Source organism: Arvicanthis niloticus, chromosome 5, assembly GCF_011762505.2.
Source record: "Arvicanthis niloticus isolate mArvNil1 chromosome 5, mArvNil1.pat.X, whole genome shotgun sequence".
Lineage (NCBI taxonomy): Eukaryota > Metazoa > Chordata > Mammalia > Rodentia > Muridae > Arvicanthis > Arvicanthis niloticus.
Window position 1 is genome coordinate 8816086 of NC_047662.1, and position 72089 is coordinate 8888174.

The 72089-nt window shown below is 39.0% G+C and overlaps 1 protein-coding gene and 1 pseudogene across 3 annotated transcripts; both read left to right on the forward strand.

Annotated features, from left to right (window-relative positions):
- Positions 1–6419: 6419 nt before the first annotated feature.
- Positions 6420–12952, forward strand: LOC117709154 (uncharacterized). Of its 3 annotated transcripts, none has more exons than XM_034503299.1 (5): positions 6420–6449; positions 9390–9516; positions 11079–12374; positions 12542–12592; positions 12918–12952. In XM_034503299.1, exons 1-5 carry the CDS (start codon positions 6420–6422, stop codon positions 12950–12952), a joined length of 1539 nt encoding a protein of 512 aa, XP_034359190.1. The 3 variants fall into 3 exon arrangements, with proteins under 3 accessions (XP_034359190.1, XP_076789892.1, XP_076789891.1); XM_076933777.1 differs by lacking the exons at positions 12542–12592; positions 12918–12952 and adding an exon at positions 12459–12463 and having other exon boundaries at positions 11079–11216; positions 11613–12374; XM_076933776.1 differs by lacking the exons at positions 12542–12592; positions 12918–12952 and adding an exon at positions 12625–12883.
- A 17975-nt stretch (positions 12953–30927) lies between these two features.
- Positions 30928–39908, forward strand: LOC117708371 (uncharacterized; annotated as a pseudogene).
- The last annotated feature ends 32181 nt before the right edge of the window (positions 39909–72089 follow it).

Here is a 72089-nt window from a genome sequence, read left to right on the forward strand (position 1 = left end):
TCCTGGAACCTGGGTGAGCTTCAGGGGTGCATTTTCTGCAGCTACAATCACTATTATGTTCTTTTTTTTCCTTTTTTTTTATTAGATATTTTATTTACACTTCAGATGGCATCCCCTTTCCCCATCCCCCTCCCCTTAGGAAACTCCTATGCCATGCCCCTTTTTCCTTTTTTCATTTATACATTTTTTAAAAATAATGTTAATCATAGGCTTTATAAGTTTGGAATTGTTCAATCAGAGGTGTAACCCACTGACCGACTTAGATATAACAACTATCTTTGACTGGTGGAGATACTTGAACCTCTGCCTCCCTGTCTCCCCCCTCTTTCTCTCTTTCTTCACCTAGCTTCTCCTCTCCTTCTTCTTCTCCTCTTCTTACTCCTTTTCTTCCTCTCAGTACTCCTCCTACCTTAGCTCCTCCTACACTTCACCCTTCCTGTTAAAATGAAACTTTTCTCTCAAAATACAATTAGAACATAATTATACCAATTTGTACCAGTGAGGTACAGGATAGTCCTAATACCCAGTCCATCCTTTTGTTGACTAACCAGCTCCTCTGTCATCTATTCTAACTAAAACATTTAGTTCTGAACCTGGCTTTAGGATGAATCTCAGCTGACGACCATCCACTCAAATCTTTTCTCTTAAGGTCAATAGCTATATGTTTTCAACCCCATCAGAAATCCAGAATGACTGAGTTAACTATAATTGTGGGAAGCACAAAGCATAGCTTCTAAAACTTAGCCAATTTATAGAGACCTCTGCACACCTGGACATTCGCTCTACTTCAAAACGTTGGAGCACCTGTTCTTCTGCCTTCTGGCCCAGGATCATCCGATAGACCTTAGTGCTGCAGAATTATTAAGGGCTGATTACTCTGTCTAGGCAGATATAATCAGTCGACTATTCTGCAAGTGTGTCCTTTTCTGGACAGTAATTTGTCTGTAGAAGGAAAGTGGCAATTCTTGCCTAGTGGCTGTCTCACCACAACTGGAGTAACTCCAAGGATGCTCAATTTCTTCTTAGAATTCAATATAGGAAGCTGTCTGGAGCAGACATGTCTCTAATGAAAATGAACATTAATACTGAAATGTTTGTCATGTCAATTCTAAGGATTTCTGATGTTTTGAAAACCAGCTATTCATGTAAGGTAATCTGGACTGTTGCCTGTTAACTCCACTCAGCTATTTCTAAATAAAATTAGGGGGGGTTGTAGGGAGACCATTCCATCTGGGCATTCATTCCATGTGCAGTCACCAAAAATAGATGCTGATAGGGATGTCAGGATGGGAAAGCTGACAGCAGCCAGATAAAGCTGTCTCCTTAGAGGTCCCCCAGAGTCGGACATACCCAGAGACAGATACCCACAGCTATCCATTAATCTGATCAAAGGTTCCCAATGGAGGAGTTAGAGAGTAAATTGAAGGAACCTTAAGGGCTGGTGGCCCCATGAGGAGAGCAACAATACCAACCAGCCAGAGCTCCCCAGGGTCTAAACCACCAGCCTAGAAGCACATATGGAGAGACACATGACTCCAGCTGTATAGGTAGGGGAGGATGGCTGTGTTGGGCATAGGTGGGAGACAAGATCACAGGTACCCTGAAGGCTGAGCACTGAGGGGGGGGGGATGTGAGGGTGGGCAGGGGGGCTGGGGGTAGGTGGGTAAACACCTTCATAGAGGCAGGAAGAAGGGGGATGGGATAAGGGGTTCCTGGGTGGTAGGGGAAATATGGTAAGGGGATAAAATTTGAAATGTAAATATTATATCCAATAAAAGAGGGGAAAAAATAGAAAAGCGGTTAGAACCAACATTCTTAATAAAATGTTCTTAATATCTTACAATTGTCGGGAAGTTTGAGATTCTATTAAGAAATGAGAAACCTAAGCCAGCCTTGGAGACCTAAGTTTATACCAAAAATCAGGTCTCGAGTTGAGAGGATATTTCTGGCCAACTGTAGCTGCCAAGAGTTACAGGCCCAACTACATTCTTTCCTGAGTTTTCCCTCAAGAGGTGGTGTTCCCTAGCAACCCTTCCTTTCCTGCATATTTTTCCTCAGGAGGTAGCATTCCCTAGCAACTCTTGCAAAACTGCCTTGTGAACCCAGAGGTGGGTAATGGCTACTCTTCAGTAGATGCTCTTAATGAATGGGCAGATGTTCTCAAGATGTCAGGCCAGAGCCATTGTGGCCTTGGAGCCTAAAGCAGACCATTCACTTCAAAAGTCAACTTGCCATAAACCTATTACCCAAACATACAATGGCAAAAATTAGACACTCCCACTTGTGTTTTTTTTTTTTCCATTTAAAAAATTCCTTTCCCTAAACCTTGTGGTCACTCAAGTAACCTTTCCATCCTAAGCTGGAATAAACCAGTCATGTGCATTGCATCAGAAATGATTCTTGAAAATTATAGGGTTTTCATAATCTGGTTATAACACTATTGACTGGGGTTCATCTTTATGTTTAATCAATTTTATTTTCCCTAGGATATTCTTCTGAAATAATCTTGTAGATCATTTGCAGTATCTGTGGTTTGTACATGGAGATTTTCTTTGCTGGATTAGTAATAACTTTCCCCAAATTCAGATTCACCCATGCATTTTTTTGTTTGTTTGTTTTGTTTTTCGAGACAAGGTTTCTCTGTGTAGCCCTGACTGTTCTGGAATTCACTCTGTAGACCAGGCTGTTTTTGAACTCAGAAATCCACCTGCCTCTGCCTCCCAAGTACTGGGATCACAGGTGTGCGCCACCACTAACTGGCTCACCCATGCATTCTTCTCTTTTGCTCCATTTGTCATTTTAAGAGACTAGCCTTTTCCCATGAGAATGAATTTGTATGCTTCTGTAGAGAGCTTCTTGCTATTACATCAAGCCCTGTGTCTCGTGAGTGATTTGGGGTGCATCTGCAGTTCTTTATGGATCCTGAGGTCCTTTTGTTTGGGCTTTACAGTGTCTTCTTAGGATTAGTTGTTAGTGTAACACCTTAGGGCTCAATGAAAAGTGAAGTCAGGACTTCTGAAATGTCTGGCTGAGGAGACGAAATATTGTGGCTTCTGTAAACCGGGAATGTCACCAGAGAAAGACTACTTCCACCATGTGGGCAAGCTTTATTCAATATTACATCTTGATCAAGAGATGGACTTTGGACACATGCTACAAGGGTTTCTAAAGACAATCAGATAAGGCATTTTAGTTTATAATGAATGTTCATGTTTTCCTAAGACTTGCAACTGGCAGCAGTACTTTCAGGAAGGTACCTGTTTTGGGGGCAGGTGGTGCTTATGGATTAATTTTGGACTTTACAGTTTGAGGGAGAAATCAATCAGAGGTATCTAGCTGGGTCAAAACATAACCAGCCTGTGGAAGGAGGGGGATGGGGATGGATGAAGAGAAGGGAAGGTAGAGGGGCTGGCTAAGAGAGGAACTAGGAGTAAAAAAAGTATCTAGGCAACAATGTCCAGATTGACATGTTAATAGGCACCCAGTCATCCACTTGTCCTGAGTTTCTTTGATACCTGACTAGGTCCTGGCCAGCCCTTGCTGCAGACAGCTGTTGTTGGATTTCAGCTATCTTTATTATGTTTGTCTAAATAGTTGTCTTGCAGTCTTTCTTTGTTCCCCTTTAGGGTTCCTAGGAAAAGGACTCTGTGTGTGAACTGTGTGAAGGAGTCTCATATCTTATAGATTAAACTGAAATTCTCAGAGAAAAAGAGACCTCTTCTATTCAATCTTCTGTTTCACTCATGTATGTCCTTTGTCACATGTAGTCATCTTTTATTTTTGATTCTTGAAAAGTTTTAGGTATTTTGTGACAAATGTTTTCCCATAATCAGGTCTCCCTCTTTTCAGCCATATCTGCTCACCCTTAAATCAATGGTGAGAGCCCTGGATGGTAAGGCCAGGCCAAGGAGACTGTCACAAAGGATCTAGGTGTGTTACAGGGATTAGACAAGGGGTGGGGTGGTTCTCCCCTGTCAGTCAAAATAGAACATGAACTTGGTCTTGCCTGATATTATTTCAATAATGTTTCTGGAATTTTACACTGAGAATAATAGTAAGTGTGGTGATATGGATTTTCCATTATAGACAGTAGAGTCACCAGTGTGTTTATCTCAATATTTCATTAGTCTTGTGTCTCTGAAATAACTGTTGCCCATTGAAAACTGTTTCTTTTACAAAGACTGAAAGCAGCCTTTTTCTGTGTAGTCCTGGCTATCCTGGAACTCACTCTGTAGAGCAGGCTGGCCTGGATCTCAGAAATCTGCCTGTCTCTACCTCCCAAGTGCTGGGATTAAAGGCGTGTGCCACCACTGCCCAGGTCATAGAGGCTATGTTTAAGTGATATATTAGGTACCTGTTTTTCAAGTCCTTCACTAAGTTTGGCTATAGGAAATTTCTCTGTCCATAGATATTGAACTCATAGGTGTGTATGGCTCTGTCTACTGAATGCTGGGGTTAAAGTCCTTTCCCACTATACCTGGATGTAACCTTTTCCTCACGTAGAACTTATTTTTCCCAGGCTGTTCTCGTACTCAGAAACCTCCCTTTTCTTTTAAACAGAAACAGAAAGCTTAACTGAGTGGGATTTTGTCCTGAGATCATCACTTCCTCACTTCCTGGTGATCCTTTATTACTTGCACCATGAACCTTGTTTTTATTTAACGTTTTTTTCCCTTTACTGTCTCAGTAGTGCAGCTGCTTCTGTTCTTCCAGGTCCATGGAGCCACTCATATAATTCATATTGTACCTTTATGTTTTGCATTGTTGAGAAATCCTCTAAAGAATAGTTCTTATACTAATTTATATATTTTTCACCTCATGTTTTAAGAGTTCCGTCCCACAGCCTTAAGTGCTGTCCTGAAGGTCACAGCGTTACTATTTTCCTGGCTGTATATCAGACACATTGTACTCACTGGAATACTGCTCTAACTGATTCTTATGTAGACATTACCATCAGAGCTCTATGTAAGTACTGCTGCACTGTGATGAGTTAGTTTGAATGCTTTGCACATCCTTGTCTCTCTTCTAAAAACAGCTGCCTTTAATTTTTGTAATGATAGGTTTAAGATCTTGGCTATTATCTTCATTAGAGTAAGGGATGTTCCTTCTGTTCTCACAATATACAGAGCTTTTCTAGTGATCCTCTGTGATATTTTGTCTCAGGCATTTTATAAGTCTATTGACATGGTTGTGAGCCTTCTCTCACTGATCAAATTTTGAGCCTTGTCTTGTCTGGCTTGTGACTCTTGAAATAGTCTTGCATCTCTGGCATGAAATCAAGTTGAGTTCACTTTCTCCATCCATTAGAGAGAAGCTTCTTTCAATGTATGCTGGTGCATATGGACTGTTACTTTTCTCTTTGTACATTTGAAAATTTAGTGGTGCATCTCTTTAGTCCTCTACAATGTTTGAAGAAACACTGAGTGCCTTGGAGTCAGCACTTCCTTATTGTTTGGCTTAATGTCATGACATTGAAAGTGGACTTGCTGAATTGTTTCTAGGAAATTATCATTTTCCTCATCAATTCTCAATAATTTTATATGATTTTCCACAGCAGTCCATCCATCTGCTCTTTCTAAGTGTCAATCTAAACTTGTGATGCAGGGTTGTAGAAAGAAACTATGTACCTGTTAAATACCAAGAAAAATATTTGACATGAGAGAAATTTAAGATGAATGAAATACTTAAAAAGTACTGCATATTTGCTGATACCATGGTCATGAGCACTTTTCATAGTAATAATATCTCAACAGTCAGAATGAGTTCTTATGTTTTTATTTATGTGTAAACACATGTATGTACTTGTATGTATGTGCATGTGTGGGTATTTATGCCAGGAGACCCATGCCAATCATTCTTACTTTCATGTAGAACTAGAACATATGTATGAGATAGAACCTTTGTGTTCCAAGACAACAGGACGCAAATGGAAAAGACATATACTTTATCTTCCACATAGAATGATCTAGACTTTCATCAAAGACTCAGATATTTTATTCTAGTGTGATTAATAATGAAATTCCATTCAATTCTAGAAATCAGGTTAGGCACGAACTAGCTGTTTGTCTTTGACTCTAGTTCCAGAAAGGTGAGTTTTCAATAATTACCCTGAGTATTAGTGTTCTACAGCAGGATAACATGTGTTCTATGTTTGTGCCTGGTAATTTCTGAGGTTAGAAATAGTCCTCAGGTTATACTCATATCAGGACACAAATGATCACAAGCTGTCACAACCTTAGAAATGTTGACAAGATACCTGGTATCATTTTGCTTTTACTAATTTTTTAAATGTGGTTTAGCACTGTTTATAATAGAGTCCTATTTCTTTCATCTTTGAATTGTTTAATCCTTGATGTGAAATTTCAAGAATTCTAATCTTTGTTCCTCACACAGCACCTAGGAGAAGAACAACAAAAAGAATGAGTGCTTCTTTGGTAAACACTCCGCAGGTAAGTGTCCTGTCCACATTTTTTAAAAATCCTGTTTTTTATTCAATCCATTCAAAAGATTAATTATATGTGAAATGTTATCTAAGGGCTTCTTTTCTATGATCTTCATTTTCCTCTGTGATAATGAAAATTTAATGTTTTGTTTTTTCATGTGTATAACATCTTCATATTTTTATTGGATTTTATACTGTGAGGACATAAAATGCCCATGGACTGCAGACCAGGTGGTCTCCAACAGCATCTATTTAAAATGATTCTCAAGAATATATTGATGGGTGTTTTCAATATTAGTTAATGTTTTGTCCTTTTATATTACTGTGGAAGTAAGGTCTCTTGTGTCACATCAATTGTATTTCATGGATGGTCAGATTTCCAGACACAAGCTTGTGAATGTGGATATGGAAATATGTTGAAATTCGCATCACTAAGCAATATGCGGAAGAGTAGAATTTGTAGAAGTGTAAAATTGTAAGGGACCCAATGTGTTGAATCCTAATAGTACATGTATTAGCTCTATAGAGGCACAGATGATGGATGGGAATTGTCCTTCTTTTGCCAATGATGTGATTGAGGTCTGATGCAGATTTCAGTATTCTGACAACTCTTTTTGACATTTTATGTCACACAGTAATTATTGAAGTGTTGAAACCTGGAATCTGTTTCATGACAGATACTGCCCCTGTGGTAAATTTTCAGTATAGAAATATCTGTATTTCTTTCTTTTTGATTTCAATCTTTAGAAGTGGTGTATGTCCTGTGGTCTTCACCTTCTCATTTCACCAAATGAAATACATTAGTGAGACATTTTCTACAGGGCATTGCCTTAGTGCTATGTATAAACCCTCAATTTTCAAACATAAATTAATATGTTTCCTAAATTTTTGTGTTTGTTTCTTTAGAAGAAGAAGACTTGATAGAACCTATGTTATTCTTCTATATCGAAAGTATTCATTACATAACTGAAGGGTTGTAGCAATGACACTATTTTTCATTACAATACAATTTTAAGTATATAAATGTTCATCTGAATATTTTATGTACACTTAATGCTACATTATGCTCCTAAAACCCTGAGTGCAGCACCAATTCCTGCTGACTGATGTCAGACATAGTAGTCAATATGTTTAGAAAGAATGAAATTACGTTTCTATGGAAAAGCAGCAAGTACCTTTACCTCTTAGTCATTTTTTCATGCCCAGGTTTACATTTTTGAGGCTCATTTGTAATAGAGACAGTAGAAAACCAGTATATTATAGTTTTTATAAACAAAGGAAGAATTATAGATCATACTTCTATGCAAGCTATAATTCTGATACATAAGTGGTCAAATACTGAAGAAAATTAAATAAGGTTAAAATTAGAAGGTTGAAATTTTACATAGTTACTATTATGAAGAATAATTATTAAATACTCATGAAGAATTAGTATAATTCTCCTTCAATTTGAAAACAAAATTTGATTAAAGAAAATGATTCTACTTCATTGGAATGCATTGTCACTTATGCCACTTGTTCAGACATACATATCTAGTCACTCTTTAATGAAAAACCATATGGAATTTATAAAATTGTTATTATATATATTGATTACGCCAACTTATATAAAATATTAAATATTTTAATGTTCTAAAATACTGGTTTTTCTACTTTATAGTTTTGAATATATTCTCATAAAATAAATTCACAAAGCATTTGATTTTCTGCATCATATGGAATGTTGAATATATGCCTTGATGGCCACAGTTTATTCTGTTTAAGAAAAAACTCTGACATTTAGTTCATTCATTAATTCTGCATTTCATATTCTACCAGTTTGATCTAGAAAGGATGTAACATTCTACTTAGTCCGCAGATTGTTAAATTGATCTGTTGTAATACAGACAAGTGAGATGCAGCTGTACACAGGAATAAGCAAGTGTCCATATTTCAGCAAGCTATGCATTGTAAAATTTGAAAGCATGTCTCTTGAAATCATAGTTTGACAATTTATGATGTAGCACTGGGATTTTATTTGATATCAACCCATATTTCATAAACTTATGTTGTTGCATCTAGACTTCAAATGTATATGTTATATTTTGTGAATGATTACTGTGTTTGAAATAATTATATTGAAAGACCCCCAAAAGGGGAGACCCTCACTCAAGTCTCAGGATGTGATGGCCACCCAGTAACTCACAAGACACTGAACTTGATGCAAACAGCAAGAGGCTTTATTTCAGGATCAGTCAACTGAGGCCAAGACTTGTAACCCACGCAGGTGCAGAGGAATGTCGACCCAGAGGCCAGGGGGAGAAGGGTATTTAAAGGAAAAAACCACAAACCAGCAGGGTGAGGTGGAAACCAAGGAAGAACATCATAAAAATAGTGGAAAGTCTCAGCATATTATTGAGTCAGTCATGTGGGGAACATCCTATACATGCTTTTTTTCGGGAATTTAATCTTGCTTAATTATCTACTTTATGGTTAGCCAGTTCTTAGAATCTAGAGCTCCAACCAGCTGGCCTACATTTTGGGCTCAGGTCAAGGGGTCATAAAAACTTGTATGTCTTTTATAAATTCTCTATACCTTTCAATATCATGCAAAAATGTAAAAGATATTTTATGTAAAAGATATTTTACAAATCAAATTGTACACAAAATTTTCAAATGTAGTAATGGTGACCAATCTTTCATTTACTGCTAAGGTCTTAGTAAACAAAGAAATCTTATGAATGTGAGAGACTTTCTAAATGTGAGCATTCTAGTAAGTCATTGTATAGATTGTCTGTGGAAGAGCAGCAGTTCATAACTTCAGATGCTTCTCCATAAAACTTTTTGAAAACATTCATGCTTCAATATTTTCTTCAATCATTTGTATCACAAAGTATATCTTAATTAATTCTTTTTTAACAAAGGAAAGATTTTGGTCCAGTAACAAATAACTAGTTTTCTATTCCAGGGTCCGTTAACCTTTAAGGATGTGGCTGTGGACTTCTCACTGGAGGAATGGGAATGTCTCGATTTTGCTCAGAGGGCATTGTACATGGATGTGATGTTGGAGAATTACAACAATCTATTGTTTGTGGGTAAGAATTCACTTCTTCTTGACATCCTGATTCTTTCACTGAATGTTCCCATTTTGTGTTCATGCAAACTCTCTGAAGTGTCTACAGACCCCCAAAAGAGGGAAAATCATGATTTTTCTGGTTAAAATCATAATGTTTCATTGTGTTTTTTTTTTTTTTTTACATTACTCTGCTTTCTTTGGAAGAGTAATCAGTGCAATATTCTCTGAGCTCTCTCCTTACCACTAATCTAGCTTGATTCAAGTCTTTAAAGTTCAAAAAAATTAAATATTCAGAACAAGGAATTATATTTCTATACATAAAATAGTTTGATTATTTTAATCTTAGAAATTCTTTAAATAGTTTCCTCATTTATGATTATAAAAACTACAAAAGGTTTCAAGTGTATATAGAGCTGTTGTTATAGAAAAATTTTTTATTTACCTTTTGACAATTGGTTTAGTTTTGGGACATGATTATTTATTTTTTCACTTAGGATGCTAAAATAAAAACTCTTTACTGGTTTTCATGTCAATGTCAATTGCATCATAAACATATAACTGACCATAGCTACACACTGTCACTCTGAATCAAATTGTAACCATAATATTAGTGATACATTGTTTAGAGATCTACTTTTTCAAATTTCATTACAGATCAATCAATTATTTGTCCTAGCTTCTGCAAAGTACAATCTTCTTTTTCTTATTTGTTACATTATTTACATTTCTAATGTTTTCTTCCTTCCATGTTTCTTCTCTGTAAACCACTTCCCTCCTGCTTTCTCCCCCTACTTTTATGAGAGTGCTCCCCCACCCACTCCACAATGCCCACTCACTGCATTAGGATTCCCCTATGCTGGGTCACCAAGCCTTCAAGGGACCAAGGACCCCCACTCTCATTGATGTCAGATATGGCAATCCTGTGCTACATATTTAGTCAGGGCATGAGTCCCTCCATGTTTACTAAAAATCCTTGATGATTTTGTCCTTGGGAGTCCAGGGGGATCTGGTTGATTAATATTATTGTTCTTCTTATGGGGTTACAAATTCACTCAGCTACTTTAATCCTTCCCCTAACTCCCCTATCTGCGACCCATGGTAAGTTCAACTGTTGGCTGCAAGCATCCATTTATGTTGTTCAGATGCTGGCAGAGCCTCACAGGAGACTGCAATATCAGGCTCCTGTCAGTAAGCACTTAATGGTATAGCAATCCTGTCTTTGATTCTTGTCTGCATGTGGAATGGATCCCCAGGTGGGGCAGTGTCTGAATGGACTGTCCTTTAGTCTCTGATCCACTCATTTCCCCAGTATTTCCTTTAAGCAGGAACAATTATGGATTAATATTTTTGAGGTGGATAGGAGGTACAATTTAAAATAAGTTTTAGAAGACAATTATCATTTCCTATCATTTGATATAGGTCAGGTTTGAGGTCCTTCTAAGGATCCATGTAATGATAAAAAAAAAAACCTCTTGAGAGCACAAGTCCATGAGACTCTAAAACTTCAGCAAACACTGGTTATTAAATCACTTCATAATCATGTAGTTAATGCCTGATATCCCTAATTGTACTTTTATTCAGAAAATCATCGCATATGTGGAATGTATGGGAAGGTCTTGGATCAAGACACACTGTATCTTGTTCATGAGCCTGTGAATATCCAAGAAAAGTCTTCTAAATGCAATGACCTTGGCGATATGATTCATGAATCTACCCAAAGTACATCTCATAAAACTAACCCTAGAGATGCATCTCCTCAATTCTCAAACCTAAAAATACCTAAAACTGAGAACACTGAAGAAGTTTTCAAGTATAAAGAATGTGCAAATGGTTTAAATGTGTGTTCAGTCATTAGTTTCAATCAAGGAATCCACATAGGAAAGAATGAACCCAATAGAAATACAGAATTTGCTAAGGTTTTTCTCTCTAGACAAAACAATAGTGGAGGGAATTCTTACAAATGTAGTGAACTTGACAAATGCTTTACCCAGAGAGACAATCTTCAAAGTCAGCAGAGCATTTATTCAGGAAAGAAACCTCAAAAATGTAGTGACTGTGACAAATGCTTTACTCAAAAAAGCCATCTAAGACAGCATCAGAGAATTCATACAGGAGAGAAACCTTATAAGTGTAGTAAGTGTGACAAATGGTTTACCCGAAAATCCAGTCTTAGTATTCATCAGCGAATTCATAATGGAGAGAAACCTTATAAATGTAGTGAGTGTGACAAATGCTTTACTCATAAATGCAGTCTGAGAATTCATCAGAGAATTCATACAGGAGAAAAACCTTACAAATGTAGTGAATGTGACAAACACTTTACTCAAAAAAGCCATCTAAGACAGCATCAGATTGTTCATAAAGGAAAGAAACCTTACAAATGCTGTGAATGTGACAGATCCTTTGCCCTAAAATCCAGTCTTAGTATTCATCAGCGAATTCATACTGGAGAGAAACCTTATAAGTGTAGTGAATGTGACAAATGCTTTACTCAAAAAGGCAGTCTGAAAATTCATCAGAGAATTCATACAGGAGAGAAACCTTACAAATGTAGTGAATGTGACAAATGCTTTACTGAAAAAGGCAGTCTGAAAATTCATCAGAGAATTCATACAGGAGAGAAACCTTACAAATGCTGTGAATGTGACAAATGCTTTGCCCAAAAGTCCTATCTTAGTATTCATCAGCGAATTCATACTGGAGAGAAACCTTATAAGTGTAGTGAATGTGACAAATGCTTTACTGAAAAAGGCAGTCTGAAAATTCATCAGCGAATTCATACTGGAGAGAAACCTTACAAATGTAGAGAGTGTGACAAATGCTTTACTCAAAAAGGCAAACTGAAAATTCATCAGAGAATTCATACAGGAGAGAAACATTAAAAATGTAGAGAGTGTGACAAATGCTTTAATTACAGTGGACATCTGAAAAGTCATCAGAGACTTCATATAAGAGCGAAACCTTAAAATGCTGTGAATATGACAAGTGCTTTACTCAAAAAAGCCATCTAAGACAGCATCAGATTATTCATAAGGGAAACAAACCTTACAAATGTAGTGAATGTGACAAATGCTTTACCAGACAATCCCATCTTAGTATTCATCAGAGAATTCATACAGGAAAGAACCTTACAGATGTAGTGAATGTGACAAATGCTTTACTGACAAATTCAGTCTGAGAGTTCATATGAGAATTCATAGTGGAGAGAAACCTGATAAGTGTAGTGAGTGTGACTAATGCTTTACTGAAAACGGAAAACTGAGAATTCATTAGAAAATTCACACGGGAGAGTAACCTCACAAATGTAGTGATTGTAGCAAATGCTTTACTTACAAAAGCTGTTGGAGAATTCATCAGAGAATCCATACAGAAGAGAAAATTACAAATGCCATGAATGTGACAAATTATATACCCATATAGTTAATGTGGGAAGGCATCAGAGAATTCATACATGAGATAAACCTTACAAATATTGTGTATGTGACAAATGCATTACCTACAATGTCAATCTGTGAAATTATCAGAGATATCATACATTAAAGAAACTTTATGAATGAAGTAAATGAGGTAACCCTCTACCGAGAAATATCTTAAAATCAATTAGAGAATTCATAAAGGAGGGAAAACTTTCAAATATATTTAAAGTGTAAATCTTTTACTTTTGGTATATCTGTTAGAACATAAAAGAGAATTCATACCAGTGAGAATATTAACATGTAATGCATATGGAAATATCTTTGACTTCATTTCAGGTCAGAGGAAACATCTAAAATTTTTTAGAGGGGGAAGTTTTTCTGTTGGGAAAAATGTGGCATATGTTTTATCCATTGTGTATTTTTTGCAACTTTTGTGTCTCCACACTAGAGAATTAGTACAGTTATGAAAAACTTGTGAAATCCTTCATGCTATGTTCAAATCTTAGATAATGTCAACCTTTTATGCTTGAAACTCTGAAAATGTGACAATGTAGGTTAGTTTTCATTAAACTTTTCCTTGTTCACCCTCAAATATTACAAGATGAAGGTGAGTGTGGAATCCAGAAGAATATAGAGTTGTATAAGACTTTCATGGATAGAGAAATACTGCATTCCAAAGGGAAAATAATTAAGGTGTGTACAATAGCCCTCAAAATATGTAATAAAACGGGCAGCATTCTGTTTATTTTATTCAAATGAACAAACTCTGACAAGTTGTACTTCAAATAGTGTTTTACACAGTGAGTGACAGAGACTATATGTTCTTTATTCTATTTTATACCTACAGATGTGAAGTGCATTTCAAGTATCCAATATTCATGATTCTTATGAAATGCTGGTTTTATCTTTCAGGATAAATACTATAAATCTTTTGTGCTAAACAATTCCATTTTTCCTATAAATAAATCTGAATGATTCAACGAGGCTGACTTGGTTGTTTTCAGTTCGCACTTGGGTTACTTAGATGAATATATGTCGCATCTTCCCAACAAATGTCTTTCATAAAACATATGCTGAAGACATGAATATTTTCTGAAAACCTGTAATGTAAGCGTTATAGTAGTGATTATCAACAGGTTAGTAACATCCTCTTTGGAATTGGAATGTCTCTTTCATGGGTGATGCTTAAGAGCCTCTTCAAACACATATTTCTAATGGTCTTAGAACTGAAAAATCATTCATTAAACTCCAGGTTTGTCTGCCCACATACGAATAATTAAAATTGTGTGTCAGTGGTGAGCATTACAAAAGTTAGAAACACTGAATTAGAGATAATGATTGGTGTTAACTAATATAGTAAGATTCTGTGCAATATTCCAGGCTTACTGCCATAGTAATACTAGGTTAAGTTAAAAAGACTTGAAACAGAAAACATGTAGAGATTTTCAGAGCCTCAGCAATAAGTCTGTTTTCTCTCTTGATATCAAGGGAGTATGAGATAAAAGTCTACCAAAAAATAAATGAAAACATGGCTTAATAGTTTTCAGGGATAACCATTCAGACTCTTTGCTTCGATTTCCATGCTAACATTTTACACATATGAGAACATACACTCTGAAACAAAACACAAAAAGTCACTATTCAGGTATTATATTCATCTTAAATTCATGTGTAAGTCTATTCATACAAATATCATGATCTGTAAATATTTAAAGGATTATTTTTTGTGTAGTAGATGAGATACATGTTCACGCACAGTTTATAAATCCAAACATTCTGGAAATACATTTGGAATTACCTTTGAAAAATGATGTGGAAAATCTTTACTCCAAGCTGATGCATTACATCAGAATATTTTAACTAAATTCAAGAAGGCTCTGAAAATTACCTAATAAAAATAAAAGGTTACAATGGAACAAATCCATATCACTACATATTTTTCTTGATTAGAAAAATAAGGAGATTGTTCCACTAATGAGAAACTGCTCAGTGATAAACTTACATTGTTCTCAGTACTGGAATTTGTTGAAACAGGACCTCATCATTAGTAGGATCTAACTACTAGTAGAAGCAGTAGAGGCCCTTTCAAATGATCATAGGTAATTTCTGTCAATTGCTGTATCAGGAGTGTTGAAGCTCACACACCATGCAATTTAAAGTTGTGTGTCTGGAATATCCTTCAAACGTTTTTAAATTGCAACCAGCTGGAGAATCTCTGGTGATTCCAATTTCATATGTTTAATGGATATAGACTGTTGGCAGCTGACTTTTTGGAGAAAGCAGCTATCATCTTTGCAAACATGTTGAGCCATATACCCTGACAACAGACTTGTTTTCAACAGCCTGCAACAGCTGAGCACACTCTGATAAATATCTTGTTAATGCCACATATCTTGTTTTGTTGTTTAGTGCCCCCAGTGGTAAAGTTCTTCAGCTGTGTTCCCCTGCTTGTGCTTATAAATACCCAGGATTTCCTTGCAATGAGAGAGAAAATAAAAGAGTAAGGAGACTTGGTCATACACTCTGGTTTGTCTCCATCTTTCACGCCTCTTCCCCTTCCCCACTCTCTCTCTCTTGATAGACCTTGTCTGACGCCCTAGGACAAGAGCATTTGGCTTCCAATGGTGGGGCAGTGCGGTCCACAACATAGTGACCCCCAGGTGAGGGGCAGTGTGGTCCTCAATAGTTTGCATTACTATAAAATTGGCTGAGTTTGAATGACCTACAAATAGCAAAAAGCCAAGGAAAACAAAGAGGAGAGAAATGAACACTTTGTAGTTGAGAGAATGGTTATTGGTCCAGAGACTGTAGCAATGGAGGCACAGAGTAGGACTCTGGTGTGGCTTTAATGTCTCAGAGTTTCCAGAAATTTTACCTTTCTAACTGTACTGAAATGCTGATGATAACTTCTTTAAAAATCATGAAAAACTTTCTTGATCTATCAGAGGGTAAAAGGCTGCTGGTTTAGGGAAACAACAACTGTACCCAAACAAGGGAGTATTAAGTAATATGGCTTTGTTCTACATCAGCAGGAACTGTGTGACTCTAACTTGTTGCCTGCTTGTCTGAAGTTGGATGAAGAAAAAGGAACACATTGAAACGTGATTTAAGCGTTTATTACAAAATTGTAAAACATTTTCTATGAAAGCTATTTAGGAAGAAATGTAAAAAGATCCAAAGCAGAGGAAAGGAAAGTCTTCTCTAGGTGGGGAAAAGGAAAAAATTCTTCTCCCATCTATTTGTCCTCAGTACCTACACATCTTTCAGAGTAGATGATCAAATGTTACAAAGTTCATCACAAGTTCACAAAACACAAATCATAAATAGAAGTCGAAGTTTACAACAGAGATTGTTTACATGCATATCCGTTAGGAGTAATTATCTGGCTAAACATCCATCACCTGTCACAGCTCCACAGGTTCACTGGAAATTAAAAATCATGACTAAGTTATTCGTGAAAATTTATATACATAAACCCAGTCAATATTTTACCTTCTGTCCTAGCACCTATAATAAATTGTTAGTTCCCTTTTCATAAACTTTGGTTAATTGTTTTACAACCTCTTGTGTTCTGAGTAGGAGAAAGTCTGGGTATTATCTAAGAGCAATTAACTGGTAATACTTGGGAGGCTGACAGAGTGCTCAGTGCAGATTTGACTATCAGAAAAAGACCTAAGAGCAGTTCCACTATAAAAAAGCTTAATAATCACTAATATACTTTTAGCAATTCTTATAGGATGATCATTAAGACTTAAGAAAACATCTATTTATCTATATAGCATCACTACAAGATGGGAAATCTTACAGAGATCTGCTCAAAAGGGGTGAGCTATACCTCGAATTGTTATATATGTTTATGTTATAATAAAAAGAAAGGCATATTAGTAAGAGAAATCTTTCCTAAAATGAATTTTCCTTTGCCTTGCCAATGAGAGCGAATCAGACACATATTATATTATAATCCAAAGCAGGCCATCTCAGGAACATCCTCTATTAGTTATTACCTTGTTCCATTATGGCTCCTGACACAACTGCTCAATAAAATAACAAGTGTCACTGTCTGGTCAGGAAAAGTTCTGAAACTGAGAAATCCATTTTCATCTGTGGACTACCTGGCACATGACAGAATTCTCCTGTAGGGTAGATAAGACTCTGGATTGTTTTCTCAGGACTGAGATTTGATGTGCTTTTCAGGTTTCCCTTTTGAAATTGGGGACTTCTATCTTTGGTGTTCAGAATCCCCTGGGTTAAGAACCACATAGCACCCTAAAGGAGTAAGAATGTACAAGAGGGCCAGGTGGTGGTGGCACACAACTTTAATCCCTGCACTTGGGAGGCAGAGGCAGGCAGATTTCTGAGTTCAAGGTCAGCCTGGTCTACAGAGTGAGTTCCAGAACACCCAGAGTTACACAGAGAAACCGTTCTTAACCCTCCCCCCCCCCCAAAAAAAAAGAAAAAAATGTACAAGAGGAAATGAGTCCTGGAAAAGATTAAACCATGCATAATGATGCACACCTATAAATCAGTACAGAATTAGAGCAGAGGGGATGTCTGTAAATTCAAGGCCAATCCCGCTTAAAAAGGAATTTCTAGCACAACCTCCCTCTTCTGCCTCAAATCTGAGATTGGAGGTATAGACATAACCTGGCTTATTCATATATTTGTTTATTTATTTACAGACAGAATTTCCCTGTGGTTTCTTGGCTGGTTTGAAACTCTCTATGTAAACCAGATTGATCTTGAACTCAAAGAGATCTAATAAAGAGTTTTCAACAGTGCAAGTTATCCACTAGGATATCCATTAGGGACAGTTACCTGGCTAAACATTGGTCATCTGTCACAGCTCCACAGGTTCCTGAAGTGTTAAAACCATAAGCAAGTTATTGGTCAAGTTTTGTATACATAAACCCAGTCAATGTCTTTGTCTTCTGTCCCAGCACCTATAATAAATCGTTAATTCCCTTTTTCTGACATTTGTTTATAAGTTTTACAAACAATGAGCAGTATAATGACTGGTTACTGCCTCAGAAGTGACATTGAAGTCTGGAAGAGTTCTCACTGCAGTTTTGACTATCAGAAAGAACTTAATAGTGTTACTTAAAAAATGCTTAATAATTACTATAAACTTAGGAATCCTCATAGGGTCATCATAAAGGATAAAGAAACCATCTACTTGTCTATAGAGTATCACTATAAGATAGTACATCTTCATAGGTATGCAGAAGTTGGCTCCCAACAGCAAACCACATTAGTAATTGCATAGACTCACATTTTCCCCCAAAATCTTGTCCAAATTGACTGTGGTCCTGTATTTAAAATCTACATTTACTAACATTGATGTGCACAATGAACATCATCATTAATATTTGATATGCAGGCTTTACATTGTGGGTCCCATAAGTTCTAGGCTCAGATTTCTTGTCTATTTTTCTTCAGTTTTCTGTGAAACATTTTCCTGGGTGGGGATAATGTATGTTCTTGATGGGTTGTTATGAATAAAGATATCAAAACACTACAGTTTCAAAGGGGAAAATGACTGTATTTAACTCTGAGTTTATTGTTCAGAATGAAAGACTGTGTTTGATGGTTACTGGTTAGGTGATATAAGTGTGGGGGTCTCTGCAAACACTAGGTCTGAGTTAGTAACAATCCCAAAGACAAAAAAAATATATAGTTCACTACCACTCTGTATGTATTTCAGCACTGGTGTTAGGTGCATGGTGGGTTATTCCCAATGAAATTCTTGCAGCCCTCCGGATAAAGTGTCCCAGTTCAAGTGTTGACAGCTCTGAAATAAAAGGTCTCCTGGCAGTTAAAAATCAAGATATACCACAGAGCTTTATGTAACAACAAATCACACACAAGATATTTACTGAAAAGCACTGAAGGGAGGCTGCCTCTGCTCAGGTGAGAATCAGAAGAGAACTGAATGGGAGGCAGGTTTTGTATAGAGTTTCATTGCAGGGGTAGAATTTTCAGGAGGTGAAATATTAAAGTTCGCAGATTGGGGTGATTTTAAGTCCAAAGCTTGTCTAAACTCAGGGATTTCTAAGTTATTACAATCAGGAGATAAACAATGTTTACCCTGCACACTCAGTACCTAGTGTTGGGTGAAACTTCTAGATTCTCACCCAAGAGTGGTTTATTTTAGGAATATTGAAGTACAGTATAATTATGGAAAAAATTTCTTGTTGACCATTATGTCAATCCTCTGAGCACAGCAAAGATTAAAATGTGTCTACTTCAAAAGTTTATTGCAGATTACATGTGACTCTCTCATTGAGTTGTAAAACTAAAGGACCTAGAGCAGGATCAAACCTACATTGTAGTGAACCTGAGGCTATTATTTACATGTCAAATCTCCCCTTAGGGTAGCTTCTATTGACTAAGAAACAGTTCCCTATGGAGGAAGAGTCTGTGATAAGCTTAATAGTCTGGGAGTTTCAAGTGTGGCCTGGCACTGTATACCACAGATCACCAAGTTACTTACTACAGCCGTTTTCTCACTTTTGGTCAGAAAAGAGTGTACTTCTCTTCTAGTAAAGAAAACGAACTGTGGTTTTATTTTCCTGGTTTCCCTAGAGCTTATCTGTGACCACAAGGTCCTTTTACCCTCTACAAGTAAAATAGATTTTCAGAATATTTTTAGTATTTAGATTCAATGCAATCCCCGTCAAAATTCCAAATCAATTCTTCATAGAGATAGAAAGAGCAATTTGCAAATTCATTTGGAATAACAAAAAAACCCAGGATAGTGAGAACTATTCTCAACAATAAAAGAAATTCTGGGGGAATCACCATCCCTGACCTCAAACTGTACTTCAGAGCAGTAGTGATAAAAACTGCATGGTATCGGTACAGAGACAGGCAGGAAGATCAATGGAATAGAATTGAATACCCAGAAATGAACCCGCACACCTATGGTCACTTGATCTTTGACAATAGAGCTAGAACTATCCAGTGGAAAAAGGTTAACATTTTCAACAAATGGTGCTGGCTCAACTGGAGGACAGCATGTAGAAGAATGTAAATTAATCCCTTCTTATCTTCTTGTACAAAGCTCAACTCCAAGTGGATAAAGGACCTTCACATAAAGCCAGATACACTGAAACTAATAGAAGAGAAGGTGGGGAAGACCCTCAAATACCTAGGCACAGGGGAAAAGTTCCTGAACAGAACACCAATGGCTTATGCTCTAAGATCAAGAATCGACAAATAGGACCTCATCAAATTGCAAAACTTCTGTAAGGCAAAGGACACTGTCAATAAGACAAAACAGCAACCAGCAGATTAGGAAAAGATCATTACCAACCCTAGATCCAATAGAGGGCTAATATAGAATATACACAAAGAGCTCAAGAAATTAGACACCAGACAACAAAAGAATCCCATTAAAAATGGGGTACAGAGCTAAACAAAGAATTCTCAACTGAGGAAACACAAATGGTAGAGAAACACCTTAAGAAATGCTCAACATCCTTAGTCATCAGGGAAATGCAAATCAAAACAACCCTGAGATATACCTCACACCAGTCAGAATGGCTAAGATCAAAAACTCAGGTGATAGTAGATGCTGGCGAGGATGTGGAGAAAGAGGAACACTCCTTCATTGTTAGTGGGGTTGCAAGCTGGTACAACCACTCTGGAAGTCAGTCTGGCAGTTCCTCAGAAAATTGGACATAGCACTACCTGAGGACTCAGCTATACCACTCCTGGGCATATACCCAGAAAATGCTCCAACATATAACAAAGACATATGCTCCACTATGTTCATAGCAGCCTTATTTATAATAGCCAGAAGCTGGAAAGAACCCAGATGCCCTTCAACAGAGGAATGGATAAAAAAAATGTGGTACATTTACACAATGGAATATTACTCAGCTATTAAAAATAATGAATTCGAGAAATTCTTAGGTAAATGGATGGAACTAGAAAACATCATCTTGAGTGAGGTAACCCAATCGCAAAAGAACACACATGGTATTTACTCACTGATAAGTGGATATTAGCCCAAAAGTTTGAAACAACAAAGATTCAACTAACAGACCACATGAAGTTCATGAAGAAGCAAGAACAAGTGAGGATGCCTAGGTCTTACTTAGAAGGAGTAACAAATACCCAAGGGAGCAAATATGGAGACAAAGTGTGAGACAGAAACTGAAGGAGAGGTTGTATGGTGACCATTCTACCTGGGTATTCATTCCATGGGCAGTCACCAAAAATAGACGCTGATATGGATGACAGGAAGTGCATGCTGACAGCAGCCTGGTAAGACTGTCTCCTTAGAGGTCCCCCAGAATCTGACATACCCAGAGGCAGATACAGCTAACCATTAATCTGATCAAGGGTGCCCAATGGAGATTTTCTTCAGCTCACTGCATTTTCTTTTTTTTTAATCATCTTTTTTAAATTTTATATTTTATTTACATTTCAGATGCCATCCCCTTTCCCCATTTCCCTTCCCTAGAAAACCCCTGTTCCATGCCCCCTTTCCTTTTTGCTTTTGTACAATTTTTTAAAATGTTAATCAAAGGCTTTATAAGTTTGGTAATGCTCTATGAAGAATTGACTTGGAATTTTGATGGGGATTGCATTGACTCTATAGATTGATTTTGGCAAGATGGCCATTTTTACTAAATTAATCCTGCCAATCCAGGAGCATGGGAGATCTTTCCATCTTCTGAGATCTTCTTCGATTTCTTTCTTCAGAGACTTGAAGTTCTTGTCATACAGATCTTTCACTTGCTTGGTTAGATTCATTCCAAGATATTTTATTTTATTTGTTACTATTGTGAAGGGTGTCATTTCCCCAATTTCTTTCTCAGCCTGTTTATCTTTTGAGTATAGGAAGGCTACTGATTTGTTTGAGTTGATTTTATATCCAGTATAGGCTATTTTCAAGAGCCTATTTGTATTCAACCATCTATCTTGTGGTCAGTCAAGTTCCTGAAACACAGAGCTCACGACCAAGCTGACCTGCACTCTTGGATGTGCTCAGCCTGCTAGGAGTTTCTGAAAAAATTTAACCCTTTCAATAGCAGCTCCTATGTAGATTGCTTTGGTGTGATTTCTGGTTGCCAAGTCAAGACATGGAGGCCACTATTAAGTGAGAAATTAACTTCCTGTTTCAACTCTTTCACTGACTAACTTTGGCTGTTGGAAATTGCTCTGTCCATAGATCTTGAACTCATAGGTGTGCATGGCTCTGTCTCCTGAATGCTGGGAGTAAAGGTGTGTGCCATGATACCTGGACCTAACCTTTTTCTCACACAAAGTTGTAATTTCCCAGGCTATTCTCAAATTCAAAAATTTTCCTGCCTTTCAAAACACAAACAGGAAGCTTAACTGATTGGTTTTCCCCCTGAGATCATCACTTCCTCACTTCCTGGTGTTCCTTTATTACTTGCACCATGAGCCTTGTTTTTATTTAACTGTTTTTTCCCTTTACTGTCTCATTAGTGCAGCTGCTTCTGTTCTTTCAGGTCCAGGGAGCCCCTCATACAATTCATCTTGTACCTTTATACTTTGCATTGTTGAGAACTCCTCTAAAGAATAGTTCTTATACTAAATTATATATTCTTATATAATATATATTCATGTTTTAATTCATTTCCATCCTCTTACGTGCTCTCTGAAGGTCGTGGCATTTCCATTTCCCTGACTGAATATCAAACACATTGTTGCTTGCTGGAATCCTGTTGTTTCTGATTATTATGTACACATTAACATTGGCAGGGAGAATATTTTCCAATAACATTGGCAGGGATAACATTACAATAAGGAGGAATATATAGTACAACATGTACATTATTATGTGAACGAGCCTTATGCCTATGACAACTATCAGCACTGGAGAAGTCAAAAGTACTTTTTGTTTTTGATTTTTCAAGACAGGGTTTCTCTGTGTAGCCCTGGCTGTCCTGGAACTCACTCTGTAGACCAGGATGACCTCGAACTCAGAAATCCACCTGCCTCTGCCTCCCAAGTGCTGGGATTAAATGCGTTCACCACCACTGCCCAGCCACAAGTACTCTGTTCCCTTCTATTGTTATGACATGTAAAGGCCTGCTCTGTTCTACAGGTCGGGGTCTAGCAAGAGAGAGAGAGTGTGTGGGGAAGAAGGGGGGGGGGAGACGCGAAGAATAGAGACAAGCCAGAGGATCTGGAGTCAAGTCTCCTTTACTGTCTCCAACACACACAGAACTACTTCTACTACACCACCACTACACCACACACTTACAAGAAAATCCTGGGTATTTATAATCACAAGCAGGAGAACACAGGTGAAAACATTTTACCATGTGCATCATGCAGCTGGAGTCACTAAACAGCAAAACAAGCTATGTGGGATAAACAATATATTTATCAGAGTGTGCTTCAGCTGTTGTAGGCTTTTGAAAAACAAGTCTCTCATCAGGGTATATGGTTCCAGATGGCTGCAAAGTTCATAGCTGCTTTCTGCTTAAAGTCGGCTCCCAACAATGACAGACCTGGCAGACTGACTTTTGTTTAATTCTAGGAGTGTTCTTCTCTATGTATTTGTATTGTTATGCTGTCAATTTATATCTTCACTTTGTTTTCTTCCTGAACTTAAATGAAAATTCATAAATAATACTCTTCACTATATAGACATCTGTTTCATGTAATCCTATTTATACTAGGAATTTTATAATAAAGATTTTGCGAGGTTGCTGGATGAAATAATGCTCTTTTCTTTCTGAGATTTTATTTCTTAGGAGTTTTAATCTAGATAATTTTGCTGACATTGTGGGTTGTACATTATGGTTGAGGAAACCAAACTTAAAAAGATATTTGTTGGGAATATTAGATTAGAATACTATGTCCTTGTACTAATCAAGAGTCCCAGGTCTGAACACTACAAATAGGTATTTGAACTTTGTCTACTGTAAAAATATTTGATGTAACGAGTGATAGGAAACTTTAACTAGAAGGGTCAAAAGTGCAGAATTAGGTCTATTTTGAAGTTGGTTTGTATGTAAGGAAATGTCAGTTTCAAGGTTTTAATGTAGAAGCTGTATTGTTCATGGTGACTTCATGGTGGAAGCATGCAAAACTAAGGGTACACTGGTAGACATTCATTGTCAAGCAGGTTGGTATTTCAGCCCAAGGGATCAGCATCTAGGAAGAGCCATTGATGACTCCTTATACCTGTCAGACCACACAGCCCCTTTTTTAATTTGTATGCTACACCAGCATATCCAAGACCTTTTTAGACACTGAGCAGTCTTCTAACTTCTCAGATTATTCTTTAGGAATGTGTTAAACCAGGTGATATTTTCTTATAGTTTTGAATAGCATATTAAGTGTATTATCAGATTTGACTATTCTCTTGAGATGTGTAGCTCTTGAGTTGAAAAATTATGATTCTTGTAATTTCAGAAAACTTGCCTTCCTCATATTCTTATTTGAACATGGAAAGTATTCTAAGTAAGTATTGTTTCACTGTCATAAGTTAGTGTGGAGGCTGTGCAACTCCCTGTCTCTCTTCTGAAAAGACTAGAATGATGACAGCTGTTTTTAATTTTTGTAGTGATTTGTGTATGGTGTTGGCTATTCTCTTCATTAGACTGAGGGATGTTCCTTTTATTCTCACAATCTCGCACATTTTAATTGGTTTTGATATTAATGAAGAAAATATAGCTTTAATTTCTTGTTTGGGTTTACTGTTTGTAAAACAGAGCCTCACCCTGCAGACCTGACTTTCAAGTCTCCTGATTGCAGACCAGAATATTTTCTAACTCACATAAATCTTCCTGTCTGAGCCCCCTGAGTGCTAGGATGAAAGAACTACCCACTCATCAGCCTTGAATTAAAGTTTTATCATTTTATATTTCTGCTGACTTCCAATAAGAATTTTGTTTATTTGTGTCACTTATGAGTTTCTTGATTGAGCCAGCTCCTTCAGCTTGTACTGAAAGACTGATGTTTGGCTTCTACACGCTGTATCTATCGTTAGTTGTCCCTTTATTCAGTTACCTTCAGTCTTACAGAGTTCATTTCTCTGTCATTTTGGACTGAGGATTCCTTAGATTTTTATCTCCATAGATGCAATGTTCACATCCTGAATTACCCTATTTTTTCCTTAGTCACTTGTAGGAGTTTTCTTGTATTTCTCTCAGTTTCTTCCTGCCTCCTTTGAGTTCCTTTCCTTGTTTCCTCTTTATGTCCATTGACCTCATTGAATGGAGTTTGAATTGTGTTTTTGAGTTCTGTATTTTGCCTTTGTTTTATAATTCATTTTCTCATGAGCATTAGTATTGCATTGCTGATTTGAGGTAAGAAAGCTCTATCAGCATTGTCAAATTGCTTTAGTTCCAGCCACTCTGTTTTCTTTTACTGTGTGGCATTCTATGAGGAGTCAGAGATTTCCATATGAGATGTTAGGCTTAAGCTTTGAGACTCTAGAATGGAGGGCAGGAACTAGATTACAGTTTCCTAGTAGATCCAGCTCTGTTCTAGGCAGGTAGCACATTTGTGTGGTGGGATAGAGCAGATCCAGAGCATCCTGACAGGCATGTGAAAGTCTTTATGAGACTGAGTGGGAGGAATAGATCAGAGTATGAAGTGGAAAATTGGCTAGAGCAATTGCTAGCCTGGGCAGAGTTATAGATGAAACAAATCTATAAGCACAGATATATTAGTGGGGCTTGTGAAGTCCCCGTGCTCTCAAAGGCTTGAGGGACTTAAAAAAACTATATCTTCTGAGGAACCTCCAGTATCCACATGATCTGCTTCTGTCTCTACAGTGCAGGGATTAAAATTCTGAGTCTCTAGGCTTTTGTATTCATCAACAGTATTTGTTATCAAACTAAGTACATATTGTAGGATGTGTGTGAATGTGTTTTATGTTTGGAAGATTACACTGTAATTCTGAAACTATAAGGAGCATTGTAAGGAAGCTATCTGAGTTTTGTCTGTGTGTTTCCTTCTGGAAGTTGTTAGGCTCCTTTCATTGTTGTTCATGATTATTTCAGAAACTGAGTTGGATAAAATATTGTCTTCAGGAATTAGAGCTTCTCTATGTCCTTGAGTTTTGAATGATATTTGATTAGAAGTGGTTCTCATGCTATCTAAGATAAAATACTACCCAAATATCAGTCTTAATTGTGTGACCCTGAGGAAATCATTTCTAGAATTCCCCAATTTTGTCTCTTTATCAACTGAGAACAGTGCTGTGTTAGAAATTCAGGTCCTTTCTGAAGAATGTCATAGATAGGTAGATAGATAGATATAGATACAGATACAGATACAGATACAGATACAGATACAGATACAGATACAGATATAGATATAGATACAGATACAGATATAGATTAAATTTGCTAAGAGCAAAGGATTATGCCTCTGCACTTTATTTATTTATGCAATCAGATCTTCATTGAAAAGGTCAAATTAAATATCTTCCTGTACTATTGTATCTGTTTACTTCCTGTTTTTTAAATGTTAGTAGCTGCTGGTGTTTTGATTTGTTTTGGTTTTTTTTCTTTTCTTATTCTTTGCTGACTGTGAGTGTTTAGTCTCCATGAATGTTGGTAAATCACACATGTGCAAGCTCTGCAGACTTGGAGGAAGGGATACAATACTCTGCCATAGAGCTGACATTTGAGTGTTGTTATGGAACTCCAGTCCTCTGGAAGAAGACACAGGGCTCCTAAGCAGTTATACTCACTCCATCCCCTGAGGGTAGGTTAGCCATATATTAAGTACAGTTGAAAAGAATGTGAGTCTTTGTATTGTTATGCTGTCAATTTATATCTTCACTTTGTTTTCTTCCTGAGCTAAAGTGAAGATTCACAAATAATACTTTTCACTATGTAAATATCTGTTTCATGTAATCTTACTTGTACTAGGGATTTTATAGTGAAGATTTTGCAAGGTTGCTGGATGAAATAATTCTCTTTCTGAGGTTTTATTTCTTAGGAGTTTTAATCTAGATAATTTTGCTGACATTGTGGGTTGTACCTTATGGTTGAGGAAACCAATCTTAAAGAGATTCTTTGGTAATATTAGACTAGAATATGATGTCCTTGTACTAATCAAGAGTCCCAGGTCTGAACACTACAAATAGGTATTTGAACTTTGTCTACTGTAAAAATATTTGATGTACTGAGTAATAGGAAACTTTAACTAGAAGGGTCAAAAGTGCAGAATTAGGTCTATTTTGAAGTCGGTTTGTATGTGAGGAAATGTCAGTTTCAAATTTTAATGTAGAAGCTGTATTGTTCATGGTGACTTCATGGTGGAAGCATGTAAAACTGAGGGTGCACTGGTAGACATTCATTGTCAAGCAGGTTGGTATTTCAGCCCAAGGAACCAGCATCTAGGAAGAGCCATTGATGACTCCTTACACCTGTCAGACCACACAGCCCTTTTTTTAATTTGTATGCTACACCAGCATATCCAAGACCTTTTTAGACACTGAGCAGTCTTCTAACTTCTCAGATTATTCTTTAGGAATGGGTTAAACCAGTGTTGGGAGCCGACTTTAGTAGAAAGCGGCTAGATCAACTTTGCAGCCATCTGGAACCATATACCCTGATGAAAGATTTGGTTTTCAATAGCCTACAACAGCTGAAGCACACTCTGATATCCCACATATTTTGTGTTGCTGTTTACTGGCCCCAGCTGCAAGGTGCACGTGGTGGCCACGCCTGCAAGGCATGCAGTTCACGTGCTGTCCACGTGCTATCTACGCCATACGTGCCTGTAAGGCGCACGTGCTATCCAAGCCTGCAAGGCATTGCGGTGCACATGCTGTCCACGCTATAGACGCCTGTAAGGCTTACGTCATATCAACACCTGCAAGGCACATGGTATCCACACGCCTACAAGGCACGTGGCAAAAGCGTTTAAATACCTCAGAATTCCCTTCAATAAACGAGACTTGATCAGAATTTCTGTCTTGTCTCCATTCTTTGTGTCTCCTGCCCCTGCAGCCCCACTCTCTCTCTTGACCAGAGCACTTAGCTCAACCAAAGCGTTGAGGCAAAGCGTTGAGGAAGAGTAAAGGCCGCAACAAACCAGGTGATATTTTCTTATAGTTTTGAATAGCATATTAAGTGTATTATCAGATTTGACTATTCTCTTGAGATGTGTAGCTCTTGAGTTGAAAAATTATGATTCTTGTAATTTCAGAAAACTTGCCTTCCTCGTATTCTTATTTGAACATGGAAAGTATTCTAAGTAAGTATTGTTTCACTGTCATAAGTTAGTGTGGAGGCTGTGCAACTCCCTGTCTCTCTTCTGAAAAGACTAGAATGATGACAGCTGTTTTTAATTTTTGTAGTGATTTGTGTATGGTGTTGGCTATTCTCTTCATTAGACTGAGGGATGTTCCTTCTGTTCTCACTATCTCCAAAATTTTCATATTGATCCACTGAGATATATTCCCCCTGGAATTTTACAGATATATTGGCATGGTTTTGAGCCTTCTCTCACTGTATGTATTTTGTATTTTGACTTGTTTGGTTTGTGCCTGTTGGAATAGTCTTGCATCTCTGGCATGAAATCAAATTAAGTTCTCTCTCAGCATCTACCAGAGTGAGTTTTTGTTCAGTGTATATCGATCCAACTTGATTGTTACTTTTTTCTTTCTACATATTTTATGGGCATTAGATTAGTATCCAGATAATGCCAGCTTTGTTTTCTTTCTTTTTTTCTTTTTCTTTTTTTAGATTTATTTATTTTATGTATGTAAGAACACTGTAGCTGTCTTCAGACACACCAGAAGAGGGCATCAGACCCCATTACAGATGGTTGTGAGCCACCATGTGGTTGCTGGGAATTGACCTCAGTACGTCTGGTAGAGCAGTCTGTGCTCTCAACCCCTGAGCCATCGCTCCAGCCCCAGCTTTGTATTCTGATGGTACCACATTCCACTTTTTCTGTCTTCTGCAGTTCTGTCTGTGCAAGATTATTGTGGTATTTTCTAAAAAAGGTGTCAATTCAGTGGTGCATCTATTTAGTCTTTAGTTTTTGAAGAAACACTGAGGGCCTGGGTGACAGCACTTGCTTATTGCCAGGCCTAGTTGTTATGACATTGAAAGAGTATTTGTTCAAATGTTTCTAAGAAATCATTATTTTCCTCATTAATTATTAATTTTGTATGACTTTCTACTGCCTTCCATCCATCTGCTATTTCCAAGTTTCAATCTAATCTTCTGAGGCAGGGTCATAGAACAAGACTGTTCATATATCTATTTAATGCCAAGAAAAATATTTGAAATGAGAGAAATATAAGGTTAATGTAATACATATAATGCACTGCACATTTGCTTATACAATGGTCATAAAAACTTTGTGTAGTAATAGTATCTTGACATCCAAAATGCATTCTTTTTCATGCATAAACACGTGTGTATACATATATATGTGAATACATATATATATATATGTGTGTGTGTACATATATGTATATGTATTTATGCCAAAAGATCCATGTTGTGTGGGAAAAAAACCTTTGTGGGAGGGTCTGGCGGCGGGGTCCCATGGCTGTCCGGCAGCGGGGTCCTGGGTGGGCTTCCCACACCACCAGCAGAGGGTCCCACATTCACACAGCCATTGCAGCCGGGCCAGCGGCTGCATCAGCAAGGTTCAGGGTTCCAAAGGCTGGGAATCTGGTGGCAGGCGCAGGAAGGCCCAGGTGACACATGGAGTCTGGTTTTCCAAAGCTTTTATTGTTCATGGCATAGTGAGTGGGTGTAGATCGTGTGCTCTCCCTGCCAAAAGCCAGGAAAGCCCGACTTTTATAGGGAAGGGGAAAGGGGAGGGAATGACTTAATTAGCTATGCCCCCCAGCCTTTAGATAACTCATTAATATTTTAATCTCTGGAGGTGGAGACCTGTCAATCACACCCTCTATGTGACTGAAGGGTGCAAGTTGAATGAAGATTAGATCTCATGTCAGGAGCCTGTGTTCTGGGTGTATGGCCGAACACTCACAACCCAAGAACCAGGATACCCTTTCACCGCCCAATATCCCCACTCTCTTTTCTTTCATAAAAGGAGGGGCAACTCTGTGTCATCTGTAGTCTGAAAGGTGCAAATTAATGAGAGATGTGGACCGCATGGAGTAGTCTAGAATCTGGGAGCATGGGGAGATATATGCCATCCCTGACAGGCAATATCCTGTTGGGTCCCCGGCTACCTCAAACCCAGAGCTCTACCGGGGAGACCAAACCATCTCTTCACAGCCCAACATCTCACTCTCTCTTAGTGAAAATTTTTGATGAGGGGGTCAAAGAAAACACTATGTAGGCCTCTGTGGAGCTGGGGGGATGGGAAGAGTAGGGGGCTAGGAAGCCACCACCATCTTGCCTTTGAGCTGGAGAACACATGGGGAGAGAAAGAGTCTATTTGAACTAGGCAGGAGTTAGACTGTAGCTAAGATTTAGAGAATGAGAGAGAGAGAGAGAGAGAGAGAGAGAGAGAGAGAGAGAGAGAGAGAAAGAGGGGGTAAGGTGGACAGAGAGAGGTTACATTTTTTGCAGGCACCAGCAGGGGTGCTTGTAGAGCTGGCTCTGCAGGCATTGTTCACCACCTGTGTGAAACAATGTAGGCCCATGCATGCTTGGGTGTACGAGTGTGGATCTCTGTTGTGTTGCTGGTATGCACCATCCTTTGTCAGGGGTGGATGTTGCAGGATGTCCACAGAGGAGCAGAGGCTAAGCAGGCATGCTCAAACCACACCAAGCAGACTCAATGGGGCTCGTACTTGGGTGGGTAGTGAACTCAGCCTGATTTTAGCGGGGGCAGGTGCAGGACTTATGGTGAAAATCTCCATTTTGGGCTCCAGCTGCCATGGTGGTGGGCATGCAGCAGAACGGAGACTGTAGGAATGCATGGTCCATGCACTGAGATTGGCCACCATCTGGGGTCTCAGGACACTGGCAGGATAGAGGCAGGGAACGTGCAGGCACACACTGAGAGAGGACCAGGAGAGCTCTGGCACTATGCCTCACAGGAAGTATATTTGCTTAGCAGACTCAGCCAGAATGGTTCTTGTAGATGTGTGGGTGTTCGTACCTCATGTTAGGCGCCACATGTGGGAACCAGCTCTGGATGGGGTCCCACAAAATCTCTGGCTTGGCAGAGGACAGGGTGCGAAAAGCAGTTGTCTCTACTGCTGCCCCTGCCCGCAGATGGTTCAGGGTAGAGTGTCAGCAGGGAAGGTTGGCTGCTGCCCATCATCCTCTCTGCAGCAGAGAGAGAAGAACCCCAAAGGTGCTTCAGGATAGCCGGTGTCTTCTGAAGTGTTACAGCTCTTTGCTAAGCTGGGAGGTGCCGGCTAGGTAGCAGGGAAAGAGAGTGGATCTCTCACCCGGTGTTCACAGCTCTTGCTGAGTTGGCAAGGGGCCCTGTCTAGCTGGTGAAGAGGGGAGGATCCATGACAGAAGCTCTCAGACAACAGGATGATTCATGCGCACGCTTTTACTTCTCAATTAAGCTCAATATAAACAGTTTGGGGTGGGTTAAGCTTTTAGCAGCAGGTAATCCTATTGGCTTGGTCTGAGATTTTGGGGCTGCCTCATATGCACGTTGGGGGAGCCTGGGGCACTATTTCTACATGACCAGATGGCCATAGACCTCTCTCTGTGGGAGGGGCTGTGAAGAGCGGAAGCTGAGAGAGCCAGGGGCCCAGGAACAGAGCTGAATGCCTTCAGTCCCAGGGGCTCTCCAGGGTTCAAAAGCTCATTCAACCAGGCGCCGGCTGTCTCTCACAGCTCAGTTCCCCACAATGTCATACATTCTTAGTTTCATGTAGAACTACATCATATTTAACAGATCGAATCTTTGTACTCCAAGTGAACAGGAGACATATGGAAAAGAGATATACAGTATCTTCTGGGCCAAATGAATGGGGATCTCATTAGAGAACTTGATATTGTCTTTTATTATGATTACTAATGAATCTCTATTCAATTCTAGAAGTCAGTCTTGGCACCCACTAACCTTTTGTCTTTGACTCTAGTTCAAGGAAGATACATTTTTAGTAATACCCCTGAGTGTCGGTGTTTTACAGCAGATATACATTGTGCTATGTTTTTGTGCCTGGTAACTCCTGAGGTTAGAAATAATCTTTATTATACTCATATTTCTTATTGGTCTAAATATATCATTGCATGCTTTCTTGTTTGTAGAAACAGGGTGAAGGCCCCAGGTATCATTTTGCTTTTAATGTTTTTTTTTATGGGGTTTAGAATTGTCTGAAGTGGAATTGTATTTATTTCATCTCTGAGATGTTCAATCCTTGGTGTGAAATTTCAAGTATTCTAATACCTGTCCCTCACAAAGAACCTGGGAGAAGAACAACAAAAAGAATGAATGCGCCTCCGGTAAACACTCCTCAGGTCAGTGTGCTGGCCACATTTCTTTTTAAAAAATCCATTTTTTAAACCATTCAAAAGTACTCTATCCAGCCACTTTGCATAAGTTGTTTATCATGTTTAGGAGTTCAATGGTGGAAGTTTTGGGGTCACTTAAGTATACTATTATATCATCTGAAAATAGTGATATTTTGACTTCTTCCTTTTCAACTTGTATCCCTTTGACCTCCTTTTGTTGTCTAATTGCTCTGGCTAAGACTTCGAGTACTATATTGAATTGGTAGGGAGAGAGTGGGCAGCCTTGTCTAGTCCCTGATTTTAGTGGAATTGCTTCAATTTTCTCTTTATTTAGGTTGATGTTGGCTACTGCTTTGCTCAGTATTGCTTTTTACTATATTTAGATATGGGCCTTGAATTTCTGATCTTTCCAAGACTTTTACCATGAAGGGGTGTTTAATTTTGTCAAATGCTTTCTCAGCATCTAGTGAGATGATGAAGGGGTTTTGTTCTTTTAGTGTGTTTATGTAGTGGATTACATTGATGGATTTCCATATATTGAATGATCCATGCATTCCCAGAATAAAACCTACTTGATCATGATGGATGAATGTTTTGATGTATTCTTGGATTCACTTTGTGAGAACTTTATTGAGTATTTTTGGATTGATATTCATAAAGAAGGTTGGCCTGACGTTCTCTTTCTTTGTTGGGTCTTTGTGTGGTTTAGGTATGAGCATAATTGTGGCTTTATAGAATGAATTGGGTAGTGTCCCACTGTTTTTATTATCTATATCTGTAATGTAATCTAAAACATCTTCATTTTTTTGAAATTATGAAAATGTAATGTTTGGTTTTTCACATATATAACAGCTTTATATTTTCACTGGATTTTATACTGTAAGGATATATAATTCCCATGGTTTGGATACCTGAACATATTAAAGAGCACTTATTGGAAATGATGCTCAAAGAATATATCAATGGCTATTTTTTTATTTTATATTTTATTTACATTTCAGATGCCATCCCGTTTCCCCATTTCCCATCCCTAGAACACCCCTGTCCCATGCCCCCTCTTTCCTTTTTGCTTTTATACAATTTTTTAAAATGTTAATCAAAGGATTTATAAGTTTGGTAAGGTTCAATCAGAAGCGTAACCCAATACCCAACCTAGACATAAAAACTATCTTTGACTGGTGGAGACACATGAACATCTGCCTCCATGCCCCCTCTCTCTTTCTCTCTCTCATCACTTAGCTTCTCCTCTCCTTCATCTTCTCTCCTTACTCCATCTCTTCCTCTCAGTACTCTTTCCTACTTAGTTCCTCCTACATATCACTCTTCCTGTTAAAGTAAAACTTTTCTCTCAAAATACAATTAGAGCATACTTATTCCTAATTGTACCAGTGAGGTACAAGATAGTTCTAATACCCAGTCCTTCATTTTATTGACTAAACAGAACCTCTGTCATCTCTCCTAACTAAAACACTTACTTTTGATCCTGGCTTTTTTTTTTTTTTTTTTTTTGGCTTTAGAATGAATGTCAGCTGAAAACCATCTACTCAGATCTTTTCTCTCAAAGTAAATAGCCAGGATTGGCTATGAGACTATAGGTCTTTAACCCCATCAGAAATCCAGAATGACTGAGTTAACTGAAAGTATGGGAAGCACTAAACGTAGCTTCTAAAACCTATCCAATTTATAGAGACCGCTGAACACCTGGAAAGCCTCTATACTACCAAACATTGGAACATCAAATCTTCAGCCTTCTGGCCCAGAATCATCTGACAGACCTTAGTGATGCAGAATTATTAAGGGCTGATTACTCTGTCTAGGCAGATATAATCAGTCGACTATTCTGCATGTGTGTCCTTTTCTGGACAGTAATTTGTCTGTAGATGGAAAGAGGCAATTCTTGCCTAGTGGCTGTCACTGAACAACTGGAGTAACTCCAAGGATGCTCATTTTCTTCTTAGAATCCATGACAGGAAGCTGTCAGGAGCAGATAGGTCTCTAATCAAAATTATCATTAATACAGAAATGTGTATCATGTCAATTCTGTGGATTTCTGATGTTTTGAAAACCAACTATCCATGTAAGGCAATCTGGACTGTTTTCTGTTAACTCCTCTCAGCTATTTCTAAAGAAAATACAGAAAACTCCCTAACAATAAACTCCAAGCCATGAATTTGCTACAGTCCCTTAACTGACAGTCTAACCATCTCAAATAAGTTAAAAAAGTTAAAGAAGGACTGGGTCTAAGCCTTGTATTCCTAAATGTGTTATACAGGCACAATGCCTATGATAGTAACAATATTCATCTCACTTTTATATTAATAAGAAGCTCGTACCAATAAAAACCTTAAATTTGAAATCAAAGTAAATTTTGTACCATTTAAGAAATTATAACTTCATCTTAATAACAATTATACATATTTCTACCAGTAAGTTATGACTATTCAATAAATCCTAGCTAATCCTCCCTGTTCCACCAAAACCACTACTTTTCCCTAGAAAGACAGCCCAATGTTAACCACCTCAGTCCCGAAGCCCAGGGAATAGGGGCACCAACTCTTCATTAACTTCTTCAAGCTGATTATGGGTGTTGAGATATTAGAAGAGGGGTTCAGGGAAGAATAAATTGATAAGCCTCTGACACTGTCTTCATTGCATCTGGCTGGAATTCCAGGACATCAGAGGTTTGAGCAGGTGTGCTCAGCTTGCCTGATGAGTAGATACACCAAGGCTATGTATTCTGCAATATACAATTCTCAAAACAAATTTTAGTATCAAGATAATTGTTTGTTTGAATTCTGGAATCTAGTCTTCTGGCTGCCTGCCTCTATCATGTCTGATCCATATAATTCTGGGCGTTTCTATGAAGGTGTGCTCCCACCATCCTCCCATTTTCGCCTCCCTGATCTCAAATTCCTCAACACTGCGAAATCCAAACTTTCAGGCACCAAGGCCCTCCACTTCCACTGATGCCTAACCTCTCACCCCACTCTAATTACTATGAGGGTGTGCTCCCACCATCCTCTCATTCCTGCCTCCCTGCTCTTAAGATTCCCCAACACTTGGGAATCCACACTTTCAGGCACCAAAGCCCTCTACTTCCACTGATGCCTAACCCCTTATCCCATCTTTCCTCCTCCAATTACTATGAGGGTGTGCTCCCACCATCCTCTCATTCCCACCTCCCTGCTGTTGAAATTCCCCAACACTAGAGAATCCAAACTTCCAGGTACCAAGGCTGTCCATTTCCACTGATGCCTGCCAAGCCCACCCTCAACTACCTATACAGGCGGAGCCATGACTCCCTCCTTTTGTGTTCTCAGGCTGGAGATTTTAGAATGGCTACTCCAGCCTGTTTCTTAGGACCATTTGCTTGAAAAATTGTTTTCTAGCCTTTTACTCTAAGGTAGAGTCTGTTATTGTACTGAGGTGGGTTTCCTGTATGCAGCAAAATGCTGGGTCACGTTCATGTATCCAGTCTATTAGTCTATGTCTTTTAATTTGGGAACTGAGTCCATTAATGTTAAGAGCTATTAAGGAACAGTGATTGTTGTCTCCTGTTATTTTTGTTATTAGAGGTGAAGTTATCTTTGTGTGGCTATCTTCTTTTGGATTTGTTGGAAGAGGGTTACTTTCTTGCTCTTTCTAGGGTATAATTTCCCTCCTTGTATTGGAGCTTTCCTGCTATTATCCTTTGTAATGCTGGGTTTGTGGAAAGATATTGTGTAAATTTGGTTTTGTCGTGGAATATCTTGGTTTCTGCATCTATGGTAATTGAGAGTTTTGCTGGATATAGTAGCCTGGGCTGGCATTTGTGTTCTCTTAGGGTCTGTCTGACATCTGTCCAGCATCTTCTAGCTTTTATAGTATCTGGTGAGAAGTCTGGTGTAATTCTGATAGGTCTGCCTTTATATGTTACTTGGCCTTTCACCCTTACTGCATTTAATATTCTTTCTTTGTTTTGTGTACTTGGTGTTTTGATTATTATGTGATGGGAGGTATTTCTTTTCTGGTCTAGTCTATTTGGTGTTCTATAGGCTTCTTGTATGTTTATGGGCATCTTGTTCTTTAGATTAGGGAAGTTTTCTTCTATAATTTTGTTGAACATATTTATTGGTCCTTTAAGTTGGGAATCTTCAGTCTCATCTATACCTATTATTCTTAGGTTTGTTCTTCTCATTGTGTCCTGAATTTCCTGGATGTTTTGTGTTAAGAACTTTTTTGCATTTTGCATTTTCTTTGACAGTTGTGTCAATATTTTCTATGGTATCTTCTGTACCTGAGATTCTCTCTTCTATCTCTTGTATTCTGTTGGTGATGCTTGTGTCTATGCCACCTGATTTCTTTCCTAGGTTTTCTATCTCCAGGGTAGTCTCCCTTTGTGATTCCTTGATTGTTTCTACTTCCATTTTTATGTCCTGGATAGTTTTGTTCAATTCCTTCACCTGTTTGGTTGTGTTCTCTTGTAATTCTTTAAGTAATTTTTGTGTTTCCACTTTAAGGCCTTCTATCTGTTTACCTGTGTTCTCCTCAAATTCGTTGAGAGTGTTATTTATGTCCTTCTTGAAGTCCTCTATCATCATCATTAGAAGTGATTTTAAATCTGAATCTTGCTTTCCTAGTGATATGAGAAATTCAGGACTTTCTAGTGTGGGAGAACTAGGTTCTAATGATGCCAAGTACCCTGGGTTATTGATGCTTATGTTCTTGCGCTTGCCTTTTGCCATCTTTATCTCCTTAGTGCTACCTGCCCTGTCGCTGACTGGAGCCTGTCCTTCCTATTATCTTGGTTGTATCAGAACTTTGTGGGGTGGGTGTAACTACTGGGGTAAGCGCTGGGCCCCAAAATCTTCTCAGTGCTCAAGTTCAGACAGGATACTGCCCAAGTTAGATCACCTGGGATCCCCGCTTTCTCTGGGTTCTTCGAGATTGGGGGCAGAGCAGCCACCCAAGATCTGCTCAGTGCTCTGGGCCAGACTGGAAGCTTACAGTTGCTTTAAAATGTTCCATTATTTATGAATTTAAAAAATACATAAGGTTTCAAGTTGATATAGAGCTGTTGGTTCAAAGATGTTTTTAATTTACTTTTTGAGATTTCTTTTCTATATTTAGTTCTAGGACAACTTGATCTTTATTCTAGCATCTTGGATGGTGAAACAAACCTTTTTAGTGGTTTCCATGACAATGTCAGTTACATCATAAGTTTATATCTGCTTAAAGGTATACAGTGTCACTCTGAATCAAATTGTAATCATAAAATTGGGGATACATTGGTCAGAAATCTACTTTCTGAAATTTAATAAAAGATTGATCACTTATCCTATGTTCTGCAAAGTAAAATTTTCATTTGTTTTCTCTTTTTATTGGTTCTTTTATTTATTTACATTTCAAACGTTATCTCTTTCTTGTTTTCCCCTCTGCAAATACTATATCCCAAGCCCTAACCTGCTTCTATGAGAGTGCTTTCCCAATCAACCTCCCTGCCCTAGGATTTTTTTTATGCTAGGGCATCATGATTTCACAGGACCAAGGGCCTCCCCTCCCACTGCTTCCAGATAAGGCAATCCTCTACTTCATGTATACACTTTGGTTGGAGATTTAGTTCTTTGGAGCTCTGGACAGTCTGGTTGGTTGATTTTGTTCTTCTTCCCATGGGTTTCCAAACCCCTCTGCTCCTTCAGTTCTTCCCATAAATCCCCAATTGTAGTACCCATGATCAGTCTGATGGTTGGCTGTAAGCATACACATCTTTGTTGATCAGGCTTTGGCAGAGCCTCTCAGGAGACAACAATATCAGGCTCCTATCAGCAAGCATTTTATGGCATCAGCAATAGAGTCTGTGTTTAGTGACTACATATTGAATGGATTACCCAAATTGGGCAGTCTCTGGATAACCTTTTCTTTAGTCTCTGCTTCACTGTTTGCCCCTGTATTTCCTCTTCTGGCTTAATATTTTTGAGATTGGATAGATGGTACAATTTTAAAATAAGATGGAGAAGGCTATTATCATTTGCTGTCATTTGATATAGATCAGATTTAAGGTTCTTCTGAGGATACATGTAATGATTAAAAAAAAGAAAAACATCTATTGAGACCACAAGTCCATGATAATGTATATTTTACCTAAAACTTCAATAAACATTAATAATCAAATCAGTTACTCTTCATTTAATTAACCCTTGCCATTCCTTTTTTTTGTTTGGTTTTTCAAGACAGGGTTTCTCTGTGTAGCCCTGGCTGTAGTACAGCCTGTCTGTAGACCAGGCTGGCCTAGAACTCAGAAATCTGCCTGCCTCTGCCGCCCAAGTGCTGGGATTAAAGGCATGTGCCACCACTGCCTAGCAACCCTTGTCATTCCTAATTGACCTTTTTTTTTTTTTTTTTTTAGAAAACCATGCCATATGTGAAAAGAACAGAAAAGAATTGCCTCAAGACACACATCACATTGTCCATGAGCATGTGGATATCCAAGAGAAGTCTTTTAAATACAATGAGCTTAGTAATATTATTCATGAATCTACCAAAAGTACACCATATAAAACTATCCACAGTGATGCTTCTCTTCAATCCTCAAACCTAAAAAGACATAAAACTGAGAACACTAAAGAAGTTTTCAAATATAAAGACTATGTGAACTGTCTAAATGTGTGTTCTATCATTAGACACAATCAAGGAATCCATGAAGAGAAGAAAGAAGATAATAGAAATATAGAATTTGATAAGGTTTCTGCCTCTAAACAAACTCTTGCTGAAGCAAAACAATAGAGGTGTGAACACTTACAAACATAGTGAATTTGACAAATGCTTTACACAGAGAAACAATCCTCAAAGTCAGCAGAGAATTTATCTGGGAAAGAAACCTCACAAATGTAGTGTATGTGACAAATGCTTTGCCCAATAATACAGTCTTAGTATTCATCAGAGAATTCATACAGGAGAGAAACCTTACAAATGCTGTGAATGTGACAAATGCTTTACCAGACAGTCCCATCTTAGTATTCATCAGAAAATTCATACAGAAGAGAAACCTTACAAATGCAGTGAATGCAACAAATGCTTTGCTGAAAAAGGTGATCTGAGAAGTCATCAGAGAATTCATACAGGAGAGAAACCTTAGAAATGCATTGACTGTGACAAATGCTTTACCCAAAACTTTAGTCTGAGAAGGCATCAGAGAATTCATACAGGAGAGTATCCTTGAAAATATAGTGAATGTGACAAATGCTTTACTAAAAAATGCAAACTTCATTTTCATCATTGAATACATACAAGAGAAAAACCATACAAATTCTGTGAATAAGAAAAGTGGTTTGCCTGACAATCCCATCTTAGTATTCATCAGAGAATTGATACAGGAGAGAAACCTTCCAAATTTATTGAATGTGACAAATTTATTACCCATAATATCAGTCTGAGAAATTATCAGAGATTTCATACAATAAAGAAAATTCAGAAATGAAGTGAATGAGACAATGCTCTACAAAGAAATATCATCTTAAAATACATTAAGGAATACTTAGTGGAGAAAAACCTTGCAAATGTATTCAAGGTGTGAATCCTTTACTTTTGGTCTGTCTATTAGAATGTAACAGAGAATACATACACATGAAAATCTTAACAAATATAATGTATGACAAAAGTTATTTGACTTCATTTCAGGTCAGAGAAACCATTTAATAATTTTTTATGAGAAAAGCATTTTTGATGAGAAAAATGTGGCACATGTTTATTCAGGGTGTATACTTTTCAAAACTTGAGGTTCCACACTAGAGAATTAGTATGATTATGAAAAGCTTGTGAATCCCTTCATGCAATGTTCAAACTTTAGATATTGTCAACTATTTATTCTTGGAGAAACTTTGAAAATGTGTCAATGTAGGAAAGTTTTCTTTAAACTTTTACTTGTTCACCCTCAAATATTACAAGACCTAGACAAGTAGGGAATCCAGAAGTGTTGGGGTCCACACTAGCACCACGTTGGGGTGACCAAAATAAATGTTGCAGCCCAGGCAAAATGTTGAGGCCTGGGCCGACCCACGTTTGGGCAGCCACTGTATCCTGGCCCAAGCTGCTGCTCTGGTCTGCGGGTTGGGGTTCAGCAATAGCGAGGGTGAGGGCAGACTCAAAGAATAGAGACCAGACAGGGTGTGATTCAATCCTGTTTATTCTTCAGTCTCTCTTCCTCTAAGTGTCTCCTGTCTGATTCTCCCTTTATAGTCTGAATCTCTACTGTCTGCCTCTGCCTTTTATATGTCTTACTTCTAAGCCATGCCTCTAAGTTACACCTTTAATCATGCCCTTAGTTCTTGTCTCTAACTCTGATCTCTATACTTCTAAGTCATACTCTTAAGTCACACACCTTTAATCTCACACACCTTTAATCTCACACACTTTTAATCTCAAGGTATCTAAACCAAGATTATCAGAGTGTGCTCAGCTGTTGTAGGCTATTGTAATCCAAGTCTCATGTCAGGGTATATGGCTCAAGATGGCTGCAAAGCTGATAGCTGCTTTCTGCTAAAAGTTGGCCCCCAACACAGAAGACTATAGTATTGTGTAACACTATCATGGAGACAGAAACAATCCATTCTAGCCAGTCAGTGGTGGTCTATGCCTTTAATCTCAGCACTTGGGAGGCAGAGGCAGGTGGATTTCTGAGTTCGAGGCCAGCCTGGTCTACAGAGTGAGTTCCAGGACAGTCAGGACAGCCAGGACTACAGAGAGAAACCCTGTCTTGAAAAACAAAAACAAACAAAAAACGAAACAAAAAAAGAAAGAATCCATTCTAAAGGCAAACTAATTAAGGTGTACTATACCCCTCAAATATCTAATAAAGTTTACAGCATTCTATATATTTAATTCAAATTGACAAATTGAGAGACACCATACTTAAAAAGAGTATTTGACCATCTAAGCCACCAGACCTCATCTTCTTTATCTATAAATATGCCTAGAGATAGAAAGTGTGTTTTGAGTATATTGAATTCATAATTCTTAACACATGCTGGATTTATGTTTCAGAAAAACAACTGAGTATGAGTCCCTTGTGCTCTGGTCAATAACTCCTTCCCCATTGTCTTCTAAATAAAGATGAATGCTTCAACAAGTTTGACTTGGTTGATTTTAATTTGCACTTGGGATATGTAAATGAATATACGTTGCATCTGACCAGAAAATATCTCTCATCAAACATTTACTGACCTCACGAATAGTTTCTGCAAACCTGTAACATAAACCTAATAGTACTGATTTCCAATAGGTGAGTAAAAACTCCTTTAGGGATTAAATGTCTTTGTCACAGAGGTTACTTAAGAGCACAGGAAATCATATATTTCCAATGTTCTTAGAACTAAGAAATCAGTCATTCCCCTCCAGATTAGTCTGCCACATATGAAAAATTTAAATTTTGTCAGTGTTTAGCATTACAAAAGTCAGAAACACCGTAATAGGGAGGATAGTTTGTGATAACTAAAATTGAGACAATTCTGTATAATGTTCCAGGCTTCCTGTCATAGCAGTGCTAGGTTAAGTTAAAAAGATTCAAAATAGAAAACATGTAGAGGCTTTCAGAGCCTCAGCAATATTCCTGCTTGCTCTCTCTTGAGTTCAAGGGAGTATTAGAGAAAAATCTACCAAAATATAAATAAAACTGCTGCTTCATTGTTTTAATGGATAGCCATCCAGTCTGTGCTGTATCCCTGCATGGGACATTAAAACTCCTTAATTGAAGAAAACTCTAATAAGTGTCAGAGAAATGCTACCAATTTACACATATTACAGATCATTATGGTGTCCTGTCCAGTTGTGCCTTAATACTCCAGTCTATAGGAAGGAATTAATTAGATTTCCATTCTTTTCTTAAATCATCTACAGAATGCTAACATTTTACACACTTCAGAATGTACACTCTGATGAAAAACTAAACAACTCACTATTAAAGTATTATCTTCATCCTAATTTCATGTGTGAGTCCATTCATACAAATATTATGAATCTGTAAATCTTGAAAGAAATATCTTTGTATAGTAGATGAGGTACATTCACATGCACAGTTTACGATTCCAAACATTCTGGAAATACATTTGGAAATACTAAAAAAAGGATGAAAATATCTTTACTCAAAGCTAAAGCATTATATTATGACATTTATACTAAATCCAGAAAGGCTCAGAAGATTAAGATCTAAGATAGTATTGTACAGTGAAAAAAATCTAGCTGGGTGGTGGCACATGCCTTTAATCCCAGCACTTGGGAGGCAGAAGCAGGTGGATGTCTGAGTTTGAGGCCAGCCTGGTCTACAGATCGAGTTCCAGGAGAGCCAGGGCTACACAGAGAAACACTGTCTCGAAAAACCAAAAAAAAAAAAAAAAAAAAAATCGATATCACTACATATTTTTTCTTGATTTAAAAAAAATAAGGATATTGATCAACTTGTGACAAACATTATAATGTTCTCAGTGTTGGAATTTGTTGAAACAAGACCTCATTGTTAGTAGAACCTAAATACTGATTGAAGCAGTAGAGGCCCTGCTTTCAAATGATCATAGGTAATTTCTGTCAATTGTTGCATCAGGGTTGTTGAAGCTCACATACTAGGTAATAGAAAATTATGTTTCTGGAATATCCCTTAACAGTCTGGAAATTGCAACTGGCTGGAGAGTCTCTGGTGACTCCAGTTTCACATGTTCAATGTATCTAGGCCTGCTTGATGACAGAGATAATTATTCCAGAAAATGCAGAGATTTCCTGTCATGGAATAATTTCAAATAGTACACAATGAAAATACATCTTACTTCTTACCCATCATACAACTTTATTGTCTTCATTCTATAACCATTTATACAGTTAGTTGTCGATGGTACAGCAAGCATATGGTGAGGGTGACAAAGTAGGTTTAGAAAGACTCACTTTTAGAGTTATGTGGAAGAAAGCATTTGCAGATTGAGAAAGCTGCAAGTCATTGACTCAGGGAAATTAACCATAACATGTTAGAAGAGCATGGAAACTGAGGGTGACTGGATTTGGAACATTCACTATTTATGGAAGAGCTCTGTAAGATGCACAGTAAGAACCATACTACATGATCCCGAATGGGCATTCCTAGAAGAACTTGCAGTGGCTACAGTTTTAGGAACACACCCAAACTGTCCCAGCACCTTGCAGCTAAAGGAACTTCTCTTCAGCTGCAGGACAACTGATGGGACAGCCTGGGGATGGAAAACATTTGGAGCAGGTGGGAAGAGTCATCCTTGATGAAAACTGGTTTTGTAACTAAAGATTTCAGAAGAGGGATTGGGGCCTGAAGGAAGAGAATGGGATCAGAAGACCCACCTTGTCAGCTGGAGTCTGGAAGCTGCATGGTGTGGAGGCCACTGCCTTAGATCTCAAAGAAATGTGAAAATTCCTTTCATCTGCAGTGGTTGCCAATTTAGGCCTGGGAAAATTTTCAGTCACCAGAGCAGTTGGAGGAACTGCAAACAAGATGCCATTGAAACTCCGGGGTTAAAGGAGCGACTTGTCTAGTGGATGAACAGGAACTGAACCGTGATTGAGACCACTTACTCTGCTGCTCATAAGAACAGACCCTCAAATTCTACTGTGCATTTCTTACCTTTGTTGTTGAATTGCTGACTATGTAAGTGTGACTTACCTGGAGTTTTGTTACACTTCTTATTGTTGCCAGGATACTTGTGTAATAATTTAAGAGACGATGAACTTGTCTGGTGTTTTCAAACATGGTTATATTTCCCTATTGGTAGGTACAAAGCTGGTATAATTCACATCCATCTATGGTTTCTCTCTCTCTCTCTCTCTCTCTTTTTTTTTTGGTTTTACAAGACAGGATTTCTCTGTATAGCCCTGGCTGTCCTGGAACTCAGTCTGTAGACCAGGCTGGCCTCGAACTCAGAAACGCACCTGCCACTGCTTCCCAAGTGCTAGGATTAAAGGTGTGTGCCACCACCACCTGGCCCCATCTATGGTTTCTAACTCAGCTGTTTTATCACTGTCCTAGCCATGGTCTTTTCATTTGGAGCTTATGTATTCCCAGGGAGCTTCTTAGATACTAGTTTCTTAAATATCACTGGACTTTTGATTGAATTTTAATCAATATTTTAGCAATATTTTAAATTAAATTTTAGCTGTCTTTAAACTTATGGTTGTACTTTATAGTCTAGAAAATCACTCTATGTATGCATGATGTCAGATGATATTAAGCCACAATGATTTTTTATTGGATTCTTTAAAATTTACATTTCAAAAGTTATTCCCTTTCCCAGTTTCAATCCCAGAAACCTCCTATCCTACCACCCATCCCCCTGCTTCTATGAGGGTGGTCCCCCAACCACACATCAACTCCTGCCTCCCTGCCCTTGCATTCCCCTACTCTGAAACATTAAGTCTTTAAAGGACCAAGGGCCTCTTCTCCCATTGATGCCCAACAAGGCCCTCCTCTGTTACATATGGGGCTGGCTCCATGGGTTCCTCTATGTGTATACCTTGCTTGGTGTTTTTGTTTATGGGAGCTATGTGGGGTCTGGTTGGTTGATATTGTTGTTCTTCCTGTGGGGTTGCAAACCTCTTCAGCTCCTTCAGTCCTTTCTTTAACTCCTCCATTGGGGACTTGGTGCTCAGTTCAATGGTTGGCTGCAACCATCTGTCTCTGTATTTGTCAGTTTCTGGCGTTGCCTCTCAGGAGAGAGCTATATCAGGCTCCTGTCAGCATGTACTTTTTGACATCCACAATAGTGCCTGGGTTTGGTGACTATATATAGGATAGATTTTCCAAGTGGAACAGTCTCTGGATGACCTTTCCTTCGGTTTCTACTCCACATTTTGTCTCCATATTTGCTCTCATTACTATTTTGTTCCCCCTTCTAAGAGGGATCAAAGCATCTAGACTTTGCTCTTCCTTCTTCTTGAGCTTCATGTGGTCTGTGAATTGCATTTTGAGTATTCCGAGCTTTTGGATTAATACCCACTTATCAGTGAGTGTATACCATGTGTGTTCTTTTGTGATTCGGTTACCTCACTCAGGATATTTTCTAGTTCCATTCATTTGCCTAAGAATTTCATGAAGTTATTGTTTTTAATAGCTGAGTAGTACTCCATTGTGTAAATGTACCACATTTTCAGTGTCAATTCCTCTGATGAAGGACATCAGGGTTCTTTCCAGCATCTGGCTACTATAAATAAGACTGCTGTAAAACATAGTTCTTGTTATAAGTTGGAGCATCATTTAGGTATATGCCCAGGAATTGTATAGCTGTGTCCTCAGGAAATATTATGTTAAATTTTCTGAGGAACCACCAGACTGATTTCTGGAGTGGTTTTACCAGCTTGAATCCCACCAACAATGGAGGAGTGTTCCTCTTTCTCTACATCCTCACCAGCATCTGCTGTCACCTGAGTTTTTGATCTTAGACATTCTGATTGGTGTGAGGTGGAATCTCAGGGTTGTTTTGATTTGCATTTGCTTCATGATTAAGGATGTTGCACATTTCTTTAGGTGCTTCTTGGCCATTTGGTATTCCAGAGTTGAAAATTCTTTATTTAGCTCTTATACCCCAGTTTTTTAATATTCTTTGGAATATAACCTCTCTCTCTCTCTCTCTCTCTCTCTATATATATATATATAATATATATAGCTATATATATATGCCCTCTATGGGATGTAGGATTGTTAAACATCTTTTCCCATCTGTTGATTGCAGTTTTGTCCTATTGAAAGTGTTTTTTTTAACCTTACAGAAAATTTGCAATTTTATAAGGTCCCATTTGTTTATTATTGATCTTAGATCATAAGCCATTGGTGTTCTGTTCAGAAAATTTTACCCTGTACCCATGTGTTCGAGGCTCTTCTCCACTTTCTCTTCTATTATATTCAGTGTATCTGGTGTTATGTGGAGGTCCTTGAACCACTTGGAATTGAGCTTTGTACAAGCAGACAAGTAATGATCTATTTGTATTGTGCTACAATGCTGACCTCTAATTGAACCAGCACCATATGTTGAAAATGCTGTCTTTTTTCCACTGGATGGTTTTAGCTCTATTGTCAAAGATCAAGTGATCATAGGTGTGTGGGTTCATTTCTGTGTCTTCAATTCTATTCTATAAATCTGCTTGTCTGTCTCTGTACCAATACCATACAGTTTTATCACTATTTCTCTGTAATATAACCTGAGGTCTGGGATGGTGATTCCCTCATAAGTTCTTTTATTGTTGAGAATAGGTTTTCCTATCCTGAGGTTTTTTTCGTATTCCAACTGAAATTGCAAATTCCTCTTTCTATTCTTTGAAAAATTGAGTTTGAATTTTGATGGAGATTTTATTAAATCTGTAGATTGCTTTAGGCAATATGACCATTTTTACTATATTAATCCTGCCGATCCATGAATATGGAAGATCTTTCTATTTTCTAAGATCTTTGTTTTTTTTCTTCAGAGACTTGAAGTTCTTTGTCATACAGATCATTCACTTGCTTGGCTAGTCACACCAAGGTATTTTATATTATTTGTGACTATTCTGCAGGGTGTTGTTTCCCTAATTTCATTCTCAGCCTCCTTATCCTTTCAGTAGAAGAATGCAACTGATTTTTTTAATAAATTTTATATCCAGACACGTTGCTGAAGTTGTTTATCATGTTTAGGTGTAGTGTGGTGAAATTTTGGGGGTTACTTAAGTATATTCTCATATCATCTACAAATAGTGATACTTTGACTTCTTTTCCACTTTGTATCCCTTTAACCTCCTTTTGTTGCCTAATTGCTTTGTCTAAGAATTTGAGTACTATATTGAATGGGTAGGGAGAGAATGGGAAGTTTCTCAAGTTTCCCTTTATTTAGTTTCCTTTTATTTGCATCAAGTTTCTCTTTATTTAGGTTGATGTTGGCTACTGGATTGCTGTATATTGCTTTTACTATGTTTAGGTATGGGCCTTGGATTCCTAATCTTTCCAAAAGATATCATAACATCCACAAATAGTGGTATTTTGACTTCTTCTTTTCCACTTTGTATCCCTCTGACCTTTTGCTGTCTAATTACTTTGGTTTGGACTTCAAGTACTATATGGAATGGGTAGGGAGAGAGTGGGCAGCCATGACTAGTCCCTAATTTTAGTGGGCTTGATTCAAGTTTCTCTCCATTTAATTAGATGTTGGCTACTGGATTGCTGTATATTGCTTTTACTGTGTTTAGGTATGGGCCTTGAATTATGGATCTTTCCAAGACTTTTACCTTGAAGGGGTGTTGAATTTTGTCAAATGCTTTCTCAACATCTAGTGAAATGATCATGTGTTTTTTTCCTTTGAGCTTGTTTATATAGAGGATTATGTTGATGAATTTCCCTATATTGAACCAACCCTACATCCCTGGTGTGAAGCCTACTTTATCATGATGGATGATTGTTTTGATGTGTTTATGGATTTGGTTTCCAAGAATTTTATTGAGTATTTTTGCATCGATATTCATAAGGAAAATTGGTCTGGAGTTCTCTTTCTTTGTTGAGTCTTTGTGTGGTTTATGTATAAGCATAATTGTGGTTTCATGGAACTTATTCTGTAGTGTTCCTTCTGTTTTTATTTTGTGGAATAGTTTCAAGAATATTGATATTGGGTCTTTTTGAGGGTCTGATAGAATTGTGCAGTAAAACCATCTGGACCTGGGCTTTTTGTTGATGTTGTTGTTGTTATCTAGGAGACTTTTAAATACTGTTGCTATTTCTTTAGTAGTTATGGGACTATTTAGACAGCTCATCTGATCTTGATTTAAAGTTGACACCTGGTATATGTCTAGGAAATTGTACATTCCATCCAAACTTTCCAGTTTTGTTGAGTATATGCTTTTGTAGTAGAATCTGATGAGACAGTATCATCAATTTCCTCAGTTTCCATTGTTATGTCTCCCTTTTCATTTCTGATTTTTAATTTGGATACTGTCTCTGTATCCTCTGGTTAGTCTGGCTAAGGTTTTATCTATTCTATTTAGTTTCTCACAGAACCAGCTCATGTTTTTCCCCCTTTGTGTACTTCTCTTTGTTTCTGCTTAGTTGGTTTCTTTTCCAAGTTTGATTATTTCCTGCCATTAATTTCTCTTAGGTGTGTTTGTTTCTTTTTGTTCTAGAGCTTACAGGTGTGCTGTCAAGCTGCTAGTGTATGCTCCCTTCAGTTTCTATTTTGAGGCACTTAAACCTATGTGTTGTCCTCTTAGCACTGCTTTCATTTTGTCCCATATGTTTTGGTAGGATGTGCCTTCATTTTCATTAATTTCTAAGAAGTCTTCAATTTTTTTCTTTATTTTTTCCTTGACCAAGTTATCATTGAATATAGTGTTGTTCATCTTCAATGTGTATGTGGGCTTTCTGTTGTTTTTGTTGTTATTGAAGACCAGCCTTAGTCCCTGGTGATCTGACAGGATTCATGATATTATCTCAGTCTTCTTGTACCTGTTGAGGCCTGTTTTCTGACTAACTGTATGGTCTATTTTGGAGAAGGTACCTTGATGTGCTGAGAAAAAGATACATTATTTTTTTTTTGATGAAATGTTCTATAGATATCTGTTAAATCCATTTGGTTCATAACTTCTGTTAGTTTCACTGTGTCTCTCTTTAGTTTTTTTCCATGATCTTTCTATTGCTGAGAAGGAGTTTTGAAGTCTCCCCTATTAGTGTGTGAGATGCAATATGTATTTTGAGCTTTATTAATATTTCTTTCATGAATGTGGGTGCCCTTGCATTTGGAGCATAGATTTACAGAACTGAGAGTTTATCTTGGTAGATTTTTTCTTTGAGGAGTATGAAGTGTCCTTATTTATTTTTTTTGATAACTTTTGGTTGAAAGACTATTTTATTGAATATTAGAATGAGTACTTCAGTGTTCTGCGCTATCCCAGACCAGCTGGAACTAAGACACGGACAACTGAGTCCTTCTCAAGGTGGTTTAATCAGGATGCTGGTACAGCTTCTTCCAAGTGGTCCCGAACCCTTCCCGTGCTTAGCTAAAGTACTTTCAAGTGAACCAATGCAATCCAGCCGCGTGGCATCTCTCCATATGTCCACGTAAACTGGGGCCATTCTGCGCATCATCCTCATAGCCAAATAAGGACTTGTTTGTCCTCAGTAAGCAAGATACCAGCGCCATCTTAGGGTGAGATCCAAAGCGCCTTACAGTTCCCCCTTTTTGTTTAAATTGCAGATTGCAGAGAGCATAGGCCCGAGCCCAATCATAGAAATAGTATGGGGAGATTGTACTGCTCTTTCCCCAGAGTCATTCCCCAAGATAATGGCAGACCCAACCCCGAATTCCCTTTTTTACTGGGACGGGAGAATTTGGAATGGGAACCTGTGTGCTCCCAGGCATACTCTCCTGCACCAAAGCAAGTGGGTGGCGCAGTGCAGTGCTTCATCCTACATGCAATCAGCAGATGAATCACTCTTTCAGGCTGGCGAGCCAGGCCTGAGGGGAGGCGCCAGCTTCAACGGCATAGAAGGCTTGCACAGTCATGGCCAGATCTGTTTTCTGGGCATCAGTAATACGGCAGAGACACCACAGGCACAAAATGCAAGCCCCAATCAGTAAAATAGCCAGCACTCCTATTCCCGCCCATTCCTTCAGGTGATGCACAGCCTGGGCAATCCAGGCCGAGAGTCCCTCCGAGATGGACAGGTCTACATGAGTAGAATTCACATTCACAATTGCCAGGCAGCTGTCTGATTATAAATCTTAACACATGTTCTATTTTCTGACAACTTACTTACCTTAACAAAACACAAGCTACCTAATAAATCTATGCTAAAATTAACACTAGCTATTTCACCATCTAAAGGTAGATAGGGAACTTGTAGAGTTTTATTACTACTAAAAAATCTTGGAAACACTTGGGCATTATGTCGTATTGGCATTGGTTTCGGAAACACTGACAGGATCCCCCATCTTGTCTCCATCATCATGGGTCTCACCATCTGGAGAAGGAGAAGGAGAACCAGCCACGGAGCATCTTCGTGGCATTCTCTCTGGCACCCAGATAGGGTCATGTTGGTCCTGCCGGAACACACAAACAGAGCCTCTCACCCAGGCCAACACCGGATCCAGCCCGTGCCAGGTTCTGGTCAACACATCTTTCCAATCTAGGTACTGCCCCTCAGTAAGACATGACTTCACTGTACTCATCCAATCTGAGGGGATCATAGCATGATTACCCAGTCATTTCAACTGAGCTTGAGTAAAAGAGGCACTGATACCATAAGCTTTAACAGACTCCACCAGAGCCTTTAAGGTTTGAAAATCCAGCGGCTCATGGTACTGTTGGTTATTGGCATCCTGAAAAACCGGAAAGGCCATCCTGGCCTCTTTCCAAACCTCAGGACATAAAGTTTGCTGATTATCTCCCTTTGGCAGCGTTGGAGAGGTGTCTGCATAAGATGGTGGTAATGGGGACGGATCCCGCCAAGATGGCGGAGCTGATGGAACAGCACCCCTGGATGTGGCCTCTTCCGCCCTCTTCCTCTCCTTTCTAGCTTTCTTCTTCCTCTCTAGAGCACATGACTCCATTTTGGCAAGTAGTTCCTCTAAATTCTCTTCCAAACTTTCTAAATCCTCCTCTGAACTGGAGGACTCTTCCTCAGAGTCCTGCCTACTGGATTTAACTGACCTCTCCTCCTTCAGTTGTTCTAATGCACCAGTTGTTTTCTCTAGTGCTCAGCAGCATCTTTCATCCTCTAGACAGCTGTGTACAAGCTTCCAGACTCCTTGTCCTCCTCCCTTTAGACTGCCCTGAGTCCAAGCAAAGTCTAAATCCTTCCCTAATTTATCCCAGCTGGGAATGGTCAGATGTCCTGAGATGGCAAACCAGGGTGCAACAGAATCTACCTCTTTCAAGAAGTTCTCCAGCACCCGATCCGTCATTTTCATCCCCTTGGCTTTAAGGAGCTCTTTCAGAGCTGTCTTTACTGGATGAGAGGATGAACTCCCCATAATTAACTTTTACTTTCACTTCAACTCTGTGCTCATCCTCCCCGCTTTACCTCGGCTTCAATAGTCTCCTTCTGAGAACTTAATTAGAATCAGGCCCCAACTTATTGGGCACTTACTGATCGATAGCCCTGACCACCAGGAGTTCTGGAACTCACACCTATGGCGAACTTTAACATTTCCCCGTACGGGCCACCAATTGTTCCATGCTATCCCAGACCAGCTGGAAATAAGACATGGACAACTGAGTCCTTCTCAAGGTGGTTTAATCAGGATGCTGGTACAGCTTCTACCAAGTGGCCCCGAACCCTTCCTGTGCTTAGTTAAAATACTTTTGAGTGGACCAATGCAATCCGGCCACGTGGCATCTCTCCATATGTCCATGTAAACTGGGGCCATTCTGTGCATTATCCTCATAGCCAAATAAGGACTTGTTTGTCCTCAGCAAGCAAGCAACCAGTGCCATATTAGGGTGAGGTCCAAAGCGCCTTACACTTTAGCTTGTTTCTTGAGACTATTTGCTTGGAAAATGTTTTTCCAGCCTTTTACTCTGAGGTAATGTCCATCTTTGACAAATAGGTGCATTTATTGAGTGTAGCAAAATGCTATATTCTGTTTATGTATCCAGTCTGGTATTGAATCCATTGATGTTAAGAGATATTAAGGAAAAGTATTTGTTTGTTACTTCCTGTTATTTTTGTTGTTGGAGGTATAATTATGTTTGCATGGCTATCTTCTATTGGGTTTATTGAAAGAAGATTACTTTCTTGCTTTTTCTAGGGTATAGTTTATTCCTTGTGTTGGAATTTTCCAACTATTTTTCTTTGTAGGGCCAGATTAGTGGAAAGATATTGTATAAATTCATTTTTGTTGTGGAATATCTTGGTTCCTCCATCTATGGTAATTGAGACTTTGGTGAGTATAGTAGACTGGGCTGGCAATTGTGTTCTCTTAGGGTCTGTATGACCTCTGCCCAGGATCTTCTGTCTTTTATTGTCTCTGATGGTAAATCTGGTGTAATTCTGATAGGTCTGTCTTTATATGTTACTTGATCTTTTTCCCTTACTGATTTTAATATTCTTACTTTGTTTTGTGCATTTGGTATTTTGACTGTTATGTGGCAGGAGGAGTTTTTTCTGGTCCAGTCTATTTGGAGTTCTCTCGGCTTCTTGTATGTTTATGGGCATCTCTTTCTTTAGGTTGGGAAGTTTTCTTCTATAGTTTTGTTGAAGAAATGTACTGGCCTTTAAGTTGGAAATCTTTGCTCTCTTCTATGCCTATTATTTTTAGGTTTGATACTTTCATTTTGTCCTGAATGTTTTGATTTAGGAGCGTTTTGCTTTTTGTATTTTCTTTGACTGTTGTGTCAATGTCTTCTAAAGTATCTGCTATGCCTGAGATACTCTAACCTACAAAAATGAAAGAACCCAATCAAACAATGTGGTAGAGAGCTAAACAATAAATTTTCAATTGAGGAATTATTAAAACATCATGGATCACAATCTCACAAACAATATAAAATATCTAGGTGTAACTACCCTAGCAAGTGAAAGATCTGTACAACAAGAATGTTAAGACACTGAAGAAAAATCAGAAGAGACCACAAGAGATGGAAAGATCTCCCATGTTCATGGATCAGCAGGATTAACATAGTTAAAATGGCCATCTTACCAAAAGCAATCTACAAGAGTCAGTGCAATCCTCATCTAACTTCCAACTCAGTTTTTCACAGAAATAGAAAGAGCAATTCTCCAATTCATCTGGAATAACAAAACCCCTGGGATATCGAAAAATCATTCTCACCAATAAAAGAACTTATGGGGGAATCACCATCCCTGACCTCAAGCTGCACTACAAACTAATAATGATAAAAACTTCATGGTATTAGTACAGAGACAGACAGGTAGATTAATGGAATAGATTAGAAAACCCAGAAATAAACCCACACAACTATGGACACTTGATATTTGATAAAGAAGCCAAAACCATACAAGAAAAAAAGGAAACATCTTCAACAAATTGTGGTGGTCTAATTGGTGGTCTGCATGTTTAATAAGGCAAATTGATTCATACTTACCACCTTGTACAAAGCTCAAGTCCTGGTGGTTCAAGGACCTCAACATTAGACCAGATATTCTGAATATGATAGAAGAAAAATTGGGAAAGATCCTCAAACACATTGGCACAGGGGAAATTTTTCTGAGCTGATCACCACTGGCTCAGGCTCTAAGATAAACAATTGACAAATGGGACCTCTTGAAGCTGAAAACATGTAAGGCAAAGTACACTGTCAGTAAGATAAAATGGCAACCTTAAAATTGTGAAAAGTTCTTCATTATCCCTACATCAGATAGAGTACTACTATCCAAAACAGTCAAAGAATTCAAGAAGTCGTTTAACCAAATAATGCAGTTAAGAAATGAGGTACAGAATTCTCAAAAGGGGAATCTTGACTAGTAGTCCAGAAGCATTTAAAGAATTGTTCAGTTCTGTTAAGGCCTGCACTCCCCACGCTTTGGGGCTATTATGTTGCTGTCCACACTGCCCCATGCTTTGAGGCTAAGTGCTCTGGTCAAGAGAGAGAGTGGGGATGGAGGGGCAAGAGACTCGAAGAATGGAGACAAGATATGATGTGTGGCCAAGTCTTAAGTCTCGTCCCTAGTCTCTCTTATTGAAAGGAAATCTGGGGTATTTATAAGCACAAGCAGGAGAACACAGGTGAAGACATTTTACCACGTGCACCATGCAGCTGGGGTCACTAAACAGCAAAACAAGCTATGTGGGATAAACAAGATGTTTGTCAGAGTGTGCTTCAGCTATTGTAGGCTGTTGAAAACCAAGTCTCTATCAGGGTATATGGTTCCAGATGGCTGCAAAGATGATCTAGCCACTATCTGCTAAAAGTTGGCTCCCAACACAGTTCTATTCTATTGATTGACCTGTTTGACTCTGTACCAATACCATACAGTGTTTATCACTTTTGCAGGGTTAGTTGACACTTTTGGAGTTCTTTTGGGTTTACCATTCCCTACAGCTCCTTGAAGGTGGGTTGGTGACCCATCCCTCCACTTGCATCCTTTCCATCTGCCAGAGATGGTCTCTTCAGGTTTCATCTCTCCACTGCTGGGCATGAGTTTGATTATCTCCTCCTGTCCTCTTGGCTGTGTTTGTGTCTTTTTCCCCTAGAGCCTCTAGAAGTGCTTTTTAATCTGTCAGTGTGAGAACTCCCCAACTTCTGTATGAGAATGTTTAGTGCTATGATCTTTTTTCTTAGCACTGCTTTCATAGTGCCTATAAGTTGGATGTGTTGTGCCATCATTGTTACTGGATTCTAAAGAGTCTTTAATTTCTTTCTTTATTTCTGTCCTGACCCATTCAGTAATCACCTGAGATTCTTTCTTCCATGTCATGTATTCTATTGTTGATACTTGCGGGGGAGGGGGGGGCAGTCCCAGCTTGGTGTGGAAGTTTTTTTTTCTTCTTGTTGTTGGCTCTTCTTGAGGCAGTGGAAGAGGAAGAGCATCAGTGGGGATCTTACAAGATATTTAGGGTTGCTGTATAATAAAAGTTTAAATATCTACATTACTATGCTACTGTAGCTGACCTGCCTTCTGTGATCCTCTGAGACGAGAAACTGCAGTTTCTGGCACTTAGTACCTCATCATAAAAACAGCAAAGGATTAAGTACTAACTCAGCAGGAACTTCTGGGCTCTAACTTATGCCTGCTAGTCTGAGGTCACAGGAAGAAAAAGACACTTAGAGAAATTATTATAGAGTTTATTACTAAGTGTACAAAGGTTCCTATGAAAGCTATCTAAGGGGAAAAGCACAAAGGTCCTAAGTGGGGAAAAGGAAAACTTCCATCTTGGAAAAGGGAAAAATTCGATTCTGTCTCTCCATTGTATCTTTCTGTTTTGTCTGCCTCTCATCTCTTTGTCCTCAGTAATTATACATCTTTCAGAATACATGATCACATGATACAAAGTTCATCACAAGTTCACACCAAAAATCAAATCATAATTGAAATAGAAGTTTACAACAGAGATTGTTTACATGCATATCAACTTGGAGTAATTATCTGGCTAAACATCCATCACCTGTCTAGCTCCACAGGTTCACTGAAGGTTTAAAACTATGACTAAGAAATTAGTGAAGCTTTGTATAGATAAAATGAGGCAATATTTTATCTTCTGTCCTAGCATCAGTAATAAATCATTAGTTCCATTTCAATGACCTTTGGTTAATAGTTTTACAACCTCTTGGAATGTGCTCTGAGTAAGAGAAAGTCTGGTTACTATCTAAGAGCAATAAACTGATGACACTTGGGAGACTGGCAGAGTTCTCATTGTAGTTTTGACTATCAGAAAGGGACCAAATAGCAGTCCCACTATAAAAGAGTTTAATAATCAACTGATATAATTTTAGGAATTCTTATAGGATCATCATTAAGACTTAAGAAGTCGGGCTGGAAAGACGGCTCAGCAGTTGAGACTACTGACTGCTCTTCCAGAGGTCCTGAGTTCAATTCCCAGCAACCACATGGTGGCTCACAACTATCTGTAATGGGATCTGATACCCTTTTGTGGTATGTCTGAAGACAGCTACAGTGTACTTGCCATTTATATAAAATAAATAAAAATTTAAAAAAAAGACTTAAGAAGTCATCTATTTGTCTATCTAGCATAACCACAAGATAGTACATCTTCGTGGATCTGCAGTGATCTGCTCCATAGGGGTGTGCTATTGCTTAGTGATTGTTGCATATGTTTAATAATAATAATAATAATAATAATAATAATATTTCTGTGCTTCTTTTTGATTAGGAGATCCAGGGTCTGCTGTAGTTGGATAGCTGGGCTCTGCTGGTGTCATTTTGCCCTGGGTATGGTTGATTTTGTTCTTATGCTGTCTTTTAGGCATCTGGTTTTCCCTAGTGTTGACTAGATGTTCCTGATGGAATGAGGGCTTCTTGAAAAGGTGGAAGGAACCATGGGCCAGACAATGGAGGTCATGGTATCCTACTTTGTTCATTGTGCCTCTGGAGGACCCACTCTGCAGGCTGTGATAACTTTCAGACCTAGCTGGGATGAAGGGTATATCTGACTAGGATGAGTGGTCAGGCAGAATTTCAATTTGTTTAGTTTTGGGCTCCCCAAATGTTTTCAGGGAGGCAGGCCACTCTTGAGTCTGGCAAAGCTGTTCTGACCAGAAAGGGAATCCAGGTCTAGGCAACTGGGGCTCATGTTTATGTTTTTATTGTTTTTGTTTCTATATATTTGTCTTTTATTATTATTTTATTACCTTTTCTTTGTATCTGGATGGTTGAATGGATGGATGGATGTTTGTTTCTTAATCTGTTTAGTGGCACTAAGGCTGTATTTTATCATTTGTACTTCTATGAGGGAGGTTATCATGAATTTGTGCTGAAGAGAGGCTGATGAAAATTATTTGCCACAAAACATTTAATTTTTATGATTTCTTATTACAGAAGGTTTTGTAGGTGTTTGAGATGGGACATTACTCCCTGAGGGCAATACTGTCCTTTGTTGTACATTATGGAATTCTCCACTACTAGAAATTTAATCCTGTAAGAGAATGTATTGTTTCCTTTATCCTCATGGATAATACATATTCACTTCCTCTGTGCATACTTTCTGATTATTATCTAAAGATTATTTTGAGTGAAAACCCTGTTTTTACATGTGACAACTTGAAAGCATTAGTTTCTCAGTGATTTGTACTAGTGAATTGGGCACACCAGCTTCAAAGATGGTTGGTGAACTCAATTCTTACAGAGGATTTTCCTTATTTTCAATGCCCCTCTACCACCAACAAAAAAGAATTCAGGGAGATTAGATTCAATTATTCACTGGTGTGATCTTTGTCTCACTATTCAGTCAGGACCCAACCTAGAATAAATTGCAGGGCTGGCAGAGGGAGAATTAAGGGTTCAAAAGAAGTTCAAACTACATTGTATGAGAAAGGCTGAGCTACATGAGGCATTGCCATGAACAAATATGAAAGCACTTGAGAAAAAAGAATAAAACTCTTAATTACTGGGAAACATTGGAGAAGAGAAACACAAGATTAGAGCAGTGATGCATAAAGAAAATGAAATTAACAAAGTCATACCTACAATAAACTTTTCAAAAGATTAATATAATTGAAAAACCCATAGGTATACTAAGTTAGTAAAAGAGCAGGTTCTTCCCCAGAAGAGGGAATGGCATTAGTAAAATACTTTTTGAACTTGCTTTAATGTACAATGTCAGCTTCTGAGTTCTGTACCCTGACACACACAGTAACATAGCCCATGTCTCAAATGTCTGAGGTCACATAGCTGTGTCATTGAAGATTGCACATATCTGTATATGACAGACCCTTTATTGAAAACTCAGTATTGACCGGCTCAAGATAACATTCAAAAATTGGACACCCACCATTCTGGTCTGTTCATTCACATGGATAAATTAATACATTCTGGGAAATAACAAAATGACTCACTCTTCCTGAATCAGGATCTTCTTCATAAAGATGACCCTGAAGCTTACTCCTTTAAACTGCAATCTACATGTTGCCTTTTCTACTTCACACTGTAGTTTACACCATAAACTGTTCCTCCTGTTCTCTTCTGTAGAAGCTATGCTCTACATGTAAATTCTTTTCTGTTTCCTTCAGTGGATGGTTCACTACATGTAGAAGGAACTTAGCAAAGCAGGCCCAGCCACAATAGGCATCTGACACTTCCTCCTAGAGCCAACCTACAATCTTCTGGCCTGGCTAGAAACCTTTGATGCTTGATCAATGGAAACAGCCAGTGAAAAAGAGGCAGCCCCATATTTGGCTGCTTGACATCCAATGACATGCTGTGGTAGGGGGTATAATGGTTGTACAATAAGTACGTCTGCTTTTGCAACTTATATTACTTCTAGAGACTGCTCCTGAACTAGCTGTTCCAATGCTTGTAGTTTTTCTTTTGTCATAGACCATTGATCAATCCAAATGGTGGGCCAGTTCACCACCTTAGTGGTAAGGCTGTTGGCATCTTATAGGTGATGGCTCCTTGAGATAGAGGTAAATTGTCAGCTCCTGTTGTATCTTGTTTATGTACAGCCTAGAGAGTCTGTAAATGCCGTTGACAACATTCCTTAACTAATTTAAATTTTTTTAGGAGCCTGACCAGTTTCGTGTCCAGATGCTGAAACTGAGGGGATATTAATTTGTGTTTTCTTCTGCTGTAACAGATTCCTTCCCCATAAATAATGGCTAAAGAGCCATGTATGGCCTCAATTTTCCTACCTGATCTTCAGGTCATATAAATTTTATCCATTTGATGCCTGATTTATTTGGGATAAAGTACCAACTCCTTGAAATTTGACGTCTACTTCTTGAAGTGGCCAACTTGCAGGCCAAGATTTTGGAGAGATAATGATGACATCTGCTCCAGTATCAACCATCCCTTCAATGTCAATATTGTTTACTAGTATTCTCAGTTCTGTCCTTTGATGCTCTGTAAAAGTTTGCCAAAATATTTGATTTTGGTCCCATTTTAGGTATTTAAAATTGTCTATAGAATTTGCCACATAGCCTTGTTATGTGGTCTTACAACATCTCTTTTTAGAGCAGTGATGTTTAATTGTCCTGAGGAAGAGAACTCTCCCTGCCTGGCATTGGAACCTGCAGGAGGCCTTACTGGGAGATTTTTGGTAAGCTGTTACCCCATTTGCCTGTTGTTGCTCTACATTCCCTAGCCAACTGTTGGCCTTTGCCATAGATTCGACACATTCCAGAAGTCAGTGGTCCTATTTTGGGATTATTTGATTTTTACTGAAGTTTATTCTGTGATAATCCTACTCACCATAACTAAAACATTTGAAACCTTGGGCAGTGTCTAGATCTCTAGTGGCAGCTTCTCCAACTAAGGTCATATCTGGCCAATGAGGTCTAACATCAGCTGTATGTCTAATCTACTCATCTATTGATGCTGATGTTGCCCTCAGTGGTCTGATTACTTCCTTTCATTCAGCATTCACATTTTTATAAAACATAGAGTAGATTATTGACTTTCTTGCTTCAGGATCCAATATCCCCCTTTCCACAGCTGAGGTAAACCTTTGCAAAAAGTCTGAGAAGGTTTCCTTTGGACCTTGCATAAGTTGAAGAAATGGTTCATGTCTTTTCCCTGATTCTGCAACTCTGTCCCTGACACTTAAAGCTGTCAATCAACACAATGCCAAAGGTTCTTCATTATATACAGCCTGCACCTCTATCTGAGCAAAGCAACTGTCACCAAGCCACCAAGCAGCTGATCTTTGGAAGTCTCTCTACCCCCATATCTATTTTCTTGTGCTATCTACTTTGCTTCTTCTCTCTACCATGAGAAACATTGTAAATGTGATGCAGGTTCTAGTATTGCTTTTGCCATGTCCTTCCATGTCTTGGGGGATTATACTATTTTTAATAGCCCAAGAAGTCAGGATTTGTTGTACAAATGGCAAATGCATTCCAAAATTAGTGACACTTTCCTTAAATTTTCTTAAGTCAAACACATCCACCGGTTACCATTAGGATTCCTGATAACCCTGTGGATGATCTTCATCTGGATGATTTTGTTTGGTACTAACTCAATAAAGATTGTTTTCTAATAACTTCTATTGGCTCTTTTTTATCTTTCTTCTTTACCTGAGTATTTTTCTTAATTGAAAATTTAAATTCCTTTCTTAAGGTCAGTGTCCATGCTTCATATCTCTCCTTTGGTCACTAGTCTGGATACTTTATTTCCTGTATTCTCTGAGATTCTGTCTTCACAATTTAATTTTTTATACTGTAATTCTGATATTCTGTTGTTCATTTTATTTTGATTGATTAATTTTAAAAGGTTATTCTCCTAATCTTGCTTCAAATTATCATTATTTTCTCTTTACTTCTCAGTCTGACCTCTGAACTGTTGTCTTTTTTATTCTAGAATCTTTTCCAGCTCCTGTCTCCCACCTTCACTTCATCTTTCTGCCTCTTATTTTGAACTATCATTTCCTGGGTCTTCTTCAGTTCTAGTGTTTGCTTTAGGCCATATTTCCAAGTCTTAAATTTCTCTTTTTTGTTTGTTTTTCATGCTACTCTATAAATTCCTTTACCTTCTGTTCTAGGCCTTGCTTCCATAAGTTTAGCTTCTCTTTAGATTGTAGTCCTGATATTGAAGCATCTAACTTATTTTCATTCACTAGCTTTAGTAAATTATCCTCTAAAGTTTGCTCTCAAATTTTATCTCCATTTCCTTTCTCTTCCTTTTGATTTTTGAATTGTTGAATCCTTTTTTATAGCATCTCTTTCAGCTCCTGTCTCCAGCTTTCATTCTCCCCTTTCTGTTGCTTATTTTGACTGATATAATCCTGAACCTTTCACTCTAGTGTTTCCTCTAAGCAGTGTTGCCACATCTTAAGTTTATCTCTCTGTTGCTCAGTCTTATCTATGAACTTCTCTATTATTTCCTCTAATTTCTTTTCTAAGGCTCATAATTTTTAGGGCCCTTTCTTTTGAGAAGACACAGTAATTCAAGAGAGTATTGAAGTACCACTAAATGACAAGATGTGCATTTTCTTTAAATCCATCCCTGTCAAACCACTCAAAATATCATTGCAGAAAGCCCAAAATGTATTTACTGTGTTTGTGTTTCTCATCTTCAAGTTTCTCTCTCTCTCTCTCTCTCTCTCTCTCTCTCTCTCTCTCTCTCCCTCTTTCTCTCTGTATACACACACAGACACTCACACACCACACACACACATATATATGTATGTATGTATGTATATATGTGTGTGTACATATGTATATATATGTAAATATATATGTAGGTACATATATATGTATCTACATATATATACATAGACACATAATATATAATATATACATATATATTTATATATACACATGCATAATATATATATTATCAATGTATGGTTATTACTTCATCTGGAGCCCTTTGTACCTATGTCTCCCTCTGCTGTTCTATTCACAACACTGCAGTTATCTTGGAGTCTTTTTATTTATTTTGTATTGGTTATTTTATTTATTTACATTTCAAATGTTATCTCCTTTCCCAGTTTTCTCTGCACAAGCCCCCTATTGCCCTTCTCCCTCCTTCCTCCCTCTATGAGAGTGCACCCCACCTACTCACCCCTTCCTGCCTCACCACATTAGCATTCCCCTATCATGTGTCATCAAGATTCCACAGGACCAAGGGGCTACCCTCCCTGTGATGCCAGATAAGTCAGTCCTCTGCCACATATTCAGCTGGGACCATCAGTACTCCCTGTGTACACTTTGGTTAGTGGTTTAGTACCTGGGAGTTTTAGGGATCTGGTTGGCTGATATTGTTGTTCTTCCAATGAGGTTGCAATGCCCTTCAGCTTCTCTGATCCTTGCACTAAGTTCCCCATTGGGGTCCCCACACTCAGTGCAATGTTTGGCTGTGTTCAGATACTTTTATTCACAGGGAGGGGCTGACTGTAAAAAGACTAGCAGCTTCTGTGCTTCTGAGCCAGCTCTCTGTCTTTTGTTTGGGTTGTAGTTTGCAACATGTGCATGTGATGATCTCAGGCAGCCTGCAGCAGAAGCAGTCAGGAGAGCTGGTCTGGCTGTCCCATGTCCTGTGTTTATTTGGGGAATATGGGGGAGTGAGCACAGAAATACTATTTCAGCTAAGATGCCCCATCAGATCACTGTGTCTGCCAGAAAACTACCTTCCAGGCAGTTGTGCTCCAGGGACCCCCATCCATCCCTGGGAATCCTACATGGTACACCCACGTCTAGGTCAAGCTGGGGTGCTGCCCCTGGCACTTGCTGCCTGCCAGGGGCTTGGGGAGGGAGCTTCTCTAGAGCTCTCTGTGGGTGCTACAGACCCAGTCAGTTTTCAATCCCCAGGCTGCTGCAGCCTTACATCACTGCCCCAGCTGTGTATTTTGGATGGAGGGGCAGTGGACTTTTATCTCAGGTTAGACAGGTTCTAATCAATATGTTGGGCACCAGTTTGGTTCAAAAAATCTCCAACACCAATAAGCCTGTGCAAGGAACACACAACTCAGTTGCAATATGTATAAGCTGCATGTCTTCGTGGGCAGATTTACAACTAAACTCTATTCACAAGTTATGAGATCCCTTGCTACTTGCAGCTTCTCCAGGCCACGTGGTTCTTCTCCATCTTCCTTTCTGCTCCTTTTCTTCTGACTTCCTGTGTCTTCTGTTTTGTTGGCTGCCACTCCTACTTCCTCTCTCCTCCCTCTTTAAAACCTCCAGTTCTGTCTTTCCCTTCCAATACCCAATTCTAGGCTCTATCCTTTATTTGATCAATTAAAATCAGAGAAGTTTCACATGAAATCAGCGGAGTACATGATCCATTTCTATATAAGAACTGACCATTCAGGAGATGGAAACAAGTACTGCTGCCCCCAACTCCCCTAGAATGACCTTCCTCCACTGGAGCCACCATTTGAACATACAGCTGTGGTCTAACAAACACGGAAGTCCTCCACTAAGCACAAAACACCTGAGTCCAACACACATTTTCCTTATTCCTCCATTTTCCCTTTCTTGTTAATTCACCCTTGTGTCTCATCTCCCAATCCATAACCTCACCTCTCATTGCTTGGAGCCCCAAATAATATCCCTTAGGTTCCTCCTTGTCCACAGGGGCATGAATGTCAAGTTCTCCTATCTGGAACCATTCTGGACTGAGGCAGCAGTTCTATTCCCATGCATCTCTCTGAAAACATGTGAGAACTGTGGGAACCTGATATATGGATATAGGTTTTCTTTCAGACCCAAAAATGCATGGTGAATTCTGGAATATCCCCACCCCCCAGCTCTTTTGTTCTGATTTGGTTTGACATGATCAATAGTCTAATATCCTTTTCCCCAGAAGAAGTTATTGCCATTCACAATAAACATTGTCAGGAACAGGCAGATGTGAATGTGCATATAACTGCCTCTCTTCCATCCCTCTTGGCCTTGGCAGACTCCTCTGATGGTGATGAGGTGGAGTCTATCATAGCTGTCTGAATGCCCAGTGCTAACTGCCAGCCTTGCTGCTCCCCAGTACCCATGGCATGAACTTTGTGCCAGGAACACTGCTGCCCTTCTTCTTCCACACATACAAGCCTCCCTCACATTTGTAGCCCCCTGTGGTTGGGCTCCTACAATCCCTGCCTTGCAGCTGCCTCCCTAGGCCCACACTGCCAGACCTGAGGCTTAAAAGGGAGATCACACACAATTCTAAAAACTGCTGCTCACACAGGGCCTCCTTCCCTGAAGTCCAAATGTGTGATCTTCACCTGACCCTGGTAGAGACATGGTTTCCCCTAAACTTTCCCAGCTTTGATGATCAGGGATTAAGCCCTGCATATAAACATTGGGCTTTCCTACCCAGCAATGCCAATTTTCCATTGGTACAGTGTAGCAACATCATAATGGCAATTACTGTCCCCTGGCTGACACTGAGGCAAGGATATGCTTGTGTTTTTCCACAGGAATCCACAACATCAGGATGAATGCCAATATGGGACATTCAACGAGCCAGGGAAAGGAAGACTGGGATGAAGCCTCCTCTCCCTCAGACATTGTGGCTGAGGAGGTGCTACTTTTTAAAGACAAGTCTCTACTTGTGTATGATCCCTGTATTCGTGTCGTTTGCCTTACACCCTATCAAGTGCAAAATACTTCCCAGGCTGGCGAACAATTCTCCCATTATAGTAAGGGAACCTGAGCCAACAAAATTTTAAACTATTTGGTCCTATTCATAGAAAGTATTTCTTAGCTCAGTGAGACAGGTGTACCTGTTTTCTGTTGATATGTGGTTCATGGAAAAGGTATAGAACCCAATTTTTTTTTACTTCTCCTGAAAAGTATCTTCTACTATAATTGGAGGTATAATAATCATAGTAGCAGTAACAATAATAATTGTATTGCTTAAGTGTCTTGTACAGCACATCCCTTGGCAATGCTCTATCAACAAATTGTGCTTCAGGTTCTGATGGCTCTTGAGTGTCTAGGTTGAGGCCCTGTCCAGAGAGGTGACTAGATGCTGGGAATAGAAATTCTCCAGGGTTCTGTCAGGTTCTGTTCTCAAACACTGATATACCCTCTGGGATTGCTGTTCTTTGAGGGCTGGGTGTCAATGAAGGGTAAGAACCTGCTTGGCAGGTCAACATAAGACAGGCTTGGTCAACTCTACTGGAGGCCACCTGAGGTGGGGCCAGAACAAAGAAGTCTGTCTCACACTGGGCTATCAAAAATAAAAAAAATAAAAAAAAAAAAACCTTGGAAATGTAGAAGGAATTTAGCCAAGCAGACTTTGCCTTTACCTTCCTCCCTGAGCCAACCGAGTATCTGCCATCATAGATAGAGACCCCTGATGTTGGATCAGGAAGTGGAGCAAGCCAATGAAAAAGTGACAGCACTACCCATGGATATTTGAGAACCAATGAGATCCTGAGAAGCATGTATAAAAGTTTGTCCAGTTCCTGCAATAGATGAGTCTGCTTTTGTCACTTGCCTGACTCCCAGAGTCTGTGTCTTTTATTCTCAGCCTTCTTACCATTACCCCTAAGTGTCTTTGTTGGGGTCACAAGCAACAACTACTTAACTTAGATGTGTACTTTTAAAACTCTATTGTGCTACAGCCGTTTAACTCAAGAATTTGGGAAGTTTAATCAGGAGAACATCAACATCATTGTCTTGGGGAGCAAAAGACTGTCAACACGGTGACCTGAGTCAAGACAGAGTGTCTCAGAAACATTTTTGTAAAAGGCTGAAGATACAACTGTGCCCAGATCAGGACAACCCCAAAGTCACCACCAGGGACCACAACTGTGATTCGAATGCAGAAGAGTATTCAAGCTTCAGATTGGGCCACAAACCTTCCTGGTGCACAAAGATAGGAAAGTGGTACTGAGGTCTAAGGCAAAGGAGTTTATAAAGGGAAATAAAAACAAAAGAAAAGAAAAAACAAAACAAAATATAAGGGAGGATTGTAAAGCCTTGACATTACCTGGATGGGTAAGACGATAAAGAATGTGGCCTTTAAACTAATTTGTTTATATCACCTGGTTTAACCACAAGGAGGGACCACCCACCCAAAAGGAACATCATTACCTGGGAACAGCTCATATTTCCCTTAGTCCATCCTATTATTTTTAGTTGGCCATGGCTGTTATGTGCATTTTCCAACTAACAGGAATATCTCATTTTTTTTTCTTTTTGTTTTTTGTTTATTTTTCAGAAGTCAAGGGGATTGAGAGAGGAGGGGAAGTTACTTTGAGATAAAAAGACTAAAATGGTTTCTCAAAAGATAAATGGAGTTTGCCTGCTACCTAAGTCTATTCACACATGGACCAAGACATTCACAATCTATCCCTGGTCAGTCTCAGTCACAGCAGATCAGATTCACATAGGTCGGCAGGCCTGCTTCTTCTAGCCTGCAGACATTGGCTCCCAAACTCATCATGGCATAGGCTGAAGTCTTCCTCATAATTCCCTACAACTGCATCCAAATTCTCCTGGGAAGAACATGGGAGGAATCTTGCACTGGTGTTCCTTATTACTAGGCCTGCCCAGAGTCTTTCATTAGCTTCTACCATGAAACTGGGCCACAGGACAGAGTCTATTCCTCTACTAGGGGGAATCAGAGATCAAATGACTCAGACAGTTGGAGCATTCCTAGCTCTGCTCTGCCACCATGTGGGCAGACAGAGCACTAGTTTGGAAAATGTATATTTTTGGAGAACTTTCTAGTTTCCAGGAACACTTCCTGTTCCTCTTACGAAGCACAGGTTCCTGTGTGTGTACTTTCCAATACATACTTGATGCCCACTGGTACAATCTCTACCTCATAGTTGGGAATTCCTATAGGCAAACTTCAGTCGATGTCAAATGGTAACAACAACTAAAGCAAAAAGCAGCCATGAATTAGAAAGCACTGTGTAGTTACTGAGGTGACTGAAAAAATGAAGTAGAAAGCAAAGGCTATGGCTCTCTCTAGGTATGGTGAACTGGAATGTTACTTATCAGTAATAGAATGAGAATCACCAGACACAGGAACAGTCCACAGTGGACATAACCCTGGGCCACATAAGGAGAGGGAGGAGGCAGAACAAGACCATGAGGCAAGAAGGGTGAATGATCTATAAAAAAGACCAGGTAGCCAAAATGGCTGCCTTACATGAGGAAGGGCAGCTGGAAGGAGGTTTGCCCAACTCCTGGGCTAGGTTTCTGAGAATGACAGAAATACCCTGTAACAGGTAGGGAAGGAGGGATGTTGGGAGAACCTGGAACAAAGGACTACATTTATTTGTTTACTTGGCACCTTGGACTTGTTTCCCAAGTTTTAAGATTAAACAGTAAGAAGGACTGAAATGATTGAAATTATTTAATTATAATCAAAAAAGTTATTTTAGAAAATTGAATTACTTTATTTCTTCCCTCACTAAGTTATCAATGGAGGCAGAGGGAAGTGGGAACCTAGGTGAGAGACAGGAGGGGGAGGGAAAAAGGGGAACAGGATCTTTTATGGGTGGGAGACAAGAGAAAGCCCAGAGGACAAGAGGAATTAATGGAAACATGGACCTGTAGGAGATGGAGGTTGGAGAAAACCTCTAGAAAGTCCTATAGACCTGGAGTGTGAGATACTTCCTGGATGCTGCCATGTTCCCATATTGATAATGGACTAAACCTCTGAACCTGTTAGCCATCCACATTTAAATGGTGTCCTTAAAAAATATCCTGGGCCACTTGTCTGTTCACAACAGTAAAAGTCTAACTAAGACAACAAGCCTTAACTATAGACCACGAGGAAAGGCTGAGGTACAGGACATGTTGCTCTAAACAGGAACAAATATGAAAGCAGTTGAGCCAAGGAATGAAATCCTTCATGACTAGGAAACATTTGGAATAGAAGTGAGTAAGATATTGGAGCAATGATGCATAAAGAAAGCAAAATTTAAAGACCAATACCAAGAAAAATCATATAATTGAAAAAAAAACCTAAGGTACATTATTGCTTTTGTGGTATGACCTGCAGAGGAAGTTGGCATAGATTCTTTTTCCTGGGCTGCCAGGATCATATGTACTGCTCTCAATCGGTGGCCTGAAGATGTGGTTTAGTCTGGGTTCCCCATCTGAGAATTGATTCTGTTCATTCCTGCTTCCAACTTGTCTTTCTGAACCATGCTCTGTCTCCACATTTTAAAACTAGTTCTTGTTCATTGCAAAATTGCATTTCTGTTTGTCAAGATGTCTTGACAGAAAATTATCTACTTATTGCAACAACTTCTCATGAGTCAGCTTGGTATGTTGGCCAGGCAGTTCTGGCAAAACTTTTGAAACAGGCTATAGCTGTTCATCTGTTCTCCTGTGAGATCAATGAGTTACTGGTTTTCCAAAGGCTGTAGAATGGCTATTGACTGGGAGGCTTACTTCATTGAATTAGTACCAGCAAGTACTAAGAACTGTGTTTTTCTAGCCACATCAATAAGATAGCGACAATCACACATAGGTAAATAAAATTTAAAACTATATATTTCTTAGATTTTAATCAGTGAAGATGATGGGCATTTTGAATTAGAATTGTTGCTGTACAGCAATGTCCTTCAGTTGCACACTCAGATGTAAAGTCTGCATGTGGCATAGCTTCTCCAACCTGTTTGTGAAGTGTCCTGTTGATAAGAAATGTGGAAGCTGCAATGTTGACACTTTCTTTTCTCTGTCACATGCCCATTATTGTGTGAAGTGTCCAGAGGACTGGTATGCCAACACTGAGTGTAACTATTGCCTCTGTAAACCTGTGACATCTCTTGCCTATGGAGACAACTTGAGAATGACTTTTGCTTGTTTGCCTCTATGTTTCACTATATTTGGGAGTCTAATTCTTTTTCCATTTATCAGACCACTGGCAGTATATGTGAAGATCTCTTAAGATAATTATCTAATGGGTACTGATAGGGAAATTTTTTTCCATTTTTCAGAGCACAAGCAGTATGTGTGAAGATTTCTTAAGATAATTATCTAACGGGTACTGAATCCAGACATTCAATAACAATTAAACACTCATTGGGTGATGGGAATGTTGCTAAACTATTCATACCCAGACTGACATCCCAAGAAGAATTCAGGGATGGGTCAGTGTACAGCCAAGCTAGAAATTTAGGAAATCATGTGAATTTCTAAGGACTACTGCTGTGAAGATCTCCTAGAAATTGCCAGTAACAGTTTAATCTGGTACCAGGAACTTATACCAGGTGCAAGAGCTTGAGGGATATATGAACTGCTTTTTGATAAGGGAGGTCACCCAAAAGTCTGCTGATGCCTCTGCAGGCATCCTACCAGCAGCCAGAAGTCATGGCCCAGTGCCTCTGGAGATTGTAGTCGGTGGTGGGTGGGTGGGTGGTGCATGGGAGGTGGAGCAAGAAGCCTAAGTAGTGTGTTTGGTATCTCAGCAAAGGAGTACACACTGCTACCACTCAATTTATAGGTCCCGGGCAGAGAAAGAAAGAGAGAGGCACTCTCTGGATCACAGGCAGCCAAACCCTTTGTGAGGGTGGTTGCAGGTATGGGAAAGCAAGTCTCAGGGTCTTTGGCAGGATGCAAGGAGCAAGGCCAGACCCAGAGCAGAGCTATGAAGCAGAGGGAGGAGGGCAGCAAGCAGTTTCCCAGACTCACTTTTCCAGAAAACTCTCTGAAAATGATGGAGGAGGAAGGGAGAGAAGCCTATGCTCTGCTGCTGGTCAGGTAAATAGTAGGAGGTGAAAGACTGACCCATGGGCAAGACATGTTGGGGGCTGGGGACTAAAGCTTGGAGCCAGTGCTGAAGAGCAGTTTGCCCGGGAGTGGCCTGGTGTTCTCAGCCTCCAGAAAGAAACTGCCTCAAAGGAAAAGAGAAAAGTCTTACCCAAAGGAAGGAGTCATAGAATAAGGGTCAGGCAGCACAGAGTTAGCTCTGAGCTCAAGAAATCTTCCCTGGGACAATGTGGACAGTTACTCTGACCAGTGGTGGATGGGGACTGACCAATTCTTGTTTAGGATAGTGAGTAAGATCTCTTGTAGTGGCTGAGGTGGGATGCAAACCTGTAGATTCCTACATCCATGTCTCGGCACCAATGATGTGTTTATAAGATAAAGATAATGAGAGTATCTTCTATGGGTGTGTGGTGATGTATGGGGGAAGGGGAAGTTTCAGAGGGCCCATCTCTTCCCTGTGAGGGACCAGCCACACACCAGTATAGAATAGAGATTATTCAGGGCAGGGGAAGAGAGTTAAGAGGATAGAAGAGGCAGAGAGAGAGAGAGAGAGAGAGAGAGAGAGAGAGAGAGAGAGAGAGAGAGAGAGAGAGAGAGAGAGAGAGAGAGAAGGGGTCAAGCAGCCCCTTTTATAGTGGGCCAGGCCTACCTGGCTGTTTCCAGGTTACTGTGGGGAGAAGCATACCTGACTGTTGCTACATATCTGTGGGGGATGAAGTTTAGACAGAATGCTAACACATGTGACTCATAAAGTTGGATTCCAAAACTGAAGAGACTGGAAGGAGGATGGACTAGAGGAGGATCCAACATATACTGTTGAGGACACAAAGCTATAAATTGCTTGTAACATCTCTCCTAAGGCTCAGTTGTATTAACTGAGAAACAATGACCTAGAGAAGAAGAGTCTGAGACAAATGTAATAATCTAGGACTTTCAGGTGTGTTCTGGCACCGAGTCTACCACAGTTCACCAAGCTACTTACTCCATCCGTTCCCTCACTACTGGACAGAAAAGAATGTCTTCTTCCACTGAAGAGAAAACCCTGTGGTTTTAGATTCCTGGTTACACTAGAGCTTATTTTTGACCAGAAGGTCCTTTTGCCTCTGTAGATAAACTACATTTTATGGATGTTTCTAGTTCTTAGGATGGTAGTGTTGTGTTAGTGTGAATGCAAAGACAGTCAAAAAGTTTTTTTAGATTATAAATTATTGTTTAGAAATACAAAGTATGATTACATTGATTGACTCTATAGACATAAAATATGCAAGTGCTGCTAGCATAATCTCAGTATTCATAGCCCTGGGGAAGGTATATTCTTTATTTGAGGTCAGACTAGTCTACATCACAGTGACATTCCAACCTGTGGGTCCCAATTTCCTCTTCTGGCCTGCATAGCCTCTGCACATGGGTTGAGATGAATTTTGTAAACATTTATGAAGGTGTGTCTGTTTATTTTCAAATGTTGACTGCTATATTGGGAGAGAAAGAATAGCTAGCAGGATTTGATATTGTCATTTCTTTTTCTTTCTTTTTTTTTTCAAGACAGCATTTCTCTGTGTAGCCCTGGATGTCCTGGAACTCACTCTGTAGACCAGGCTGGCCTCGAACTCAGAAATACGCCTGCCTCTGCCTCCCAAATCCTGGGATTAAAGGCATGTGCCATCACTGCCCTGAGATATTGTCATTTCTATGGCCCATCACCAGCCTTACATTTGTTAATAGTTGTCCTCCCACACCTGCAGAGATAATTTGAAGGGCAGGCAGCTCTCTATGCCTAGAAGCAATCTACAGAAATTCTGGAATCTCCTTTCCCCAGCATATGCTGTGTGTCCATAGAGAATTATAGAGAACAATCAGAAAACCATCTATGAGCAGATGGCTAAACAGTGCAGTCTGTATTGTAGTTCTATATCTAGCTTTTATTTCATTTCCCTTTGTCTTTTGAGAAAAATCTGGACAGATTTCTAAAGGACTTTCTCTATTTTACCTCCCACTTCATGCAGTAAATAATATTGTGCCTTAACCTAGCTCTGTCTTAAACCATCATTTTCTCTGAATGAGGCACCCAGCTCCTCTACCTTGCTTCAAGTGTGATAATCTGTCTCCCACAAGTTCCCTATGAGTTTTTATTATTTGCCTTACTACATTTTCATTTTTGGGTGTTTTAAAATTTATTTTGGTGTTTCTAATCATTTATTGAGCTCAATTTTCATATCTAAAATTGTTGTCCTCATTTCCTTCAGGCATTTGCTATTATTTTCTTGGCCAAGAATCATTTTGCTTATGTCCTTTTTGAGTGGATTTACATGGTTTATAGCCTTTAATTCCTTTGATCATAACTCTGGGATTTCAGTTGTGTATCTTGAATATCTTATAAATTGCCCTCCTTAGGGAATATGTATAGGGCCCGTGGTTTGAGTCAAGAGCATTTTATGCTACTTCTACTTTGTTTTTGAGATTCTGTTCTGAGAATCAGAATTCAGAGGGATTGCTTTCTTTTGTGTATTTTTAGCCCTGGTCACTAGACTCCCATGTGAGAATTTAGGCAGGATCACTTGTATCTGAAGGGTTCAGAACCCAGGTGCAGTGTCCTACTACATCCACTTCTCCTCTATAGTGGCAGCAAGCTTGTGGGGAAGCTGTGCACAGTAGGTCCTGGGCATCATGACAGCTGCAGTTGTGTGGAAGGCAGCCTGCAACAGAGCTGGGGGAGTGGTTCCTGATGGGGAAGGTGGGCACACCTCTCCGATCATGAGTTTAAGAAAAACCAAAGAAACAATCGATTGCAAATAAGCAAGTAAGCAAATATCCAAACCAACAAAAATTGCTGTGAAGAATTTGGAAGTTAATTAATTAAAAGATCCAGAAGTAGGTTGGCTTACAAGAATTGCATAACAGGAAGCTGCTGAATATTGGGCGGGAATAGAAGGAGTTGCTCCAAGAAGCCAGCCCTCAGTGAAAGGAAGTTCCGCCATTTTAGCATCTGCAGGTACTTCAGCTGCCTCATGGTTAGGAAGTTGTTGTGGAAGCCTAGTGCCCCGTGAGTACTTGAGATTCCTGGAAACTTT

Bases quoted from the DNA above. Each gene is read 5' to 3' on its own strand.
- LOC117709154 (XM_076933776.1), top strand. From the start codon at position 6,420: ATGAGTGCTTCTTTGGTAAACACTCCGCAG. The intron at 9,517-11,078 runs GTAAGAATTCAC...ACTTTTATTCAG, and splicing joins CAACAATCTATTGTTTGTGG to AAAATCATCGCATATGTGGA. The intron at 12,375-12,624 runs ATTAAAAATGTA...ACAGGAAAGAAC, and splicing joins AATTCATACAGGAGAGAAAC to CTTACAGATGTAGTGAATGT.